At 40.7% G+C, this 72,089-nt stretch overlaps 1 protein-coding gene and 1 long non-coding RNA gene across 5 annotated transcripts; one reads left to right on the top strand and one right to left on the bottom strand.

The window, feature by feature from the left end:
• Positions 1-22,626: 22,626 nt before the first annotated feature.
• LOC129166503 (uncharacterized) lies at positions 22,627-23,699 on the bottom strand. Its single transcript, XR_008565498.2, has 2 exons — positions 23,132-23,699; positions 22,627-22,894 (listed from the first exon to the last, which is right to left on the bottom strand). It is a non-coding gene; the product is annotated as an uncharacterized lncRNA (long non-coding RNA).
• A 1,809-nt stretch (positions 23,700-25,508) lies between these two features.
• On the top strand, positions 25,509-69,743 carry LOC107387816 (paired box protein Pax-2a). 4 transcript variants are annotated; one of them, XM_015963014.3, is made up of 10 exons: positions 25,509-26,105; positions 27,271-27,436; positions 27,780-27,977; positions 30,518-30,597; positions 30,840-30,959; positions 42,448-42,623; positions 44,907-45,021; positions 55,157-55,258; positions 59,477-59,563; positions 67,438-69,743. In XM_015963014.3, the coding sequence occupies exons 1-10, from the start codon at positions 26,063-26,065 to the stop codon at positions 67,557-67,559; spliced, it is 1,209 nt and encodes a 402-aa protein (XP_015818500.1). In that variant the 5' UTR covers positions 25,509-26,062; the 3' UTR covers positions 67,560-69,743. The 4 variants fall into 4 exon arrangements, with proteins under 4 accessions (XP_015818500.1, XP_015818498.1, XP_015818497.1 ...); XM_015963012.3 differs by having other exon boundaries at positions 67,419-69,743; XM_015963011.3 differs by having other exon boundaries at positions 27,271-27,460.
• The last annotated feature ends 2,346 nt before the right edge of the window (positions 69,744-72,089 follow it).

The following is a 72,089-nucleotide window of genomic DNA, read 5'->3' as shown; positions in this document are numbered from 1 at the left end:
CTCCGTCTCACCGAACTCTTGTGGACCCTCTTTCGGATCCCGGCCGTGGAGGATGGTGATGGTTCATCCAGATGACACCAACGGCTGACAGGGGAGACGTAGGTGTCGAACGGAACCGGTCCAGAGTTGCCCTCGGTACACGTTGATGGTAAAGCGTTTTGTCGATGCGCTTGTTAAGTTTAGTTCACTCAGAAATCAAAGACTCTGTATGAGTCTGCGTTAGAAGTTGCGATTCAGCTGTCCTGTCTGGCTGACAGGAACAGCGTGAGAGGGGGGGGGGGGGGGGGGGGAATGAGCCAACCGGCTCCCCCCTTTTAGTGTTTATTCAGGTCCTCTCTCTTTCGTTGTCAAGCACGAACTGAAATCATAAGACTGAAACTTACCAAAAGCCTTTCTCTTCTCAAAGCAAACGTGTGCGTCAGCAAATGTGTTTTGGAGTTTACTGTGAGAATCTGTGTGTGGGTGTGTGTGAGTGTTTGTGTGCTTGAGTGTGTGTGAAGGTCAGTAACAAACATCCTCAAACATTATCTAATTAAGTATGGATTCATTAATCCATTATAATTACCCAAAGCATAAGAACCATTCATTTGATTAAACACATTTATAATGAGCAAAATGATAATGGTTATTCTAACATTAAAATCAAGAAACAAAGTTTTAAGACTTGTTATGTTATGACTACTTTTATGGGAACAACATCTTCTGTGGGAACATCTTCTGGCACGAAGCTGCAGGTGGCAGATGTTATGGTTTCCTCCCAGACTCGCTGGCGTTCAGGTCTTAATCTGTGGGTGAAAGTTCTCAGCGACCCAGCTTTGACCCAGCTGAGTCCAACGCCACCTTTGTGACAGAAAACCCATATTTCCTCACGTTACATATATTTGACTCATTTTACTTTACATCTTTTAGCTTTCACCAGCACATCAATATCAGAAGTCACATCCTGAGTGGCAGCCAACTTCAGGATGTGATTCAAGTTCTTGTGTGAGCCTTGAGCGCAGCTTTGTTTTATTTAAACTCATTACAGAGAAAACTTGCTCACAAAGATAAGTTTATTTTCACTCTACATTGTAAAGTATGAAAATAAAGTTTACACAACCATCTCGCGGGCTGGATTTAACCTGCTTGGGGGCAGGATCTGGCCCGCGGGCCGCAAATTTGACACCCCTGGTTTGGACCCAAAAATGCAGATCCCCAGGATGACACGAGGCAGGAGTTGATATGTAAAGTAAAAATCCTTTTATTGTAGGAAGAACAAAAATAAACTGGGACGAGGCACAAAGCTGACACAGAGCATCAGAAAACGCTGACATACAAACAACAATGGACCGACAAGACACTGAGACAAGACAGGGTTTAAATACACTGGGGCATAATGGGAGGATGATGAGCTGCAGGTGTGAGGGGAGAGAACCAGGTGAAAGTGATAACTAATCAGGGAGGAGGAGCAGGAGAGGACACCAGACCTAACTGGGAAGGACACACACACACACACACACCTAGCTGGAGGAGGACATAAACACACACACACACACACACACACACACACACACACACACACACACACACACACACACACACACACACACACACACACACACACACACACACACACACCTAGCTGGAGGAGGACATAAACACACACACACACACACACACACACACACACGAATACACTGAGCTGGGGACAAGAGGCTGGAGCTGCCCTGGGAGGAATGATTGAAAAGGGTAACAACATAAGACACTTGACTGAGACGCAGACAAAAGACACATGAGGGTGCTATGAGACACAGAAGGGAATCTAGAGAGGGATGGAGAAACATCAGGAAACACATGAAGGAAGACACAGACGCAGACACAGACCATGACAGTTATAATCAGTCACTCAGAGTATTTTATGCAGGCTGAACGTGAAAATAGTCTCCTGCATTAGCTTCTGATAGAAAATAAACGGGAAATGCTATGATTAGAAAATCCTGACTGATCTATGTCACACTGTCACTTAACACAGAAATGTTTTGCTCTCTGACTTCTTGGTTTCCTGGGGAGAGTTGCAAAATGATTCGTCACCAGAACAACAGAGGGCGTAGCACTGTTCTCACATACCCTGTATGCTGTTCTCATGTTTCCGGTCCACGATAGTACATTTACTATTATATTGTGTTTCTTGTATTTCAGAGACTTTTTAACAGGGACAAACTTTTTCCCCATTCCCTTCACCTCTTCATGCGCCCACCACCTCTAAACCGACATTTCTGTCATTTCTATCCACAAATAAAATATTTACTGCATATATTTTTACTCCTCCATTCACGGGTGAATAAAACTTTCATATTTTTAGAGTTTTTCTATGAGGTATTCTTCAAGTTGCTCATTGCCTGCAGCTAGATATCTATGGCTCTCTTAATGTTTTTGGGGGCGCAAAGGCGGTGCTGTCGACAAAAACGGCATCCTGATCAATCACAAGCTTGCGTCTCACTTGACGGATATTTAGAAAAGTTGGCTCGATGAGAACAACTGTCTGTGACCAGCAGTGAAGTGAATAATTGCGTTAAAAACAGCAGCTGTTTGTTTTTTTTTTCAGTAAAGAGTAATGTAATGAATTAGTCTTCTTTCTTCATGTCCAGCGCTCAGTTATTTATTTTCTCGTCACGTATAATCCTAGATCGGGGTAGACAGACTGGTCCTAGAGAACCGCAGTCCTGCATGTTTTCCAGCCAGTCATGAACTTGCAGTTTCTAACTGGATGAACACACCTGATCCAGGTAATCAACAGTAGGAACAATAAAGGAAGTTGGAAAACCAGCATGACTGTGGCTCTCTAATCTGTCCTAGATCATCCAACTGGAACCAGTGTATTTAAACCCTGTCTTGTCTCAGTGTCTTGTCGGTCCATTGTTGTTTGTATGTCAGCGTTTTCTGATAATTTCGTTAGTAACGCTGTGACACTGACCATATTTGTGTCAGACGTCATGGGCTCTCTGGTGTTACTAACTAACTGTGTCTTTCCCACCCAGCTTCAGCACTTCTGTGTTTGGGCCTGACCAAAGTTAGCAAATTTCAGTCTGGAGGACAAATTTGCACTTGATCTAGTGTCATTTTTAAGGATTTTAATTTATAGATATGCTTTTATAGATTATAAGTAATATAATGCTAATAGAAACACACAATTATACAGGTGAAACTGAAAAAATTGAACATTGCACTAAAGTCCATTTATTTCAGTAATTCAACTAGACCAAGAGACTATTTAAAGGCTCAGGAACCATTTCCAGGTGTTTTGTACTTGAAATTATACATTTTGGTTAATTGGGGTCTTGTTGTATATCACACAGTGGCATTTGAGTTTAAATTAGTGTTATGTTTCCCTGTTTGTATAGTTCCTTCTGTTTGGTCCCCATGTATTTCAATTACCGGTATTCTGTTTTATAATAAACAATTGAACACACATTTTATTATGTTCCAGTATAATTAGTCATTTATATTTTAGTGTAGTAAATTATTGTAAATGTTCTATTAAGATGGGATGCCATTTTTCTTGCATATTTTTATGAAAAGAGTAATGAAATAGTTATTTTTCCTGGTACTTAGTTACTTTTATTATGTTGTAACTCAGTAACTAACTCAGTAACTTTTCAACAAAGTAATTAGTAACTGTAGCTAATTACATATTTAAGTAAAGTTCCCATAGCTGGTGACCAGGGCTTTCCACCAGATGCATAAGCGTCCCATAACATCTGCAAAGTGCATTGGATGGGTGCGTTTCCATTGGCTGCAAAGCATTGTGCTCTGGATACGACCCAGAAACATAGGTATGCATTGCTTAGGCTTGGAGTCTGTCCAGGAAACAGCAGAGAACGTCTCAGATAGTAGCCATACAATAGCATTAGCAACTCCACCACACAGCAGAACTGCTCCAGACTTGTGTTGTCTGTGGAGATAAAACATCAACAATACGAAGCAAACAAAGTCAGTATAGCAAAGTCTCATTGATGTTAGCCAATCAGAGGCAAGATGCCCAAATATCCAAATAAGACTTTAAAACCTGTCATCTGTAGCTCAGCTCAGGCCCGCCTTACAAGGCATTCGTTCCTACTAGAGACTGCTGTAAATGTTTTAATTAAATGAGTGAACCACATCTTTAAAATCAAAGTCTTCCTAAGGAGTCATGAAAATGTGAGATTTTTCTCTTTTTTGTAGCTGTGCTAGAACTAGCCATTAGCTCGAGATGCTGTGGTTCCAAACACCATCTACAACAAGAAGGATCTTATTGTTCCCCCACACTCTAGAGAGAGCATCTGCCATAGCTTGATGCTTTATTATATTCTTTTCTGTATTTGGTGAGCTACAACAAACCTAGATGTTGAAAACATGTCTCCTGCCAACAATATCAGTCTCTCGTTGCCATGGAAAAAGAGGATGACTGTGCTTCAACCACAGAAGGATTTACTGGAATAATAATACTAATAATAGTACTACTAATAAAAATCATTTAGCTCTAATGTTCTTTTTAAACACCAGGAGCAGAACTAAGCAATATGAGATTAAAGGACAAATCCGGTGACACGATGAAAATGATGTAATCAGTGAGTGAAAAGTCTGATTTGAGAGGGAGGCTGAGTTCTGTGTGGGTCTGTCATTTACTTAGTTCAACACAAAAACATGTTGGTCATCATCTCACAGCACAGCAGGCTACCCATTAACATCTAATTGATCATCACAAGGAATGGAAGGAAGAAATGGAGTTGATAATGGTGAGAGAAACCATTTTGTCTCTCTCCCATTACAGAGTAACAACATTCTTGTTTAGTTATTATTCTCCTGTGACTACAAGAACATGAGGAGAAGGGCTGCATGCTGCACTTTCCATCAAAAAACTTCCCCTTCTCATTATAGACAGGGGCCAATTCCACAAGGCGGTGACAAATCTGATTTAGGAACTGTCTTTCAAAATAAAATATTATTTATTTATTTATTTGTTTGTTTGTTTGTTTGTTTGTTTGTTTGTTTGGTTGTTTATTTATTTATTTATTTATTTATTTATTTATTTATTTATTTATTTATTTATTTATTTATGTGTTTATTTATTTATTTATTTGTTTATTGTTCTCACATGCATATTTCTTTTCAGTTTTGCATTATATCAACTTATAAATCCAAATTAAAAATCCAAGCACAATGAAGGCTCTTATCACCTCAAATGCTCCACTAAATAAGAAAACACGTTAGTATTCGATTTAAAACTGCATGGAAACTCATTTTCTAACGATAAATCATTTTGGGAGTACTTGTTCCCCTGATACAGTTTTCAGGCATAAACCCCAATCAGGCTGGAGGTGATTAATTTCCCTGGATTTGGGATTTCTTTGAGGTGATCAACATTTCTGTCTTCAGAGGACAACGATGAAGGAGTTGTTAATGTGTGCATGTGGCCATCCTCCTTTCAGAGTTTATGAGCAGAAAATACAAAATCCAGCAAAAGAAAAGAGGCTGCATGCAGGTAAACCCAATCCACAAACATTAAATTTTGTTTGTTGCTGCAAGGTTTTAAATGTTGTAAATACAATTTAGTAAGCACATATTATGATTAAATGCCCGTGGTTGTTTTAATCTTTTACTTATTCCTAATGTCTCTTGATATTAATTATAGAGTACTTATGTGAGATAGGGAATAAAAGCCCTAAATTAACCTTTAACCGTTTTACTATTAAATAATTCAAAGATTTATAAACCAGTAGATTTGGGGCTTCAAGCATCATGTATTTTTTTAATAACCTGAGAGTTTATGAAACAGATTAGATGACATTAAAGTTAAATTTGTCTCTTGACTAATCAGACCTCTGATTTTCTTACCTTATATTAAATCAGTTGTAAAAATGGTGTTAGGAAATTAAAATGACGAGCTGAAGGGCAGTTTAGTTTGCACCAAACCTCTTAAACAAAACCAGGTTCCAAACCAGTCCTCTTTGTCTTCACGTAGAGCGTCTATCTGCTTCACCCTGCAGACGCCATCAAACCCATTAATCCATCTGCCCAACATGACAAGGACTGATCCGGTTGCCAAACAATCAATTTGTACCTCTCCCACTCACTCCTCTGGTGTGGAAGTACAGAATATCGCAAAACACCATCAATGCTGTAGCAGAGTGAAATAATAGAGTAATAAGGCAATCAGCGTTTGACCTTGGAGGACAGCTAATTCATCTGCTGATCCGTCTTAATTATTCCTTCTGAAATGGTTACAGAAGACAACCTGAGCGTTTCATTCATTCTCATGGTGACATTTCTATTTTTCATCTGAGGATGATGCCATTTTCTTGCGTGGTGCTGCCCTTTCCTTTGGTCGTGATTTTGGAGGATTAGGAGCAGGTTTAGCATGTCAAGGCCAGTGCCTTGAAGACAGATTTAAACACTTGTTTATACAAATAAACATATTTGACGTAATACAAGAACTCAAGTGGCAGTTTACATTGTTTTGATTACAGACCAACAACTAAGTATTGTGTAACACATTAAGTATGTTGGTTCCTGTCACAACATCGTGGGATAAAGGAACTGGATCCAGTTTAATGTTAATATTAGAGGCTGTTGTTGTTGTTGTTGATATCAGTTTGCAACAGGGACAGGAAAACAACAGTTTCCCAAAATAAGGCTTTATATACAATGTTTAACTTTAAAAGTAACATTAATCAAGTTTTATTTAAAAATTCTAACAAGCTGTTTCACGTACTGCACTGTAGAGAAGTCAAACATGTGAACGATAGAAGATTTAAAAATCTGCACCTGCTTACCCACACAGGGTCATGGGGTGCTGGTGCTCATCTCCAGCATTCTAGGCAAGCAGGCGGGGTACACCCTGGACAGGTTGCCAGTCCATCGCAGGGCAACACAGAGACACACGGGAAAAACAGCCAAGCACACACGTAAAGACTATTTAGACAGACCAATCAACCTGACAGCCAGAAAAGCCATAGAGGACCCGCATGTGCACAGGGAGAACATGCAAACTCTTCTCAGAGAGACACCAGGCTGGGATGTGAACCCAGGACCTTCTTGCTGCAAGGCAACAACACCAACCATTGCACCACTGTGCAGTCATTTTATCATAATATTACTTAAAATACTATTAATAATGAATAAAGATTATTATAATGATCATAAAGTGATGATTGCATAATAGTGTCAGATTTTTTTCAAAAGTGTCCAAATTTAAAAGATCGTATTTTCTTTCTTTAGTTTTTGTTTTCTCCTTTGTAACTAGGCTCATGCTTTAAAAAGAAATGAGGAATAAAATGTAATGCACCGAGTGGTTGACCTGCAGGTCGCCATCCAACTTAAAGCAGGGAGTTTTTAAAACAGCCATCTCTATTTAAAGCTCATATAGGCAAAATGCTGTGGGCATTAAAACAAAAGTTTGAATATTTTTGATGAAATAAAGGTTGGAGATTAAAATCCCAATAAACTCTTGCCTGCAGGAAGAATTACCTGATAGAGTCATTAGGACTTTTGACTCCTGAAGTGAGGTGGTTGTAAGGTTTATTAGGGCAGTAAAGTCCGCCTCTGTGTCAGCTCCTCATCACTGAATCGCTCAGAGCTGAAGCTGACTGTCAGCTGCAGAGAGCCGAGCAGCCGCTGGAGACGCTTGAGGAGTGTCAGCTGGGTCTTTTTTCCAGGAGTTTTGAGTTTGATGGGTGATTCAACACGCCTGCAATTCAGCTGAGGGCAGAGCGTCTGACTCAGAATCAAGGCCATGGGAAAAGAGTGAATTATGTATAATATTTGGTGTTTTCAACCCTCAAGAACCAAAACCCTTAAAGCAGATTGGAATGAATACATCAAATTGTAGGAAAAAAATATAACAAAGAAGTAAAATAATGTTTGATACATGTATGGATAGAATGTCACTTGAGGCTATAAATCTTGACTTTATGACTCAAGAAGCCATTTTGCAGAAGCTCGAAATGGGCCATAAGGTTTAAACTTGTTTTTCTTTGTTTCTTCTTTAGTTAAATACCACCACGTGTTATCAAACTCACCATTTAAAGTTGACTTGTGCAAAATGTGCACTATATTTAAGGAAGAATGTTCACTTTTTTACACCATTCACTCTTTAATGGTGTCATGACTTTTAAAACAGTAGGAATGCAACCTTTAAAAAAAGAGAAGCACAGATCCAGAGCGTAGCTGCGATCCTGATGCGACCCTGTCGGATGCTGGGCTTCCAGCAGCCCGGCAGATAGAAGCAGCTCACACTGATCCGTGTGAGAATGCAAAGCAGGCCATCTTGTAGCAGCGAGCAGAAGGCAGGGAGGCATGTGTGTCTGGGAGAGGCAGCCGAGGAGCATTTGTCAGGAGACGGTGACAAAAGGGGGTTGAAGGGGCCTTGCTCGCTGCCATTCAGAGACAATTTGTAAGCCTGGCTGTTGAAGTCGGGCCAAAGACTGGCGAACAGCTGGAGCCCTGCCGTGATTGATAAATGTGGGCCTCCAAGAACTTCATTTTGATATGAATGAAGACAAAAGCGTGACAACGTTCTGTGAGTGTTTAATATTACCATCATTAAGTGGCGGCAGTGGACAAACGCCTTTCCTCAGCTGGGAATACACAGCGCCAAAGGGGAGGTCACAACCCTCTGCTAATTAACATTTTTATGGCTAAAAACCTATTTTGTTGCAGATTTGAATTTAATTCAGGTTGTAAGCTTGTTAAAGGAGGGCTTAATCTGCTGTTAGAGGTTTGCATTACACCGAGGATTACAGCGCTGTCCCTTTGATGAACATTTCCCATCAAACCTTTTGTTTAGATCTACTTTTATTTTAATCTGAGAATAACTTTTGGGGATGTTACATGTTTCTAATCCAATCCCATGACAGGGCATTTGTCATGCTGGTCACTCCGTAAACATGTGAGCGCGTATCGACACCATGGAAGAAGCTCTGGCTGCTTCGCTGTCACACACTTTTGCAAATGTTGTGACCCATGCCCAGATGGGTCAACGGGAACGCCGGTGACCAGCGATGATACCTTCACTTACTGGGTTCACTGGTTTTTAAACCTCTTTATTAACACATGATTTAGTTTCCATCTGGGTGATTGGAGGACTTTTCATCCACAGTGGAGTTTAAGTGAAATAAAAGCAAAATGAGAACTGAATTCAATTCCGGTTTCTCATTGATCATGTTTGCTTTCGTTTTTAAATAAACAGTTTTATCAACATAACAGAGGATTTTTCCATCTCCTTTTATAGAACTGCGTAAACTATGCACATCCATCCCTGACCTATTTAATGGCTGGATAGTGCCAAAGCCCAACACGGGAAATTGAAAAGTTTTCCACCATTAAGTGATATATATGGCTGTGACCGAAGTCCATAAAAATTGGGGAATTGTTCTATTCTAATTTAAAATTCCATTTTCGACACTCCTCAAAGTGACAAAGGAGAACATCCATCCCGTAATACAGTCGAGAATTTGCTGCCAGGATTCACGATGAATGAGTGAATACTGATGAAGTTTAAAAAGCACTGTGTGTCTGTTTCCACATCACTCCAGTGGAGGATGGGATGGTTGGAGGAGGAAGGGCAGGTTTGAACTGGTTTCTATGGGGAGATGAACCTTCCTCAGTATTCAGAATCCCAGTGATCTGAGCTGAGTCTCAAAAGGAGATCAATCTCACTTTGAGGCACTGGAGACTTCATTTGTTTGTGAAGGATGTGAGGTGCTGCCTAAATGACTACGCCAATTCTTCAAAACCCACTTGCACTTGACACTCTGTGGCTCTGAATTCATTGTTTTTTGGGGGCTCAAGTTCACAGACACACGAGTGAATCCAGCCCACTTCAGAGAGGATTTCTCACAATAAAAGCAGTCAGATGTGTTACTCACACAACATCTCCAATGTGGGATCAGGAACAGGAAGTGAGGAGGAAAACACAGCAGAGAGAGGAGTAGGAATAAACATGATGTGTGTGAAATAATATCCCTCACACACATCGGTACGGATGTGGACCTCAGAGAAGAATGTAAATAAAAACTTGTGATGATTTCAAAATTTTGAAAGTTATTTAAATCTTTATTAAATATATAATAAAAATCTAAACATGTTAGGCCAATTTTTCATCTGTTTTGAAATCCCACACATAGTCATATAATGTTATTGCAGGATTTTTGTTGCTGTCGTGTATTTTTTTTTTCTTTTTAACATGTTGTGTCTTTTAACATTTTTTTTTTATTTCAGCTGTGTTCATTTTTTTTTCTTTTTCACTTTTTTCCTGGTGGTTTAGGACTCACAACAGCAAAAATAAGTAATAATAATAAAAAAAGTGGTAAAGCTAATGTACATTTTGAGATATTGCTCTGAAAATAAACTAAATTACTGATGTGTAGCATGGATGCAACATGGCTTAAGCTGCTTTTTACAAATTAAAAGTTGGGGGGGGGGGGGGGAAGCAAACAAGAGGCAACATGACTGGTGAAAATAATAATTACTATTGACAATTCTGTTTTTATATTTTAAAGTTATTATTTGACAAACAATTAACTATAATAAATAAACAAAATAACTGGTTAAATGTCGAAGAAAGCATCAAATGTTTTAACAAAATGTCAGACTTCCAAAAAACTGATAATCATTAAATGAATCTTTAATTTACGCTGTAAAATCTAATTAGTTCACCTCACTTTAAAAAAGCATGCAACCTGGTAGAATTTAAAATAACAAGTACAAAGGAATTGTGTGTTGAAGGTTTTTATACTTAAAAAAATAAAATGCATCTAAATGCAAGTCACTTCAATTACCCCTTTATAGGGGACTCACTGAAGTATTTTAATTTGTCAACCCAGGGTGTTGACGTAGTCCATAAACAAAGCGTATTTCTGTTGTTACAATTTTCAAAATAGTTTTATTTTCATGCAGAGAAAACAAAGTGATCAAATATGGACGTTGGCCCTGTTCTGGTAAAAGAAATCCCAAAATAAAATAACATGAACAAGTGGAAACATTATTTTTGAACACTATAGATAATTATAAGACACATTAGAATAATCTAGCTAATTTTAGAACATTATATCACTGTTCCGAAATACAGAATATAGCACAATGTAGTATAATTTTATCAAAACAGATTACTGTGGAATATTTTTGAAAAGCTATTGAACAATAGATACAATTTCTGATCACACATAGATTATCAGAAGATTTTAGAATATTTTAAATTTGAGGATCTATTATCATCATTCTCCTCTTCATCATCACCATCACTGATGGCAAGAATGGTTGGCACAATAACTGTCTTTCTCCATTTCCCGGAGAAACCTTTGTTTAAAACTGCAAAATAAATTCAATATCATTGTTATAATTACTGTTACCATGAATATTAAGATTAAGTCTAAAAAAACAACAGATTTTACCTAAAAATATTTGTCATTTCTTTTACTTTTTCAGGGAATATAGTCAAAATATGTCAGATTTGATTTTCTAGCTAAGATTTCACCAACTTTATTGAGTGTAACATTTACAACACATTTATCCTTATTTAGCACAACTACCGGTAGTCTACTTTGTGATGTGAGAGTTTCATAAAGCAAGCATTGTTAGCATAGGCGTCATTTTAACTGGGGACGCTGGGGACATGTCCCCGGCAAAATTTGTAATTGGCAGCTGTGTCCCCCCCACTTTCAAAAAAGCCTGCTGATGAGGATTTTTGTTTTACCAGCTCAGATCTTTTACCAGGGGTCGGCAACCTGTTCCCATCAAAGAGCCATTATTACCCGTTTCCCACAGTAAAGAAAACACCGCAGTAGCCGCAGCGTTGTGGGCGGGGCCTACCCTCAGACAGCAGCGCGCTGCTCACAACAGGTGACAGCAGCCGGTACCATGGACATCGCACCCGTGGGGGATTCAACACCCACACTTTTCCAGCTGTTTTGCTCACCTCCACACCAGTCTGGTTTCTTTACGTCACACTCACTCTGTTTGCCTCATCTCCTTCTTCACCTCCGCTTCTGACAGCCGATGTCGGGTTTCCAGGAGAGCAGGAGAGGGAGGGACGGAAGAGCTCGACTGAATAATTTTACATCTTGACATTAGCTGTACAAAGTCTGAGTTTGATAAAGTGAATAACAACAATTTGCAGAGGTTATAACAGGCGCGGCGCCAGGTTTTCATTTTTGGGTGCATGGGCCAAGGTAATTTTGGACGGACCTTAATAAGCAGAGACTTAGTGAAGCAGGCAGGTCGCGCTAGAAAATTTAGTTTAAAAAGACGTCATAAATGTTTCCCCATCATTTTTATTTCTAAAATATGAAGTAAAAACTCCCAGTTTAATTTTCATTCATTTGTCATTAATATGTAGTCTACACCCGTGCGTTAAGTGGACCATCTTCCAGTAAACGCAAAGCATCCAGCCCACCTCTCCAAATGCGTAAAATGTGCATCAGCCGCTAGTTAGGCGTGCCGCGCGCACCGTCAGCTATCGGCCCAGACAAGAGCAGAGCAACTAGAGAAAGAATAGAGGATAATTGTGTCTGGATGTGGATGGAGATTACATTTTACAGCAGCCTGATCAGCATTTAAATACGTAAACCATCACCTGGCTTCTAGTCCACGCTATCAGCATTATTTTAATTGGTGTGTGTGTGTGTGTGTGTGTGTGTGTTTTCCACTTCAAACACTGGTCTAACCAACCAGACCAGCGTGTCCAGTAACATATTAATGTTACAATTAAACAGTTTCCCTTCATGTAGGCCAGGAACTTTTCATCTGCCGTGGCCCGACCTCTTCTGCTCCACATAAACTTTGTGCGTAATCAAATGTCTCTACGCATCATGCGTCTCCGTATTGGAGACGGGAACAAGCGCTGTTCAGCCAAAGTTTCATAATTTCATAAAAAGAACATTTTTCCAAGTGACACATCCCTCAGAGAGACCGGGTTTCCAGACTGTTGCAGTGGGAGGAAATCTTATCGCATGCGCCGGTTCTGCACTGCGCTGCGAACCCCAGATCTTCAGCTCACTGTCCACTGTGCGCTCCGAGCCGCGCGGAACAGTCCAGTATAAAGCTCTGATGTTCTGATGGGAATAATTTACCTCCGCGATGTGTGTAACGATTAAAATGTCAGCTCATCCATGCGCATCAGTGTGCGTCGGGGTAATTCTTTCAAACCAAGCAACATCCTTGAGTTCATCTGTCAAAATAAACAGTCAAATGGAAATATATGTAACCTGCCGTTTAACTGTTTTGCCTTCCAGTGAAGATTGTTGCAAAGAGAAACAATTAAACTTGATTAACCCCAGAGCCACCCAGAGAACCAGAGCGCATGTGGGAAGGTTCCTCCCACTGAAGCGAGTGTTTTCCAAACCCGGTCTCTCAGAGAGACTTGTCACTTAGAAAATGTTCCCTGATTATGAAACTTTGGCTGAATAGCGCTTGTTCCTGTCTCCAATGTGGCGACGCATCCAGGAGCCGTCTGAGGAGAAGCCCAGAATCTCACATTGTCTTCAGCTCATAAAGCGCCTATGATTACGCACAAGCGTGACGCGTCAACCCGGTCTCACAGTAAGACCGGGTTGGACCTGCTCAGGTTTACGCAGACAATCTTTACATTTAGAATTAGCTTACAGATGTAAAATTAATGCAGTAAAATATAAAGCATTTTATTTAAATATCCATTCATTATTTTACAAGCACAGATGTCAGATGGATGGAAGAGCCGCATGCGGCTCCAGAGCCGCGGATTGCCGACCCCTGTGCTAGCCTAATTTATTGTCCCCAGCAATTTTTAAACCCCACTCAAGTGTATGGTTATTGTCCCCAGCAATTCTGAAAACAAACTGACGCCCTTGATTGTTAGTTTTAGAGATCTGACCGTAAACACGAGGAGATCGAGCAGTTTTCTGGCTCTGCAGAACCACCAGTATTTGGCGCCTTATAGCCCCGCACTGATTGGTGGAATGGCGCCATGGCGCAAACCGTGACTAGCTTGATCTCTGATGATTGTTTGGGTAAAATCCCATAATTCTAAGAGTTTGTGAAAAGGCACACCGACATCATTTATGAGGTGAGTGGACGTGTCTAAATATAGACATTGGCTCTATAAAGGGTTAAGACAAATTGGTACATAATACTTGAAAATTTGCTTTGTGACCTAGTATTTCTGAGTTATAGTAGTAAAGAGTATGCTAGTTTCTAAGTATACTGTACTGGTTTGTCTTAGTTATAAATTGCATTTACGTGTAATTAACTTTTTACACAGTATCTCCATCATATAATATCCCTGTGTATCTATCAGGTGCATTCTTGTTTCAAAAGTGCAGAATTATTACCCCAAATAATGAAATTAATTAGCACTCCCCTTTTATTAAAATATAAACTAACAGTTAAAAAAATACTCTGGACCAATAAAAAAATCCTTAACCTGGACTTTGTGACTCAGTTGCTTTAAAAATCTAATTTGGGAGAGTTTTTTTTCCCCCTTCAACATTTTACTTCCCACAGTTTTGCAGAAACCGGCTGATTAGCAGAGTTAATCATCTATCTGCTTCCCAGAATAACCCAGAGCTTCCCGTGTTGTCTGGGCTTAAGTAGCAGCACACTGAGCCATTCTTCTCCCGGTTTTAGCAGTGCAATGGCCCATGAGCTTCCCTCTCAGTGTGTTTAGAAGAGGATCCTCCACGTCTGCTCAGTTGTGCCTGGTTTACCAACACTATTGATTGCAGGTGATGTTCTGGACAGAGTCCATCTGACCTCTGTAGGGGCTTAAATACATCATTGTCCAGCGAGGGGCCTCCTGAGACTCCAGTTATACTGAGTGTACACTGCAGTGCCTCACTGCCAGACACACTGATGAAGTGGCAACAGGAACGCAAAAAAAGTCAACAGGACACACAGATAAGCACTTCGTCCTCCTTTTCACAGCTCTGCAAAAGCTAAAAATACACAGGTAGAAACACAGTGTGTGTTGGGCTGGTAGGTTTCTCCTGGTGGAGCAGGTCAGAAACACAGGACATAAAAATATAAGGAGCAGCTGATCCGCTCCTTCTTTGCTGCTTTGGTGCAGCTTCTAATTGGTGTTTATTAATCAGTAATCGTGTTAGCACTCTCACTAATCCGTGTGATACGCTTTTGTTTCATACACACCTCAGAGCCGTTGATGGAAATCCAATGAGACATAGGTTTACCTGTCATGAAAGTGCCTGAGCAGCAGTCATCAGCACAATGTAAGGGGGGGGGGGGGGGGGGGGGGGGGGGTACACTTAATTAATTAACACCAGACCTCTGGAAGCGCTTTGTTTCTGTAAACAAACGTTTTAAAATGTGGTAATTAATTAAATGCGCCAACATTCTTCTCTGCTCTATTTTTCTTTCTAATTATGAGGGTTCATCTCTGTGATTGGATGAACATTTTTGAATTTGAATTGCAGAGCATTCATATTAAATAAAAAAATACAGTTTTGTTTTTTTTTTACTCTCAGAATTTTACATAATTCCGTATTGGTTGTGGATTACTTTGAAATGTTGAAGCAATATCAGCATCAAAGACTGAAACAAAATTAACATAGAAATAAAATGTTCACAGTTGGACGAAAATACTTGACTCGTTTATGATTATGACAAATTTTTGATGAATTTTTTAATTACAAAGCTTCATAAAACATGAATGGCCCGTAACTTATAAAGAAAAATAACTATTGTGGCTAAACCTGAACTTCTCAAGAGATAACCAGACTTGTACCAAACTAAATATAGATGTGTTTATTTTAATAGAACTTTTTATTTTAGTCTGTGAAGTAATTTCATTTGGCGATTTGCCAGCTAGCCACAGCCCAGTCAGATACCAGCTTTAGAGGAAAAAAAATAAGAACATCAAAACCTGTTTTTCATATGTTCCCTTTATGTTTTTGACACCCAAACGCTGGATTAACCAGGCTCAATAATTTTACACGCAGCTGTTAAAAATGCAAAAAAGAAAAACTCTTTGCAAAAGTTCACAATACAAACAATACATCATTGCTCTTTCTGTGCCTATTTGTCATAAAACCAAACACTTGTCTCAGCCATGTTTGGGGGGAAGAAATGTGTCTGATGTATTCTTTTTATCACAAATCTTTTTTTGTTGTTTTGTTTCCCAGATTCCCATTCCATATCTCCTCAGCTCACACATCCAGCTCTGCATGAGAGCAGCTCACGGGTGATGATTTTTGAATCGATTCTCGTGAACGAAGGGCACAAACGGCTGAGCAATCAGTCCAAGGCTGGCTGCGCTTGGCCCGGAGAGGGGAGAGATACTCCGAGTGGAAGGCAAGCATGGCTGATCTGAATCATGAAGAATAATGTTTAGCCTGGCACATGATTAGGGATGTTAATTCTCTCTTTTTTTCAGTAGAGGTGGGGGGGCAGGCAAAGGGAGCTGGCGCTTGGTGATGTCACTTTGGCTATTTGAACACTCTGGCAGGGCCAGAGCTGGCAAAACGTAGCTCAATTTGCCTGGGCTCCTGCTCCATTTGCCTGTTAATGAGCACTGTTGTTGGAGGTACCCATGTGTACCATGTCACGAAGCGAGCAGGCTGCACCTTCACCTGACGCTCTGACCACGGAGGGAAATGGCAGCCGCCGTGACAGATGTTTCCACAGTCCTGCATGGGGAGAAGGCCATCAGAGACCAGTACAGTCAGAGGGCCTGGATGAGTCGCTCACAACAACTGCTACAACACGTGTTTGCCTCAGCGTATGTCCAGCTCTCTCCGAAACAAGGAGTCAGCTCTTTCCTCTAAATGACACAGAGAAATGGCTAGAGCAGCGTGACCAGAGGAAGGGATGTTCAAAGTGAAGTGCATTTTAAAAAGGAAACAGCATCAGCTGAGACGATCTGGTAATACGCTTTAGTTTGAAGAGAGGAAGTGTGGATCAGAGGGAGAAGCACTCGGTGTCACAGGATTGATGATCAGGGTAAACTCATTATGTCACAGCATGGCAACAGCACTTAATTACTAATGAAAGGGAGAACACAGTCCAGTCACCAAAAAACAACAACATCCTAATCAGCAAGCTTACAACATCTGTTCTTCTCAAATCTTCTGTTTTTATCTCACTTGGAAAACTTTAATAAGGGTTTAAATCTGACTTTGACTGGCAGATTGAAGATGAAAGGATCTTTTCATGAAAAAAAATCACGATTATTAGATGGCCATGAGTCAGATATTGCAGTATTCCTTTAAAATTCTTAGTTTTAGACCTTTTCCTGATGCTTTAAGCTGTGTTTAAAATGTATCATTTACCTTTTTAATTTTTTCTTAAATGTAATTCTTGGTAATGTTTTGGATCCTTCCACCAAAGAGCTGTGAGGCTTTGAAACCACCCCTGTTCTCAATGCACGCTGGAAGCATTTGCGGGCCTGTTTTTTTTTTTTTTTTTTTCACCATTCCTGTAAAAACTCTGTTGGTGAATTTTAGTGGACCACTTCTTACTTACTCTTCTTTTTCTGGGGTTATGTTTTCTTTTGGACATGCATACAGGCATTTACCTGTAACTTGCTGCTGGCACACCAGAACGTACCTGCTGGGGGAAAACACTTTCTATTCTATTCTATTCTATTCTATTCTATTCTATTCTATTCTATTCTATTCTATTCTATTCTGTAATGTGTCATCATTCCTTTTTGGTGAATGCTTCCACAACTTTTCACCAAAGTTTCAACTAAACAAACTTATTACCATAGAATAATTTAAATATTACCAGTTAGCCAATTAAACAATTGGAGAATAAAACAATTACCGTTTTCCTATGTCATGTATATGAAATTACTGCTTTGAATTATCAGCAATAATTTCCAGCGTATTTCTGGTTATAATAAGTCACTCTGAGTTTTTCTTGCAGGCTGAACATGAAATTAGTCTACATCTATCTCCTGCATTAGTTTCTGATCCTGACAGATCTATGTCACACTTCCATTCATAGAGTCAGCGAGGTGTGTTGAAGCTGTCATCACCTGATCAGGAGCTAAAGGCAGGGGCGCCTCCAGAAAAAAATGGATAAAGGTGACCAGACAGGGCCAAAACATTTTTGGGGTGGGACACCAAATTGGTCCTTGTGGTAACTGGGAGAGTTTTGCCTGTGGCAATGTATTACATTGCTCCTTTATTATTATTTTTTAAAACAGTATGCGTATTCAAAACATTTCACTTACATTTTACAAACATTTCAGAAAAAGACATTTCAGTGATTTAATTTTTTATTTTATTTTAAAATGTATTATTTTAGTTTAATTCACCTACTGCTGGGTTCACCCCAAAAAATACTATGGAGATAAAAAATGTTTAAAATGGTGAGCAGCATGTGCATTATTTTTTAGTCTGATTATTTCTTCACTCGTTACTTGCATTATTTTTATTTTTGTTTTACAATTATGTCTTGAATAAATAGGATCAATGTATGGTTTGAGTGAACATTAATAAGATTTATTACCACTGTTTGTTGCTGGGGGGGGCAACAATTTTCTATGGCCATGGCCACCCCTGGCCACCCCTTGGGGGCGCCATTGGCTAAGGGGGGGTGGGGGGTGTTCAATATGAGGAGACCCGCAGAATTGCTGCTGGAGGCAGGAACCTGCAGGTCTGCAGTTGTACCCTTCTTCATGTGACAACAAGCTTCCCATGTAAGGAAGGACTCATCCATCTTGACTCACGACGAGAAAGGCTGTTGTTGGTTTAGCGTCCAGAAAACAGCAGAGAAGGTCTCGACTTCCAGATATAACTGAGTCAGTGGTAGAGTTGCATTGCTGTTAGCCAATCAGAGGCAAGATGTCCAAATATCAGGGAGTAAAACTCCAGATCCTGCCTTAAGATTATCCTCCAGCTGACTTCTATGTCCTCAAACAGGCGCACCAAGGCTTTTTTCTCCAAAGGAAGACTTACATTCATTCCTACTAGAGACCAAATGTATTTAAATATGAGTAAAGTTGACCTTAATCCATGTAGGGTCGTGGGGAGTTGGTGTCTGATGCAGCAACCAGGTGGGGGACACCCTGGACCGGGTCTCCAGGCCATCAGGACCACCCAAAGACAACAAATCAAACAAACTATTACAGATGTATGAGGGCATGCAGCTGCAGCAGGGGTTTAAACCTGTGACCTCTTTGCTATAGGGTAGCAGTGCTACTAACTGCTCCACAATGCAGCCCTGGTAGCAAACGTGAGAATAAAAGTGCACTTTCTCATTTTTGGTTGAAAGAATGCTGACATTAAAAATGGCTGCACAAACAGAACAGATAGTGGGAATGGAGAAACTCTTCTGGTTGGTTAAAACACATCAGCACATTCTAACACCACCTTTTAATGACAACGGCCCTGATCTGATATCGGTTCCGTTCCGTTCAGCCTGGTTAAGCACACACACTTTCCCGCTAACTGATCCTGCTATGGCACCATATTCAGAGAACATCAACATCTCGGCAAAATTAACGCAGACCCAGGTCCGACGCTCCGAGCTGTCTCGTGATTATGTCGAGATGAATTGAGTGAGTTGTGAAAGAGGGGGAAAATAAAAGCTCCCCACAGTCTCCAAGCTGTCTTTGGCAAATTTAAATACACCTCCAAGAGAAAGACAGCAAAATCATTTCTCTAATGTTTGTGCTGCTTGGAAATAGATGCGATGCCCTGAGAGTGTTTTCAGAGGCAGTTGGTTTTGCCTGTCTGATTGCTAAATCTGGGGTTGATATACAGATGTAAACATGCTGCTCAGAAGCACACTCCGCCTTCATCCCTCCCCTCCCTCTTCTCTTCCATCTGGCAGACAATAGTTTAAAATTCTTAATCCATGAGCAACCATTGAACATTAGCAAAGCGCAAATTACAGATGTTTTACCGTCTCCCCCTTCTTCTGTTTTGATCTGTGCATCCCACTGTCACTCAGTGTCGCATGCACATCCCTCGCTCTTCTGCATTCATTAGACACCCTGCGCCATCATGGCACCATATGACACTGTCATCATTTGGTAATTAAACCTTTGCTCGTTTAAATATGAAAAGCTGGCAAGGGTGTGATCATAAACAATGTTGTGCACATCAGATTTTCCAGAATAAATGAGAGTTTCAAGCAGCATCATGCCAAAAATGGTCTCCCCTTTTTCTTTTCTTGCAGCCGTGCAATGTTATAAAACAGAAAAAGTCACTCTTGTGCATGATTTATTATATTATTTGGGAAGGAAACCTGTATTTTATGTTCATGCGGTCACAGTTCTGCTCCTTCATGAAGAGGTAAACAACGGTAATGTTACCAATAACACAAAAATGGAAGACGGGTTTTTTAAATCTACTATTAAACCACAAATATGGCACATAACATCAGTGTTGCACTGTCCTCTAAATACAGCTATGTGCTTGATCATGTTGGACCACCAGACAATAAAATCTCCTCTGCGCCTGAGGACAAGCAGACTCATCTACATTCAGGCTGGAGATTTAGCTGAACGGCAGTGAAGAAGAGGAGGAATACCCGAACCATTGCAAGCCAAACCGCAGCTTTTTATTGCCGCCTAACAATCTCCCTGAGAGTCGTCCTTTAGCGAGCTCGGAGTCGGCCAGGAAATGCGTGGGAGGAGGCCATTCAGTCACATTATGGCTTTCCATAGATCAAGGTCACAATTTTCATGATCATTACACCACTGAAGGTGACAGGAAGCATTTACAGAAGTGATCAGGAGCTTATGTGGGAGTTGCTCATCCGTAGATTTCTGCAGAGAGAGATGTATGTGTACACACACACACACACACACACACACACACACACACACACACACACACACACACACACACACACACTAATCAGCAAATCACACTGTGCAGCCATCAGTCCTCATGATATCATGAGATTATTTCGCTGAAGATAACCAGCAAGGGCAGGAGGAGCAAAAACAACAAGACCAGAAAAAAGAGAAGAAGAAGAAGAAGTTGGAGGAATCAGCTTTTTGAGCCGAGCGCCTGCAGGAGGTGGCTGCTGCATTATGCATGCCAAAGGGTAACACATGTCAGCGGCCCACTGGACAGAAGCTCTGCTTCGCATATTGCTGACATGTGATTGGAAGCTGTTGGCTGTCTGGTTGGGACGGAGGCAGCTGGCGGGACTCCTCCAAGCCGCCTCAGGCAGATTTCCGCTGCACACACACACACACACTCGTACACACACACATAGAGAAAGACCGATCCACTGAAGGCTTCTGCCTCTCCTACAGAGATGAGCACGGGCCTTGTGGGAGAGCTGGCTCCTCATCCACTGATGCTGCTGCTTGGTGCAGATGATGTTTTATTCTCACGTTTAAAGACTTTGGAGAATATCATAATTGGGTGACAACTGACTTTTTTTTCTGGAAGAATTAACTGTTTTCTTTCAATTCCTGGTGGCCTCACCATCCACACTTTTTGTTACAACCAGAGGGGCACACATTTAACTACCCATGTGGAAAGTTTGATGTGGAAGAGAAGGGATTTAGTTCTTGTTCCCAGTACAATAAAAAATGCAACATAGAGAATACTTTTGAAAATGACAAGATACAGACCTATTTTTAATCCGACACTGCAGGGCACATTTAACAGATCCTTGCAAATCTGCATAATGAATGAGGAGCAGGAGCTTTATTCCCCAATTTAGCGTCTCAAAGCATGCTGGGAGACATAAAGACAAAATGAAGCAGTGCAGAAATGTGTGTCTCTCTTTAAGAATAGTAATAATGAAGATTTTATTTGATTATTTAGAATGTGTTTTTTTTATTTTTTAGAAACATTAAATGTCTTATTTTCCCTGTTTTCAGGATAGAAAATTACCCAGATATCAGAATATGAATGTTTTTGTATACTCCAGGAGAGATAAAACATGTTTAATTTGTGGAACATCCTGATTTAGATTTTCAAAAGGAAGTTAAATCCTTTTGGAGTTTGTGCACGTATCTAATTGGAGTGAAGCTGAAATAAAGAGACTGGGAATTTATTTTGTCTCAGTGTCAGCAGGACGGTCTTCTGTGTGGGTTTTATCATCTGAAATACAGCCTACAGCAGCTGTAAACCCACACTGACTTTTACGTCTATTCTTAATTTTTGATGATTTGCCATCAAAGGTTGATCTGAGCTGGCACATTCATACAGAGCAGCAATATGGTTGGAAATTAGCTCAGAAGCTGTCAGGAATTTGTCAATTTAGAGCCTAAAGACATTTTTAAGTCTATGATTATTTTTTCTGTTTGCTTCAACCTGCATCAGTGTTTGCAAAGAAAAAAACTCATTTTATTAACTGGTGATTTAAAGAAGAATGTTTTTTTTTTCATTTTATTTTCTATTTATTTTATAGGACAATATGCAAATTAAGCATATTTTAATTACTTGTCATAGTTCTTCCTGTGTTAACAAGAAATAAGCCTAAAATTTAATTATTAAAATGACTCTGCTGTAAAACTCAACTGTGTGTGTATTTATGTGTGTTAAAGGTAATTGTTTTGATGTTTTAAAGACTTCAAAAGTCCAGAAATGTCGTAATAACCTAGGAGGAACTTTTCTCATGGAGTGAAAACAGTAGCTGATATAAGTTGGTTTTGTTTCCCCTTCAGGAGAACATTTAGTCAGAATAAATAAAAACGCACACAGATCAGGGTGTAATTTTACCCTTAAACCATTTCGTCAATGAAAAACAGTCGTAATGATCCAATTAATTATGGACAAAATTAAAAGCAAGTGCAAAATCAATCTTTCACGGTGTCGAGGATGGAATCAAATTGATGCTCCATCTGTTCACGCCAGCAAGATTTGTGGCCCGGAGTGCAGCGGCTGCAGCGGGACGCGAAGAGGAGATCCTGCACGGTGACGAGGAGGAGGAGGAGGCTGTCTGCTGAGACGCTGAGGAAGAGGCTTCTTCTCTGGATTTAAAAAAATATATGAAAATCAGTGAATAATTCGTTGATTTTATGGCTAATTATTACAGTTTCAATTTAATTAAATCCCATGAAATATAGATTTTTTCTGCAAAAGAAACTGTTTAAGATTTGAGAAATGTGCACTGCAACTTTTCTTTGGGAATAAAACTGACATCCAGGCGCATCAGCGCTTTCAGGGAGCGCAAACCCGATCACGCTGAGACCCCAGAAGAAACTTACCAACACTCAGGCGCCTCCATCATCCTTCCCACGGCTGCTTGAAGGCTATGTTCGGCGGGTGGAGCTGCTGGACCATCGGTGCTCCTTCTTCCCTTTCCTCCTCCTCATCCTCCTCCTCCTCCATGCCACCTCTCCTTCTCCTCCTGCACAGGCCATTAGGAAGCGGGGCAAAAGATAAATTGCTCTCTGTCAATACATTACACCTCTCCTAATGGGTGCACGCAGGCTCCAAAAACATTTTTGCAAACTCCTGACATGCTGTGGCGTCCTCCTAAACGCTGCAGCTGCGCGTCATGGAGCTGATTGGGGTTCGAATTCACGCCCAAGTTCGTTTTTCTTCTTCTTTCTGACACGCATTGCATTTGTTGTCTTGATATTTGAATTAAAGATGTTTATTGTGGTCAATCTTGACACGATGTGGTTTTGCTGCTGTTTAGTTAGCTTTCTGACCACCCGTGTTGCTGCAGAGAGCCGCCCCCTTTCCTAAAATCACAATAACAGAAGCACCTTCTTGCCACGCGGCACGTGCTGCTTAGGCACGAGACAAATAAAGTAAACAAAAACGCTGCTCATTTCTTTCAAGAGCATTTGCATCTTGTTTTTTAGGGACATTTTGTGAGGAGCAGGAGGGCGAGCGAAGAAAAGAATTGGGGGTGCAAATCTGATGGAAGGGAAGTGTTGGGGGTGGCTGCGGCTGGTGGTGGGGGTCTTATAGGTGGTGTGTGTGTGTGTGGGGGGGGGGGGGTTCGCTTTAAGGGAAATGTGCAGCCGGGTGTGAAATTACAGCCTATAGTGCTACATATTGTACCAGAAGCTCTCTCCAAAAACAGTAACAAAAAGAGAAATCATCCTCTAACCTGACCAGGAGGCTAGGCGCGAGATGTGGCCGTGTACCCCAAAGAGTTGCCCCAAACACACACACACACACACACACACACACACACACACACACACACACACACACACACACACACACACACACACACACACACACACACACACATATTATTATTATTATTATTATTATTATTATTATTATTATTATTACTACTACTACTAGTAGTAGTAGTAGTAGTAGCAGCAGCAGCAGCAGCAGTAGTAGTAGTAATAGTAGTAGTAGTAGTAGTAGCAGCAGCAGCAGCAGCAGTAGTAGTAGTAGTAGTAGTAGTAGTAGTAGTAGTAGTAGTAGTACTAGTAGCAGCAGCAGCAGCAGTAGTAGTAGTAGTAATAGTAGTGTTTGCATCATTACTACTATTATGAATTCTTTAGTTTTTCTAAAGCATTAATAAAAATGTGCATTCTTGAGTAATCATGTTTTTTATAAATTATCTTTTAAACAAAGATCTTGATTTTATAAACCTGGTTAAGTAAGTTAATATTGTCATTTAAAATATAATAATAATAAAATAATAATAATAATAATAATAATAATAATAATTATTATTATTATTATTATTATTATTATTATTATTATTATTATTATTATACACGCACGTGATTATTAGAAATGTGACAAAAACTTTTAGTACCTGCATCTTTAAATACTTAAGTTTGCACATTAACATTTGCATGACTCGGGCCCACAAAACTTTAGGGTTTGAGGCCACTTGACTGCATCCCAACTTTTCCTCTCACCTCTCTTCATCCACCTTTAAATTTGAGAAACTCTATAGCGCCATCTACAGAAGCTCCGATGACTGCAGAGCACCTTCACCTCTGTGCTCCCAGTTTGGACCACCCCAACCATCACACAACGTGCAGGGAAAAGCAGATTTATATCAGTATTTAAATCGCGCACAAAATCTCAGCAGCAAAACTGGGTCAGGAAATAATATCAGTGATCTAATGTTGTGGCCTTTTTGTATTATATCATTAATAACAGCAAGTAATAATAATAATAATAATAATAATAATAATAATAATAATAATAATAATAATAATAACAATAACAATAATAATATTCTGATTAAGAATGTTATTAACAATAAAATACATAATTATAGGCTAAGTTTCGATAAAGAGAGACGTTTTAATCTGAATAACAAAACCAAAATTATAACAAATAATATTTATTATTGTTTCCCAAACTTACTGTAAGCACGCAGGTCATTTTCGGCTGTTACGATATTAAGAAAAAAATCTGACTCGGTTCTGTGTTTACCCCTCCCCTTCCCGCCTGTGTCAGACCCAGAGACCTCCTCATTTGGACCTTCGCTTTTTTGCGTTGGCGAATCACAAAGTGTTGGCATCTATTGCCTTTGTCTGACAAGTCATCCATAAGCAAAAGGGGGAGGAGGGGAGGGGGTCTGCAGAGATGGGGGGTGGGGGTGGGGGTGGGGGGGGGGGGTTGCAGTTTTTAGAACCACAGACACAGAGAGAGGTTTCATTCCCAGCTCCAAAGATCCAGCCTGACGCATCCTGCGCGCCACAGAGAAAGAGAGAGAGAGAGAAAGAGAGAGAGAGAGAAAGGGGAGAGAGGGGGAGAAAACGCCGCCGTGTATGTATGTGGGTGTGTGTGTGTTGATGTGTGTGTGCACGTTTCGCTGTCGTTTTCACGCGTGAATCAAGGCCACTAGGACTGAGGAGATACCGGGGCCCTGCTGGAACCCGCACTCCTGTGAGGAGACAGACGCGGTCTCCTTCTCGCGGGCATGCTGGGACCACCTCCTCCGATCAGCTGAACCCAGCCTTGGTCATGCCGCGCACCTGCCTCCCTGACGGACCGGGCTGCTGAGAGCGAACAGGGGGCAACTTTTTGGGAGGAAGAAGTTGCCATCAGATCGATTGTGAGCGCGAGGAGCTTGGAGGGGACTAAAAAAACTGGAGTCCCTCCATCGAGATTCTTTCATTTTTTTCTTCGCATTTTCATCCCCTCGATAGGAAGGCGAAACGGCGACTTCAGTTGATTATCTGTCTTTCCTTTGCTATCCAATGGATATTCACTGCAAAGCAGACCCGTTTACAGCCATGCACCGTAAGTAGCACAACCTGAGTTTCTTGATCTCTGCAGCTGCAAGCTGGGAAAAAAATGAAAGTAAATATGTTATTCCTGTAAGTCAATCTGCGCGCAAAAAACGCAAATAAACAACACAAATTAACCCGAATGCGCCATTATAAATAATCATGATTTTAAGTGCATTTCTCATGTCAGTTAAACTTTGCAAAATCCTTAAAAAATGATCTCCACAAAGAAATTTAACTTGGCCGATAAACAAAGAGCATGCTGCTGATCTAACGCACGTGCTTCATCCTGACGCTTCGCGCGCGCACCTTGTGCCTGTGCAGGTCTAAACCAGGACATATTAGTTACACATCCATTATTCAGCTAACTCAAATCCACCCGCAGCGTGTTTAATGTGACGAATTTGTGTTAATAATTCACCTCCTATTGGTTTACTAAACGATGGGAAACACGAGGAACGAAAGATGGTTGAATTATTTAAAAACAATGTGCAGGTGCAATTATGGAGCTCGACATCTAATAGCAACCTAATATTTACGAATCAATAACGGATAATTTAGAAAACAGGAAACTCACAAATGATGGATATTTTTTCCCATTTGAACTGTTGAGGGAATTTATTTTAAATGCAAAACAAACAATAAATTGAACTCTCAGGCAGCAGCAATTACAGTAAACAAATACATATTTGCATAAAAATGTCTAATATATTTATTCATTTTTTTAGATTTTGAATGCATGGTTTTATTTAGTTTTATTTATTTTTGCAGTATTTTCATTAATTCTTATTTATAAAAATAATTAAACAAGTTAAAAGTTTTAAATAAATTGTTGTTTTCAATCTAAATTAAATAGTAAAACAACATCTTGTTCACAGACAATAATAAATCATCTCAAAATAACGAGTTTAAAACAGATTTTGTATGGATTTGTGGTAAAACGTGTGTTTGTTTTTTGGTATTTTTATGCACAAATCTGTTTAGAAATAAAACACTAAACCAAGTAACAAGAATGCAAATGAGAATAAATTTGATTATTGTATACATTTTTCACTGAAAGTGTAATACCCTGCTGCTCATGGATGGATATTTTCTCTGTATCCAACCCTGCACCTTCCTCTCTGACGACCTTACGTAATGTTAGTTTGTGTGTTTTGCTGCTGTTGTGTCCCACGTAGGGCACGGAGGTGTGAACCAGCTCGGCGGGGTGTTTGTGAACGGCAGACCCCTCCCGGACGTGGTGAGGCAGCGGATCGTGGAGCTTGCCCACCAGGGCGTCCGGCCCTGCGACATCTCCAGACAGCTGCGCGTGAGCCACGGCTGCGTGAGCAAGATCCTGGGCAGGTGGGTGAAGACTCTCCGGCGAAGGTAGATTCTGCTGGGTGCATGGTGGGAAGTCGGTGCATCCCCTGAACCAAACAGGTGTGAACTAGCAGTGAAACGAGAAGCAGAAACAAGTATTCTGACAAAATCTAATTTAGATTTTTAAGCCACGCAAATACATCTGAGAACTTTTAGGAAATTAAAAGTCTTACAAGCGCAAAGTCTCCAAGCTGCACGTGTTTTACTGCGCGTTAACACGCTGTTATGGGGTGTACTCTTCCTGCTAAAATTTAAATCTATTGATTATCTTTCATTAATTATTTTTAAATGTGCAAGAATGTTCTCTTTAATTTGTTTTTTGCAGATACTACGAGACTGGTAGCATCAAACCGGGGGTGATCGGTGGCTCCAAACCCAAAGTGGCCACTCCGAAAGTGGTGGAAAAAATCGCAGACTACAAAAGACAAAACCCCACCATGTTCGCCTGGGAGATCAGAGACAGGCTGCTGGCGGAGGGCATCTGCGACAACGACACGGTTCCAAGCGTCTCGTCCATTAACAGGTAGGAGGAAATGCTGCACACGTGAACAAAATTCAAAAGATGCATTTTTCTTTCCTTCAGTTAAACTTTAAAGATAGGGAACAATTAATAGAAGGATTGGTTTTTGACGTGTCTGCGCGCTCTGGGTGCAGCTGGATGTTGTTGGAGCAACTTTGTGCAGCAGCCTGACCGACACAGCGAGGTGCAAAAGCCCTCAGAGGTGCAATTCAATCTTTCAGAGGAACTCCCTCAACAATCAGCACTACATCCAGGACTGAGTGAATCTGTCGAGATGAAAACCGATCAATATTCGGTGACCAGATCCCGTGGCGCTATAAAGCAGGCCAATTTTCTTCAGCACGTCTAATGTGAAGGTGTGCTGCACAAAGAGAACAACGCTGCTTATTAGGTTTTTTTATTTGTATTTTTATTTTTTGTTCCTACAGGATACATTAAAATTCCCGATGGACTCCCTGGGATGAAAACATTCCTAAAATCCATGTTTCGCTTTAAATCTGATAATATTTTCATGTGTGGTATAATAATCCAGGACAGCCCATTGCTTCACCTTAATGCAGCCCCCACCACCACCAGAGATCCCTGGTGATGAACTTTGGTTAAGAGGCACTGTTCCATAGAGCCAGCATCAGCATTACATTTTAATGAGCTGATGGGAGAGAGCGTGGACAGCTCCACACAAGACATCTTTTAAATAGAAGAGGGTGTGTGTGGAAAAAAAGGCTGAAGAAAATTCATTTCATGCTTCATGGCTGCTTAAAAAGCCCCATTTAAGGAGGCTCAGACACATGTATGTGATAAATTCGAAATGTACATTAATATCCTTCAAAGAGCCATATAAAGTTCTTCAATTCCAATTAAAGGCAGCTATTTCAGAGGGAAGAAGCAATGGAGGCCTGACGTGTCTTTGTTTATGTGGGAAATTAAAATGTGAACACAAAGAGGAGTAATTCCTTCAGCCAAACATGAGAGCTGTACTTTGAATTTGTATTATGGCTTAATGCTGAATGCAGAAGGACTGTAGCTAACCCAGTAGCACACACACATGCACATAAAGCCTTCTGAATCTGATAAACTTGCCTATTCTTATTATTTTTATATAAGTTATTTTTAAGGCAAGAAAATATATAAAACACGTCGTTTTCAGTTTAGTTATGCACACATCTCTCAAGTACTTTTAAAAAAGAAAGCACAAGAAGTAGGAAGTTTCCTCTTCAGGTGTTTAAAACACGCTGAAGCCAAAGTGTTTTCTGGTTGGGTGGTTCTGACTGGGGCCATGCCGATGTGGGTTTCTGTGGCAGACAGTCTGACCTCAGAACTGTTGACAAAAGAGGATGCTTGATTTAAACACCTTTCTCCTGCATGCATTATTAAATGCTACAGAGGTGGTGCTGTGCACCTGGGCCACCACAGCTATAGCTGCTGGACATTCAACAAAAAAATAAATAAATAAAAGAAAAAAGGGAAAAAAGAAAGTCCTCAATGCTGCTCGATATTATTGACTCAGAAGTAAAGCAATTTTAATATCTCTTCAGGGGATTTTCAGCAACAAGCAGGTCATTAATTCATTCTCCTAAATTGCTTATTCAATATGAAGAACATGGATACCAAATAAAATCTTTTTAATTTATGTTGCACACACAAGTCAGGGGGTCGAATAACTGTTGGGGGAGTGGGGTGAAAAAATGTAAACATCAATATGCACTAGATGGCGTGTTGTTGGGCGGCTTTACCTCCAATGGGAGGTTGTTTTAATAGTCAGATTTATTTAGCTGAAGCCTTCTGGCTTGTGTCAAATGCAAACATTAAAATAATTAAATACCATTCCAGGATGTTTTAATCTTCTGTTTCTGAAATATTTGTGGACAAAGACAGAAAAACAGAGCGTCAGAGGAAGTCTGGCTCTCTGCAGACCTCTCCTGAGTGACTCCCGTAGCATTCGTGATGAATAGTTTTAAAGTTTACAAATTATGGTGACAGCTCCCTTTCTCCCCAAGTGCCATTCAGATTAAAGGAATCTAATGCTGGCGTAAGCTTGTGCAAAGCAATAAGGAACTATTGCTTTCCTGTCACATATAATTTATAGCTTTCTATTTGCATCTCTTTGCCCATGTGACTAATCCCCAACTTTTTTTTTCTCTCCAAGCCTCAATCAATACACCCTCATCCGCACTGGCACACGGGGGCCACGGGTTGCGTTTGATCTGGGAAGCAAAGGGGTAGCCGTGGGGCTCCGATTGGATCGGCCGCCGTGAAACCCCTTCTGCAGTGGATGGGAGGGGGGGAGGGGGGCTGGAGCTGATTAGTGTGGGCCAGGTAGAGCCAGTGAAGCTGATCATTGAGGTGAATTGATGTGATTTCATGCTTTGTTTGCACGATCACTCAGACCAAAGGTGCAGACGTTTTTCCAGAGCTCACCTTCAGGGTGGACCAGATCTCTGTTCCTGTAGCGTTTGATGTCTTCATGACACGAGGCTGCTATTGTAGCTTCTGCCACGCTCACATTAAAAGAGAAGCACGCTTGTTTTGTCTTTGCTCTGCAGGATCATCAGGACAAAAGTTCAGCAGCCTTTCCATCCGTCTCCCGATGGGACGTCCCTGTCAGCACCAGGCCACACCATTGGTACGACATCCAGGGGCGCTGCCAGGGATTTTGGGCCCCATGAAAATTTATTAATTATGATTTTTTAAATGAATTGAATCTAAACTACAATTGTTTTGGGACACCCTGTCAGTCGTGGGCCCGTAGAATCATCCCAACTTTATATGGCCTTATATGGCTCCCCCGATGACATCATAAAAGTGCATTTTTACAAATGCCACCAGTTTAGTAAAAATTAGGTTTCTTATGTCTTTTCCCTCCAGTACCAAACACCGCTTCTCCACCTGTAACCAGCGCCTCCAACGACCCTGCAGGATCTTACTCCATTAACGGGATTTTGGGTATTCCACGTTCCAACGGGGAAAAAAGGAAAAGAGATGACGGTAAGAGACTCTTATTTCTTAAGGGAATAAAATGAGAACGTTTGGAACAGTTGCTATGCTATCCCCCCACCCCCACCCCCAATTTTTTTGCTGAAGTTGCAATCACAGCACTGAAACCTGCTTTAACTCCCGTAGATGACCCTTATAAAACACCTGAGTCTGAACTCTGTTACACCTCTGTGTCAACCTGCCAACGACTCTTTTGATTTGAAGACACGACCTCCGCTGTTGTCTCCTGCAATTAATCTTTATGGAAGTGATTAAAGGGCTTCAGATAATTACATGTCAAGATGATGTAGCCAACCACCCAGGTCAGTCAAGAAAGAGGCTATAGCTCTGAGGAGGGCTTTGCAACCCCCCACACCACCACCCCACCTCAATGAAAGTAGCTCCTCTTCCTCTGTCTTTGCTGGATATAAGGAGGGCTGAGGCGATATAGATTATTGGTTCTGTAAGCAATAGGCTTCCCCCTAATGTCACAACATAAGAAGCTGATGAGAATAGCTAAACAGATGCGTTACAAGGCTCGGGTACTGAGGGGCTGAAAATGAGCAGTTATCTCAAACAGGGTGGGGAATGAGAGCCTGATTTCTGCACTTCTCCAGAATGAGAGCTAATCAGAGCACGGCAGCAGTTTACATAGCGTCTTCTTTGTTCTGGCGTTTGTCGGGGAAGCACGGGGGTTTTGTGGGATATTGAGTGGAATTGATGTTTTATGTGCGTGCGGGGAGGGAGGGATGACTAATGACCTGTCAGAGGTAGATTTCCTGGCAAAGATATAAAAACCAGCATGACGTGGACATGGCAAATGACATAATCAAGTCTTTCCCTGTAAGAGATGCAATCGCGGGGGCATAATACAAACGTCTGGTATTTTCAAGGGTTCATTTTCAGTCGCTCAAAGACCTCTCGTATTAGCCGGGGTGTATGTCTAGTCACGGAATGATGAAATGCACACATTTCTATGCAGATTGCTACTGAAGGGCAAAGAGGTATTAAAGGGCACTGGGAGGAATAAGGAATGTGTGTGTGAGAGGAGGGGAGCTGGGCTGGTTTGTGGAGGTCTTCCTGGTGACAGCGCCATGTTTCTACAGCTATTCAGTCACAAATGATTCCCCTGATGTGATGTCATCTCTGTGATTTAGGTGCTGGACCAACATTAAAGAGAAGAAAGTTGTGTGTTAGTGTGAGTAGGTGTGTAATGTGTGTGTGTGTGTTTGCACTAGAGCAGGACTTGTGCTTGAGAGTGACGGAGAGGGGAGTTTTGGTTCTTATATACTCTCTCAGCAGCCAGCTGGTGCCTACCTGGAACCACAGGGTCACGGATACTTTATCTTTCCCAAACACAAACCTCGGGTCTTGGCCAAACACACTCAGACATGGACACACACGCGTGCGCAGCTGCAGAAGCAATGTCTTGCCTCAAGCCACAGTTTGTAAGAATGGTAAATTACACAGGATCTTAGCCCGTAGACACAATTGTCCTGTCGCTGTCTTCTCTTAAAGGGCACTTTACCAAACAAAACAACAAAATGTAACATTCTAGTGAGCATGTTAGAGGTTTTGAATCCATCAACATATAACCTGAGTTTATGTTTAATGTCTAGTTTGTTGAAATTCGGTTTTTCTGTCCAAATCTGTCACTGTTCATGATTCATGAAGTCATGTACTGCTTTAAATTCCTCTCAGTATGTAAATCGGTTTATTTCCCAGCCACTCAAATAGCTTTTGTTTAGTTTACAACAAAAAGCAAAGACCTCTTTCACAAATACATCAAACTCAAACCTGCTGGAATAGATTTCACACAAATTCTGAGTCTTTTGTTGAGCAGGGGTGTTCCTAGAAATTTGGAGCCACTGGTCATCTCAGGGTGGCACACCAAATTCATTATCTAAAATAGAATGTCAGGAGTCTTATTGTCCTCCCACTGAGTGGATTCATGGAATATATTTTAGATATATATTTTAGGAAATTCTTTTCTGAGACAGGTTTACTTTTGTCAGTTTTGCTCAACTGCACACACAAAAAAATGTTGCAACTCTATTTGTTAGAGCCATAACTAAGGATTGTTTAAGGTAGGTGTTTCTGTGAACCTTTTTATCTTTAAATTAGTCATTTTCAGTAAGAATGGTTAATATCATCCATCCATTTTCTGAACCCGTGCGGTCACGCGGGGTGGGGGGTGGGGGGGGGGGGGGGGGTGGGGGGGGCTTGTGCCTATCTTCAGCGGTCAATGGGCAATCAGACGGGGTACGCCCTAGACAGAGAGCCAGTCCATTGCAGGGCAGCACAGACACACACACACACACACACACACACACACACACACACACACACACACACCTAAGGACAGTTTGGACAGACCAATCAACCTAACAGTCATGTTTTTGGACTGTGGGAGGAAGCCGGAGTAACCGGAGAGAACCCACGCATGCACAGGGAGAACATGCTAACTCCATGCAGAAAGATCCCAGGCCCGGAAGCAAACCCGGGACCTTGTTGCTGCAAGGCAACAGCTCTAACCACTGCGCCACTGCGCAGCTCGCTGGTTAATATCAGTTTTAGTTAAATGTCAAATTTTATTTTGAAAGTACCACTTCCGGTTGAGCTGTATTTTTTGGATGAATGAAGGACGAAGATCTTAAAGGATTGAGAAAGCATGGACCAGGGAAGTTTTAGACCGTGTGTGTTGAGTTTTTGCTGAAACTAAGGAGCTAAAATGTTAAGACGTGTTCATTAGTTTGTATTAGAATTTTTCTAGAATGTTTGTTAAAAACATTTGTTAAAATTCACGGTTTTGCATGCGCCCTTTACTTTACGTTACTTCCAAAATGTAACAGATCTGTTACCATAACAATATTTTTTAAATCCATTTTTATTTAAATGTCATAATAAATATCAGGCTGCCTGGCCAAAGGGGCAGTAAAGTTGTAGAATTGTCCAAAGCGCTGCAAAAACCTCCTAATTCACCTTTCCTTCCAAAATCTGCAGCATTTGGGAAATCCCAAGTGCAAGATAACAAAAAAAAAACAGTCTTAGTGCTGCCGCTGCGGTGTTTTTCTATTGATTTAGCTGTGTTGCACTGCTGCCTTGTTTGCTATTTAGACATATTTTGCTTCGCTCAGTAAGCTGTAGTCTATAGCGAGTTAATGCTTGGATTAAATTTCCTCGCAGCACAGTAGCTTCCCTGAGCCCTATTTAAGTTGGTAAGCCTCATGATTATTATGGCACAAGCAGTCATTATCAAAGGAGGGAAACATGAACAAAAATGAGAGAGAGAGGGGGAAGGAGAGAAGGGAAGGTTGGGTGCAGCACAAGCTGGGCTGAAATGGATTGGCTGTGCAGTTCGGCGTATTTGTTTTAGGCTGTGGCTCTTTGCCAAGAAAGCAGGCAGCTCCACAGTTTCCAAATCAGCAGTGCCCTTAAAAACGGGTCCCCCTCCATTACAGGGGGGATGTAGAGATAATGTAGTGTGACACACGTTATGTACACTGGGTCTCAGCAAGAGGAGCTTCAGGGACACAGGTGTCATAAGAGCCATTAATCTACTACTGTCACGTGTTATTGCAAATTAAAAGTACCATGTTACAGTTGGCAGCTACTGGTGCAGATGGACAGAGAGTGGGAGCACGGCCGAGACCTCTGGAGATGGTGTCTTTGGTGACCGCCGCTGTACAAATTGACACATATTAGAATTTGCAATTCTGCAGAGAAAAGCTATTACCTCACAGATTAACATCCAGGCAGCTCGCCGGCCGCCTCGTCTCTGCTGCAGCCCTCCACCCCCGCTGTTCTGACAATACAAGAAAAGACAAAAGGAAAGCTTATTGATGAAGTAAAACACAAACATATTCTAATTTATTTACAAGAGCGCTTTGTCCACGTTTAATATCAACATCCACGAAGTGTGTCGGGCCTTGAAGGCTTATTCAGACCACCGTGGTTCCTAATTCCAGCCGTGCTGAGCGCCTTCTTGCTTTTCATTGGTCTTTCTTTTTTATTTATAAAAGATACATAAAGAGAGAAAATCTCATGATAAGATCATCATCATGTGTTTGAAAAGCCACCAACAATAGCTGAGAGAATGGATGTGATTCTGTGCTTCAGTAACTGTTGAATTAATTATTTGTCATCTCTGGGCGTCATGAGGACCAAACCGATGGAGATGAGTGATGGAGCGGGCCGCCGTCACACCCTATGCTGTGTATCAGCATCTGTTTTGGGGGAAGAGGGAGAACAGAGGAACTCAGAGTGCAGGAACATGTCAGCACCTGAACGCAACCATCCAAATTAGATTAATAAAGCCTTTAAATGCTCTGGAACATCACACCAAATTAGTGCTTGGCTGCAATGCCTTCAAAACTCACAGAAATCAAGGAAAATCACAATTTTTGCAAGTAATTGATTACATTTGGCCCATTAAATGCTTAAACACCCGAGTTTATATTGAATACAAAAGAATAACAGAAAATTTCTGGACTTTTCCCCTCGTTTAATAGATTTTCTATCAATCTAATGAGCATCTTTCTTCCTCCCATATCCTACGAACACTAATTACAGATCTCTGCTGATGCAGAACAAACATTTTACATTCCAGAGACAGTATTTCACTCATGTTTACGTAATCAAAACATTCAATTAGAAAAGCAAAATGCAGCTGAGTTTATCTAAATGGATGCAAATGAGTTTTAATTTGATTTCATCAATTTGACTCAGGTGGGAAATTATAGAGGTACATTATTGTGAAATGCACGACAGTGTTAAGGTTAGGAGGGAGAATGTCGGTTGACGTGTTTAAACAAGTAGTTGACTGGGTGGGGATGAAAAAACAAAAAGAGGGGTGCAGCGGGAGAAAAGTTCATTATTCTAACGATGGGCTTTCATGACCCTGAGGTGGCATCTCAACTCCCCGCATGTCAAACAAAAACTGAAAACCTCAGTTTCTCTGAGCATCGACGGGTTTTAACGTTTGAGACGAGCTTTCAGAGAAAAGAGTCGATCAGTCTGCACCTCGTTTGTGACAGCTGTTCCATTTTTGTTTCAAAAGCAGTCAGTCAGACTTGATGCAGTCCTCAGAGATGTGCTGGTTGAAATCTCCAACTGGGGGTCGTGACCTGCGGGTGCCAAACCTGCAGAGAGGATTCTGCTCCACGGAGCTGACTATCTGATCTCAGTGGAGGCAGCGTCCTCGTTACCAGAGTGTTAATGCAGACTGATGTCAAGATGAATACGGCGATGATCAATAAAGGATGACAGGGCTGTAACGCACGCACAAAGCCTGAGATTGTTATCACTGCTGCATAATGGGCTTGTGTGGGTTCATCCAAATATTAGGATTGGCTTTTTTAGAGGACATAAGTGCAGCTCAGGAGTTTTAAACACCTTCTACAATAAAATACATAAAAAAATACTAATAATGAAACGGAAATGTTCAAAAACTAAGGCTTTGTTAGATTGTTTATCTGCAGGCAAACAACCAAATAAGTTGCATACAGTCAAATGCACATACATGAGTGATTCTTAAAAGTAAAACAATTATGGATTTTCTTTCGATTTTAAGCACAAACTGGAAAAATATAACCTGGCAAGCCATCCTCTATATATGTGCATATATAATATGGCAGCACACCAAAGAACAGCCGTTCTCAATTATGGCCCTGGAGGGCTGTTATCCGGCACGTTTTTATGGTTTTCCTGCTCCAACACACTTGATTCAGTGGTTGGATCACCTGTGCAGCCTCTGCAGAAGCCTGTTTATCACCTGCTAATTGAAATCAGGTGTTTTTTTGCAGGGTTAGAACTAAAACATGGTGGATATCGGCCCTCCAGGACCAGGATTGGGTGCTCTATGGCCCTAACTCCTTGGGTTGGAATCTACAGTTGTCCATCAAATGTCTCAGCATGCTATTGGACAGTGCTTGGACCAATCAGAGCAATGGACAACGTGACACAATGGGGCGTTCCATCAAACACCATCAAAGAAGACACAAATACTGTACATCCTTCATATTTTCATATTTTTAAATGATTTTTTTGAGCCAGTATGTTCTCAAATGACTTTACAGGGTTAATGAAATGTCACACTTGCAACTTCAGAGTGCCGGAGTGGAGGGAGCAGTGGAGAGGAGTGGAGCTGCGGTCTGCTTCCTGCATGTTTTAGATCAAGAACACAGCTGATTTGTTTCATTTAGTGATGCACCGCTCCTGTAGACACTAAAAAAGGCAGAGGAGACATTTTAGCAGATTAAGGTGTTGACAAACACACGGCAAGGAGATAAGTTTCACTTTTGCTTTGACCACGGATAATTAATAACTGACACTAGGGGGTGCTAAAAGCAAGCTAAACTGCTTCCATACTTCTATCTGCTCACGTCTGAAAGAAAAGCCCAAGTCTAAATCGTCCAAAGCTGTTTCAAATGAGCGCCGTTTCTACGCTGACTCCATCTTTTTGTTTTTCTCTGTCACAGCTCTAGCTCTTTGAGAAATCTTTTGTATTCCAAGCTTCAATATTATCCAACTCCATAGAGTTCTCTCTAATTGTTGCAGGTTTGTCAGAAGTGACGAGGGCAGATGGATCTGTCCTCTGTGTGAGTGGGAGGAAGAGTGTGTAGCTTGACCCAGGATGGTTTGTCTTGTGTGTGGGAAGTGTATTCCTCAGTGGTGAATGACAAATATGGTGTGTGTGGGTGGGGGGGTTATTGATCAGGTGTTGTGGCTCAGGCTAGCTGATGGAGAGTAATTAATGACTCTATTTGCTTTGGTAGCAAAGAGAACAATTGAAGTTGATAAAGTGACACAGCAGCAGCAGGAACTGCAGCAAGTTGGGAGGTGTTATGTGGCTGGACTAAAAATATGCTGAAAATTTACAGATTTAGATCAAAACGTCACCATATAAAAATTCCAATATGTTGTTCGTTTTTATATGTAGAAATTAGAAAGTTGATAAAGAAATGAGTCAACACTTTGGGAGTAAACCTCCATTTCTTTCTTTCTTTAAGATAGTTTTTAGAGTCTAGAATGGATTACTTCTTCCTTCTGGGTAATATTCTACCATCCCAATTTTCATTGAGTGAACCGACAGTGCCCCAGGTCAGCTGTGGCTACATCGTAGCTCATCCCCACCAGCGGGTGAATGTGTGTGTGAATGGGTGAATGACTGACTGTGTTGTGAAGTACCTTGGGGAGGATCGTAGAACCCTAAGAAGGCACCATAAATACACACCATTTACCATTCGAACCCAGATTTTAATGCTGAAAGATAAGAACACCACAAATGCACCTAAGAACAGTCCAAAAAGAAAATTCTTTCAGGCTTGTACTTGTGTGTGACTGTGCTTGTAACAAATGTGACTGACTAACTTATAACTCAGCCAAAAATGTTAAACATTTTTAAATAAAAAATTATAAATAAATGCTAATTATAATAGAGACCCATTCACTTTTTCACTCAGTCATATTTCCAAAGAACATGGAGGGACTCGAATGGCCACTAAATCATTTTCTACAATTTTGTCATTTAATTGTAATGTAGCACAAAACAGTTTCCAGTGTCTAAAGCAAAACTAAATTCATACAATATCTGATTTCTTTAACTTCCAGAAACAATGGCAGTACACGTAGACATGGTGAGAAAGAAGTTGATTTCAATAGAAATAGTAATTAGATTACTTCATACATAAGTTGCAGAAACAGGTATGCTTTGCTGATGAAGATGAGAAATTTCAGTGTCACAAATGTTCCATGAGAGGTGCTTAGATAGAAAGTGTTGATGTTAGAAATTATTTTCTCATTTCAAGAAATGAGAAATGGTAACAATTCAACTTTTAAGTTTATTTGGTTCTTTTTTATGTGAAATATACTAAAATTAGCATAAAACAAATGAAGTGCTGCAGCAAATTGTTATGCTTTCTTTGTTTTCTTCTCTAATACCAAGAGTTTTTTATATAAAAAAGACATTTTCTTTTAATATTTCTGAAGATGTTTCACTCTTCATCTGAAGTGCTTTCTCAGTGAAATGCCCAAGCTTTGTAACTGTAGCAAACAGCTGGGAATGCAGCTTTTTATCCCGGTTAAAACTAAAAAAATGTTCACACATGAAAGTCAAAGTTTACTAAAAAAAAAAAGAATCATCAAACAGCAGATTTAAATAGTCAAAAGCTGACAGTTTTGTCTCTTGAATGTAAAAATGTCATGGTAGGGCATTTATAGAAGCAAAGAAACATTTATTTCTCTTGTTAAAGCTATCAGCTCGATCATTTGACAGAGACATTTAAAGTGGAAGTTGAAGCCCAAAGGAGCAAATGCACCATCTAGTGTTTGGTTGCATTATATGTTTTAAGTCCTGCACCTTCATGCACACAAATGGTGCATTGTTCTGAATGGGCTACTTGAATACATTTTATTTACTTAAAGAAAATACTATAAAATTACATAATTTCTAAATGTTAAGTCATAATTATAGTTATAATTTGTTTTTAAATTGAAAAAAAACTTCATAGCCGGATAATCCATGTCTTCTTTTTAACTATGTTTTAAAGGTGCATTATGTAAAAATGAAGCAAAATGACATCCTGTGGTAAACTGCAACCACGACTCTACAATTGTCGGCGCCGCAGAAGTAGCTTGCAGGAGACATGGCAACCACACACTCACTGATGGTAAACTGTTATCTCCATCCTTCCGTTGTTTTGAAAGGAGAAAAATTGACAGTCCCCGCGGCCAGCTGGATATGAAACTAACCCGTTTCTCAATACTCAAGTACTGTCAAACGTTCTTGTGCACTTGTCAAGGGCGTTCATGGCAAGTATAACAGAAAGTCCTTTCAACTGAGTACAGGAGGACGAGGACGGCATTTGGAACAGAGCTGTACTTTGTTACTTCAAGGCAACAAGTGCTGCGTGATGCTAAAGTTAAAACAATTACCTGAAATAAAAATAATAGTCTAGTTTGTCCCTTAAACAACTGTTAGCCAATATTTTTTTGGTCCACATTTAAAATAAATACATAAAAATTGATAAAAATTCCGGCATTTCCCGCTGTGAAGAAAAAAGCATTTTTAATCAAAACAGATGCTTTTATTTCGATAGTGGGTTAGTTTGCATTTTGAAGGATTGTGAAGAGTCAGAAAATAATCAAACACACACATACAATAACAAACAGGTTTATATTTATTAATTTATACTTATTTATTTATATTTTTGATATAAAAACACTACAGCTATGAGCTTTCATCCCTGCAATTTTTCATTTGTGGTATAACAGTTAGAGTATCCACCCTGAGACTGGGAGATCAGCGTTCAAATCCCGGTCAGGTCATATGAAAGACTTTATTGACACTCAGCTTTAGGGGTTGGATTGGGGGGTTAAACCAACAAATAGTTCCCGAGCGCGGCCGTGTCTGTAGCTCATCGCTCCCCACGGGGATGGGTCAAATGTGAAGGACAATTTACACCACACCTCACCAGTGTGTGTGACAACCATGAGATTTAACTTTAAACACAATACACCTTGCCGGCCCAAGTCTGCAGAAGGATGCATTCATGCATCCTCGATACAATGAGCAGAGCAAGAACACATCAGGGAACCTTGAGAGCATTTGCCATGATAGATTCTAGATAATTTATTGTCATTGCACAGGTGGACAACAAAATTGACTCTGCACTCACTAAAGAGTTAGTAAAATATTAGTAAAATAAAATAACAAAGCTAAAATAGATGTCATCCACATGCTCTCTCTCTCTCTTTCTCTCTCTCACACACACACACACACACACACACACACACACACACACACACACACACACACACACACACACACACACACACACACACACACACACACACACACACACACACACAGAGCCAGTTACTGATACTTGGATAATTGGAACAGTACTTTGACCAGCACACACTGAGAAACAGCCTATGTATCAAAACAAATGGAAGTATGGAGGTGAGACAGATTGTAAACTTACTCTACGTCCCTCTTCGGCCTTTTTAAAAGGGGGAAACTTGACAAACCCCCACAGCCGGCTGAGAAAGAAATCTGTAATAATGTAACCCTCCTTCCACAATGACTGAGACATTAGACTGTTTTGTGATTATTTCACTGTAGAATTTCTACTTATTGTACCTTTAAAATGTAGCACTAGAAAACTCACAACTTCCTTATTTTGCAGCTGTCAGCACAATATCAGTTTAAAGAGTGCTTCACATGCTTCAACACACACACACACACACAGACACACACACACACACACACACACACACACACACACACACACACACAAACACACACTCTTATTCACATATTATAGCTACTTGAGCCTCTCTGTGGACGGTGGGGTTCATCCGCGGGCCTCAGCATGTGATAAAAGGTCAAGCAGCAGAATAAAACGGTGCTAACCCTCCCAAATGGTACCATCACACAGACATGATTGATCAATTGAATTCTATGGCAGAGAAAAATGTAGGATTAAGTAGAGTATTATTCGCACAATGAGTTGAGGCATGATGTTCATTTCAAGTTCATTTCAGCTCCCTCCTGCCACCAGATCAGGCAATCAATAGCAGGCCTTGCATATCATACATCACCCCTCTCCCTCAGAGGGAAGAACATAATCTGCTGCAAATTTAGAATGACAGATTTGTAAGGGAGCTGAGGCTTTCTGGGAATCTGGGAGGAGACCTGCAGACACTGCAGCCATGGTAGGTGTGTGTGTGTGTGTGTGTGTGTGTGTGTGTGTGTGTGTGTGTGTGTGTGTGTGTGTGTGTGTGTGTGTGTGTGTGTGTGTGTGTGTGTGTGTGTGTGTGTGTGTGTGTGTGTGTGCGTGTGTGTGTAGGTACGGTCTATAAAGGGTTTAAGGCTTTGCACACAGCGGGAGAAAGCGAAGGCATCCTCCTCCCAACAGTCAAGTAATCAGGTCAGGAGTCGAGAGAAAATTCCCGTGTTTGGAGAGTGGGATGATTGAACCAGACTATACAATTTTATTCAGCCTCTTGTCCTCTGTCGCAGCTTCCAAATGGAACCGCGTGCTTGGAGAGAATAAAAGCAGTATTGAATTGTAAAAGGGAAATTGTGCTTTAAAAAGCACTCGATTCCAGTGAACATCAGACTTTTGGGAGAGAAAAGGGGAGTGTGGGGCCTCTTGGTGGAATGAAAAACCACTATAATGTGCTTGCTGTTGCATTTATCACCACACACTTGCTGCTGCATGTATATCTATGCATGTGACGGCAATCCATTAATTACCTGAGGGCTCTCAGATCATGATGGGTCTAATTTTGAGCATGAAAAGTCACGTGTGCTGTAGCCAGTGGCTCACTAAAGCCATTAGGGTGAAGAAAAACTGCACTCCATTTCTTTCCATCCTCAGATCCCCCGTAGAGGTACCAGCAAACGACATGAGGGGAATATAAAGTGCATAACTTGAAGTGAAGGCCAGCTTCCAGGGGTCAGTGTCTCGATTGTTGCTCTTTCTTCTTGTAGATGGTTCAGATGGTTCTGGCCCAAACAGTGATTCTCAGGGTAGCGTGGAGAGTTTACGGAAACACCTGAGGGCAGATGCCTTCACCCAGCAGCAGCTGGAAGCTTTGGACCGGGTCTTCGAACGCCCCTCGTACCCCGACGTCTTCCCAACGCCGGAGCACATCAAACCGGAACAGGTCAGTCCAACTTTTTTTTAAAGATCAGACGGGAACAAAAATGTCATGGTCACAAAGGTTCCTAGACCTTCTGCAGAAGCAATTAAACAGACGTCTAAAAGGGCTAAACACTGAATCAGAGTAAGAGCATGCAAAATACAAGAGGGATCACAAGGAAAACTCCCACACGTTATTGATTTTCTAATGAAAAACACATTCCTTGTACCTGCTGTAATTGAGAAAAGCAGAAAAGAAACATTATATAAATCGATATTGAGATTCTTTTTTCATTTTGTCATGTGTTTCACCTGCTGCTTCTTTCTATTTATGCCCTATTTTTATTTATAGACAAACAGTCATGAAAGTTGCTTTTATTATCTTTGTTGTTGCTCATATTCATGATAAAAAAGGAAACATGGCTCAGAGATTTCTTTGTTAAGAACCTCTCAGCTTATTACAATAAATAACCATTATTTACTGAGCTTTCATTATACTATTAAACAACGAGAGACTATTAATTTCTCTCACCAAACTACAGGCCAGACACATAAAGCAAAAAAAAATTGTTTAAATAAAAAAATAAAGCAGTCGCCTAATTGAGTTCATTTTAATTTCTCTCCAATCGGGGCGAATTACGCAGGTGATAAATCAGTGGGACAGGCCTCACCTCCAGAAGAAGGCCTAATTTGCAGCTAATTACAAAACTGATTTCTACTGGAAGATCAATACCAAAACCAATTGGAAATGACTTGCAATCACAAAGAGCGTCAGGGAGAGCATTAAAAGGCAGGAGGGAAAGGTTTAGACTAGAAAAAGGGGTGAGGGTGAGGAAAAAAGAGAAGCAGCCCCGAAAAATCAGCTTTAATTTACAGCAATATTAATCAGAGCACTTTCCCTTTTGTGGGGTGGCTTTTTTTCTTCTTCTTCATGGAAAATGTGGCCCTATTAGCCAGTGTCTGGGTTCTGTAGCGAGGCATTAAAAAGCCATTCTGGAGATGCAAAACTCAATGGATTCACCCCTCCCACACTTCTGCTAGCCATTTGGTCATCCCTTTCAGACCCATCTTTTCAGTTTTCTCCGTCCTGCCCTTTATCTGCATGATAAAACGTCTGTTTGGCGTCTGAGGCCAGTGAGAATAGAGGAAAACATCCGACATTGTGCCAGCGAACAGTTGTAGGAGACAATTAGAGTTTATCTGTGATAGTGACAGACAAGAGCAGGGTCACAGGCGGCCCCCCTGTGGGAGCGCAGCCCACTCAACCACTCACACCAGGCTCTGGATAAACATTGTCAACACTCAGACTCTGGAAGTCTCATCTTATTAAAAAAAACTGCTAACATCTGTCGCTGGTGTCTTTGGGGCATATTTACAAAAAGAGACTATTAATAGAGAACAGGAAGTGATTGTTTTGGACATTTTTTTAAAATGAGAACTGCTCAGAAAAGTTGGAAAATTATGTGTTTTGTTTGTTTCGCTGCAGCTTTTTTCAAAACCAAAACTTCGAATTCAATATTTGATCTGGATATTCTGTATTCTATAAGTCTTGGTGTTATTAGGAGCCGGTGGCAGGTGTGGAGTAATAAGATAACCCTCAGTGAAGTTAAAGCTTTTGATCACTTGGATGTAAAAGCTTTTTGCATCATTGCTTGATTTTGCATTTGCAACTGTTGCACCGTATTAACCACATGCCAACATTTACCAAAAGAAGAAGCACATGTGCCATTTTCTGTATTTCCGCTGAACTGACAGACTTCTAACCCAGCTAAATATGTTGCCTTTTGCAGCCATTTGGGTACGTTGAAGGCTGTTTTAATGCAAACACGAGGAAAACAAAAAGCTGCACTCCTGGTTCTATGTGGAGATAAGAGATTATGACATTTGAAGGTTGTTTTGGCTCCAAATTAAAACCAAAAAGATTTGAAAAAGAATGTCTTTCTGAAACAGGACCACATGGTGCGTCTGTAACAAAGCAGAACTGCTGTCTCCCTTGGCTGATCAGGGGTAGGACTGCAGCGGAGCACAAAGGGCCAGCTGACGCCCTGGCTTTTCACTCTCCTCAAAATCCCACTTCCTCTCAGACAATACCAAAATACATTCATGATATGCTTGAACTGCCACCCTGCAGCGTCCACACACACACACACACACACACAGTGTGCGCACACACACAAACACACACTGCTCTGGTCCACATTTATCCCCGCACTGGCCTGCGAGGGCTGCTTAATGGAGGAAGAGAAAAAGGAGGATTTCCATCTTGGTATTGTTTGGTTGTGTAATGATTCAACTGTCCTTTTCCCAGGCTAATGAGTACTCGCTCCCTGTCCTGAATTCCAGCCTGGACGAAGTCAAGCCCAGCTTATCCTCCAGCGCCAACCCGGACCTGGGCCCCAGCGTGTCACAAAGCTACCCCGTAGGTAAGATCAAGCGCCATACAGTTTGTCTTTACGCTGCCGAGCCACAGCCTCAGCTGAGGGCAGGAGGGAGGTTCGCCAATGTAAACAAACGTTCTAACTGCAAAAAGAAATGTGTGACAATAAAGGCTAACTAAAAAGTTGAGTGTGAAGACTTTTACTGAGAGATGATACTGTTACAAAAGCTTTAGCATCTGTCTCCTGTCTGCTTTTTTGCTGAGCGGGCCGCGCGTTAAGAACGATTGGGAGCTGTTCAGTCACTGCTGGACAAGGACCTTTGGGCGTCAGCACATCAGAACTATGACTGTTTCCAGGACAAGGTCTTGGTGTGGGAGTATATATTACAAAAAAAAAAAAAAAAAAAAAAAAAACGACCACCATGCAGGTCTGGCTGCTTCTGCTGCACAGCTCCTTCCATTTGTCCAGCAGGAGACAGTTTGCGTGGCTCAAAGCACGAGTAATGTGCCTCGGTAAATACGCTCTGGCATTTCTGCCGCCTTACTCTAACACCATGATCATTTATTTCACCCTCCTATCGCTCCCTTGCATCCCCCCCACCCACTAGCCACCCATTCTCTCCCTTTGGTCGTCTTCTCTGCTTGTCTCAGTTAATGACTGCCTGGCTAATTGAAATATTGCTTCGTTGTTGCAGCGTTATTACCAAGAAGAAGGTTAAGTTTACTGAAAGTTTACGATGACTGTCAAGTGCCTGAGATTAATACACACGGCTTTTATTAAAATTCATATAATTATGCAGCGAGCCATCAAAGGCAATGAGTTTGGCGTTGGCGGGGGGAGGGGGGAGGGGGGGTTGAAAATTGCTCCAGCCCTCCTTCTCAAGTGATAGCCAAGCAGTCTTATGAGAAAAAGAAGGAGCCCTGTTCTCATTAATATGAGGGAGGTAGATCTCCCCCTGTAAGGCGGGCCTCCGGAGAAGAAAGGTGTGTGTTTGTCCTTTGTGTACTGATGGCCCCTATGGAAGGCAGGTCTGCAGGAAGCTTTGTTTGCACCTGGGATATTTTAGATGGTCTCTGCAGAAAGGCTCTCCTTACCTGATCGCAGGTGCAAAGAGGAAAACCGCTGGGCTTGTGATCATATCTGTTTGGAAAGCACAGGACTTGCTTTAGCTTTAGCCAATAAGTTCACAGGAGGCAAAGAAATGGAGCACACAGAGGTCAAACTAATGGAACAAACATGACTGTGACTCACTTGATAATTACTATTTGGTTAGTGGCTCTTCTTGGTTGGTTTTCCCCTCTGTGGCTGCCTGTGGGGATAACATGTGATGTTCAGGTGTGTGGTCTCCCTAATGGCTGAGTATTACAGTTTACTTGCCAAGCGATGAGCTTACCAGAGGAATTTTAAGCCATGCAAAAAGTGGTGAATTATCTGCAGTATTTAGGCCCAGATCCACTTTCAAATGAATCTTTATGGTGGGAAGAAGCGAGAAACGCGTTCGTCCTTAAAATGTTTTCCGAGCGCCAATTAAAAATGCCGGCACTTATTGATCTTGTTGATTTCATGCCCCTGAAATTTGCATAATCTATTAGAAATGAATGATTCATGAAGAGCTCACTGCCAGAGATTGGGATTCTCAGTGAACTGAAAGAGTTGAGAGATAAAAATCTTTTGTGTCCACTGCTTATCCTATTAGGGCTCAAAAGTACCGCCGGTAAGAAAAAGATTTAGGGGCATTGTGCACATCATCGAAATTCAGAGGCAAAAAGCCACTTCCATTAAAAGTGTGGGCTTTTTTTTCTTCCTCTCCTGCACATTAATTCTGTATTACCTTCTAAATAGTCCCTCTTACCCCATAAAAACACCAAAGGCTTCCCTGAATATGCGGAAAGGACAATTGCATATTGTGAGGTAATTTCTATTGTTGATATGGGAAGTCATTTCTTTGATGAATTCTCTTTCAAGAGATGGATTTCATCTCAAGTGCTTCTTATTCTAGTTCAGTCAAACTGCTTAAAATTCAACCAGTGTGGGGCTGTGGGTGAACCTGTGAATAGCAGGAGGAGGAGCGCTGAACTTTATTTTTTGCGTATTTGGAGAAATAAATGAGGAGATGGCCTCGATACGGCCAATTGTCCACTATTTCAAAAGAGAGTTTTGGTGTCTTCCTGAAAGTAGCCCATCTGTTTTCTTCATGCTGTTTCAGACGGGAGAGTCTTCTCGAGGCAGTGAGCGGTTTCCCCTCGGACTTTCAGAGGAAGTTTTACACACCTCCAGACCGGTCGATGATTCTGAACGCTCGTTGGGCCTGTTAATCGAGGCTCTCGAAAGCCTCGAAAGCCATTCTTCTTCAAGTGTCTGCCTCTTTAAACCCTTTTGTGTGTTTTTAAACAAAAGCCTCGTCCACTGAATTAAACATTTATTTAAGGTGAGGGTGCTTTCGGGGTGAAGCAGACAAAAAAGCCCCAAGACCCAACGATGAACGTGCCACCCGTGATGCACGGCCTCTTGACAAACCGTTGGCTTGTTCCCCTCACAGGGGAACGCGGTCGACTCCGAAATTAATGCTCATCTCGTCTTTACAAAAGCAAACCAACCTTTGAGCACACATTTGATAATGAATGACTTTCAACTTGTGTTTGGGGAATTAAAGCAATTTGGCTCTCCAAACATTCTTTACTTAGTTGTAATTAATTAGTGTTGGAGATTTTTGGGCTGGTGATAAATTGCCCCATTCTGCGTATTGCCCCGAAAATGGAGGTCAAAGATTTTTGGTTGTTGTTGAAGCAAACATGAAGGTGTCCCTGTCATGCTAAATTTAATACTCTCGCAAGCAAAAGAGTTAAACGACTTTGTTCGTGTGCCAAATAAATAGAAGGTCACCTCGCCTTTTCTGTTTGTTTAAGAAATGGAGTTGGTGTCAGCCGGATAAGCTGGATTCAGTCTTTCTTTATAAATTTCCTAAAGATGTTTACAGCTAATCTTATCCTGCTCAGGCCCAAAGCAATCCCGTCTGCAGTCAGATACTTCCAGTGGGGAAGGAAGAGAGCTGTATTCCCAGCTCGCCGGCTACTGCCACTTCTCAAATCAACAGGCTTTTGTACCAGCAAAACAAAAAATCTTTCAATTGATTTTTGCAGAGGAGAGAAAGGGGAGGGGGTAAAAAGAGGGCAAAGGAAAATAAATAGCTTGATTTGCTGGCGTTCAATCTAAGGGGACTGTCAGAGGAAGCAGACAATATAAAGAAGGCCATCTTTTAATGAGAATCTCAACACACATCTCTGTTGTAAAAGCAACAAAGACTAGGAAGCAGCTAATGAGGCTATCATGGCTGTACAGAGAGTTCTGTGAATCTGCTCCTCTCTGAAAGAGGGCTTTAAAGGGGACATAAAGCAGCAGTCACAGAGCTGCTGGCAGTCACCGCCGACGGCTCTACAAAACAGAACTCAGCAGACAATTTGGTGGCCGATACGCAGAAATCAGCACATTTTATCTTAGCAAATATTCTAAAGGATGTCGGGCTGATGCTACTCACGGTCAGCGTGGAGAATGCAGTTTCCAATGAGGGCTAAGTTGAACATATTGATCTTCTGATTTGATCCAGGGGATGGAAATCAGGTTGAGTATTGATGAAGCGACACATCCAAATGAGCTTCTTTCTCATTTACTGATATTTTTAACATCTTTTTTTGTTGTTGCGTTCAGATTTGGCGTAAGAGCTTCCATTCAGTGGCATTTAAATAAGATGTTGCTGTGTGGCTTTATAACATAACTGGATCCTATGATCAAAGTCAAAACATCTGATTTTATTGAACATGCATGATAGCTGTGGATGCTAAAATAATAATTAAACCACAGGGGTCAGTGTTTGCAGCCTGACAATGGTCACCTTTGTCTACACAAACACACAATGGCTTCCCCCCATGCTGGACCCCCCACTACAGTATTCCCTCGTCTCCCTTTGACTCATGTGCACTGGCTTGTGGCTGACTAATTCTTACTATTAATGAAAGGTCCAGTGTGACCAGGATCAGGTGTGCTGATGAGGAACTAGGATCAGGTGTGCTGATGAGGAACTAGGATCAGGTGTGCTGATGAGGAACAGGATCAGGTGTGCTGATGAGAAACTAGAATCAGGTGTGCTGATGAGAAACTAGAATCAGGTGTGCTGATGAGAAACTAGAATCAGGCGTGCTGATGAGAAACTAGAATCAGGTGTGCTGATGAGGAACTAGGATCAGGTATGCTGATGAGAAACTAAAATCAGGTGTGCTGATGAGGAACTAGAGTCAGGTGTGCTGATGAGGAACTAGAATCAGGCGTGCTGATGAGGAACTAGAATCAGGTGTGCTGATGAGGAACTAGGATCAGGCGTGCTGATGAGGAACTAGAATCAGGTGTGCTGATGAGGAACTAGGATCAGGTGTGCTGATGAGAAACTAGAATCAGGTGTGCTGATGAGAAACTAGAATCAGGTGTGCTGATGAGAAACTAGAATCAGGTGTGCTGATGAGGAACTAGGATCAGGTATGCTGATGAGGAACTAGAATCAGGCGTGCTGATGAGGAACTAGAATCAGGTGTGCTCAGGAGAGACCAGGATCAGGCATGTTGATACTACAAGAGTAAAGCTAAATCAAGATCAATCCAAAACATAAATCCAACAATGATACAAAGGAAACAAATCAGAATGTTCCATTGCAATGTTTTATATTTTATAAGAAAATAAATATGCCCTTGAAAGTTTCAAATGCATAATAATCACAACGATTATATTTGTTTTAGTGACATTTATTGGTGTTTTGAATACATGAACCTGGTTATCTGATCTGATTTGTACATTGTGGGTTCTGCTTGTAACTTCTATACCTGGAGTTTAGTACAAAATAACTTTTGTTAAGATGACCTCAATTATAACAGACCTTGGAGGTAAACTGCAGTGTGTTGTATTCTTGGTGCTGAAGGAAGCATAAACATAATATTCTATGGTTTTCATGTGATTGCTGTTGTGTATTTTAGCAGATCAAACCATTCACCCAGACTGACTAACAAACTCTCAACACTGGTTCAACTGAAGATGAGTTTTGAATAAAGAGGATATGTTTATATTGTAATATTACATATGGCGGACTCTAATCATTCAACCAGACCCTTTATGCTCCAAAAGCAGACTTTATAAAATATTAAAATATAAAAGCATTTCAAACGTACCTTGATTTTACAATGTGTAATGAGAGTGATCTTTTTTCTGTCTGTCTTACACATACACACACGGATAAAATACTACGTACTTTTCTGTGAAGAAGAAAAATGCATATAGGTCCCTGAAATAACTTAAAAATGAAACTAAGGCATTGCTTTTTCTTTGTGGTACAACAGAGTGATTAAAGAACACACGACATAAGCCTATGATGATGGTACCACTAGAAACACTGAAACTAGTTTGACCAATTGGACATGTCAAACTAAGGTGTGTCCTGCAAATAGCATCACAGATGTATTCAGCCTTGTAATCAGTCAGCCTAAGTACTTCAAAAGGAAAACGTAGTCACGGTGCTGATTGATATCAGGGTGTGTACCTCACTGAGCATGACAGCTAAAATTAGCTGCTAAGTAACAAAACTGCTAAGTATAGTGTTGTCTCAGGAGATTACTGACCAGTGTATCAAAGGTAAAGGTTAGAAGACCATGTCCAAGGAGCTTTGTGTCCCTTTGACTACAGGTGGACATATTATAAGTTTAATGAGCATGGAGAATTAGATACAAACTAAAGACTCCAGAAAAGCCTCCAAAGTGATAAGAGGTGAACTCCAAGGTCATGTTACATCAGTGACAAGGCATTTTTATCAAATGTCAACAACAAAACACCACTGCTACTAACAAATCACGAAAGCACGAGAGAACTTACCTAAATGCACTTATCAGAATTTCTTTTCGATCAATAAGATAAAACTGGAGATTTTTTGACAAGTTACAGCAATTCTGTTCACTGGTGTGAAAACGAAGCATACATTACATTTAACACATGAAACTAGAACTAATGTAGGGGAAAAACAATCAAGCCTTTAGAGCAGGGGTCCCCAATCCTGGTCCTCAAAGGCCGATATCCAGCATGTTTTGGTTTTAACTCTGCTTCAACACACCTGATTTCAGTCAGCAGTAAGGCTGGCCATCAAGCATCGACTGGAACCGGTTTCAACTGTTCATTTGTCCCGGAATTGTTCAAAGTTTTTATTTCGATTTGTAGTTTCGATTCCTAGAATGCCGACGGAAGAGGAATCCGCGGCTGATCTACGTGAAAAATAAACGTGATCTGCAAATTGTGATCAACGCTTTTCAGAGCTGATCACACTAGCAGTCTGTGTGCAGCACAATTCCCCCCTTCCCCCACCCTGCACGCAGCGGCCAGATATAAACAAACACATTTGCCGGACTTTTACTCCATAACTTTAACTCCTGCAGCGTAGAGGAAACTTGTTAAAATACGCCAACATGGTGGATTTAATAGAAGCTTTAAAGAACAAACTCTGGACGGTGTGAGGTGAGTTTGTCTCACTGCAGAAATAAAAACACACACAGAGCGTCAGCAGTCAGACACAGCCAGCTACATTTAAGTTTCACTTCCTGTTCTGACTGAATGCTGCTGCAGCATGGAGGTGTAGTTCTCAGTTCAGTTCAGTTCACTTTATTTCAAACATATACATTCACCAACATTTCATAAAATCATTCCACGCAATTGTTTGAAAAGGAGTAGGGAGAAGTGTATACTTATTTAGCCCTACCCCCTCAGGTTTACATCCTCATCATCAAAATTTAAACAACAAAACAGTTACAATGCCTTCAAAAAAAAACCACAAAAAATAACAATAATAATAAATAAATAAAATTCTCATGTGCAACTAGAACTATATTTAGATTTTCTAATTTGTAGAAGAGATTAAACATCAGTTTGCATGCCGTCCTGGGTTAATTGCATTTTCTTCATTCTTATACTTATTTAACATTTCTTTTTTGAGTTTTATTTTAAACTGGTTTACATTACTACTGTCCTTTATTTCTTCTGTTAACTCATTCCAGAATTTAACGCCCGCTATTGAAATAGACATCCTTTTCAATGTTGTTCGTACTCTTTGTACTTTTAAATTCCACTTCCCTCTAAAATTATACCTCCCTTCTCTTTCTAAGAACCATTTACTTATTTCAATTGGGAGCATCCCTTTCCTTACCTTATATATTATTTGCACTGTTTTAAACTTGACCAGGTCCTGGAATTTTAAAGCTTGGACATGATCCTGGACATGATCATCCTGAGAGTTTTAGCGGAAAACAGCTGGACGTTTCTGGATATGTTGGAGACATTTAGCCTCTCATCCCAGAGGCTTCTTCCAGACTTTGGTTGTGGTCAGACAAAAAACACACTGGTTGTGCTGCAAGTCTTTTCCTTTTTTCTCCAAAACATGCTTTTGTCTGAATGAAGGTGATGTTATTGTTCATAGAATTAAAATTCATGTCAAAGTTAAGATTATTTCATCAAGCAGGACCTGTGGTTAGCTGGCTCATGTAAAGCATGTCGTGTCTTGAAAGAATTGGAATCGGGAATCGATAGGAACCAGAATCGAAACAAGGAATTGGAATTGGAATTGGAATCGTTCAAAATCAAACGATGCCCCACCCTAATCAGCAGGTGATTAACAGGCTTCTGCAGAGTCTGTTGAGCTGCTGCACAGGTGATTCAACCACTGAATCAAGTGGGTTGGAGCAGAGAAGCCACTAAAACCTGCTGGATAGCAGCCCTCCAGGACCAGGATTGGGCACACCTTCTTAAGTGAAGGACTTCTGAATTATTAAAAGTCTGTTTTACTTTATTGACCCCAAAGTGAGGAAATTCACTTAACATAACAGTATGCACAAAAGAATAGAGAGCACGTAAATGATACTAAAGGGTAAAGTAACAGACATAAAATACAACTTGAGAAATGAAAATATATATAAATGCAAAAATGAATTTATAAAGCAGCAGAGAGCCTCAATACAGGTTAATGTGATGAAATACGAAACTTAACCGTGAGAATATGGGTGTTTCTCAATGTCAAGGCGCCTGGCCTCGCAAGGCGATGTCTTGCGAGGCCAGGCGCCTTGCTTCCGAGGACACTGTCCTTCCTTGGTCAAAGAAAACAGTTAAATGGAACAGGCTTGCATCACGTGATTGCGCCTTCCGTGGCAGTCATGTAACGTCACGTGACACAGGAGAAAACGTTATATTTCATACGTATAAGTTTCAACATAAATATATAACGAGCTTTTACTTTTTAAATTGTGTAAATATGTGTTAAATTAAATATTTAAGCGAGTTACTACCCGCTAGCCACTGAAACTGCAACTAATAAGCAACTAACCAATCATAGATAACTTCTTTGGATCTAAGAAAACATTTTAAATTTGTTGACTTACTTTTAAACTTGACATTTGCCCCCGAAGTAGCTGCTGGCTTCTGATCCGCCATCCTTTTGAAAATATTGCGGTGTATTCTGGGAAATTTTTGACCAAGGCTAGGCTACAAGACACCTCCCGTGCATTCTTGCTAGGCTAGCTAAACGGCTAATAAACAGAGAACACACGCCTCGGTAGAACATGAACACTGCAACACGTCTTGGTGGTTCCAAATGACATATCTCCTAGGCAACCGGGGCCAGGCCAAGACAGCAAGGCGAGGTTCCTTGGCATTGAGAAACACCCTAGGTTTCTTCATTCAAACTGTTGTAAAATAAAGCAATTCTTACAATTAAAAAAGGAATTAACAGGCAAATTTGCTGTTAAAATGTGTTTAGAGAACTTTAATGCAGAGAGCACAAGCAGATGGAGGGTGAAGAAGACATGAACTTTAAAAAACAGTGCAAAGAGACACTGCTGTGTAGAAACTTGTGAAAATACAAAGCAAAAATAAAAACAGATCCAAAGCAAACCCGGGCTGGAACTAGAACTTAGGGAACAATGTAACAAAGTTTCAAAAGCTAAAGAATCTAAAGAATGTCATCTGAAGCTAATAAAAAATGTGAGCAGAAAAATGAAACCCCCATAAATAAAGGAATATGTTTTACTAAGTCAACTTGTACAGGGTGTGGAAGGCAAGAAAAACTCACCATAAAAATAAAAACTTTATAGAATCCAGGTAACCAAAACAAGACATGTTTAACAGAAAAGAACATAAGATCAGGGCAAATAATCTAAACTTTGATCAAATGTGATAACGTGACAAAATATAAAACTCTAAGACCATCAAACATCAATAGTTACACCTGTCTAGCCTCAAGATAAACAAGAGCTGCTGTTACTTTGTTTATATATTTTTTCCATAAAGGCAGTGACATGGACGACTGTTATCCTGAAGTGTTAAGGTGCATTTCCCCTTTAGCTCCTCATTGAAGCTCTTTTAGACGAGCTCCTCTCTGAGTCTAAGTGACCCTCACACAGCTGACAACATAGCGGGGGCCTCTCTTACCCCAGCCGCGGTGTAGATTGGGGTCACGTGCTGCGGTCCAAATGTCCCTGTGGCCAGCGAGGACAGTCCAACCGTCACCCTCAATTACAGAGCTGAATATCTGCAGCAGGACAATTGATGCTCTGCAGAGGGGCCTGCAGAGTATTCAGACTAAAGGCTGTTATATGTACACAAGTTAGAACTGGTTTTGTGCTAAACTGGTTGTATTTATGCAAACAGAGTCCTCCTGGTTCAAGATTGTTTTGTTAATCGTAAATGTTGCTTTTATTTTTACATAAAAACAGTTGACTGACTTGTGGTGGTTGTGATGAGATGTAGTGAATTTACTGTACGTGCTTGTTTGTGTCAAGAGTTGGTTCATAAGTTTACTGAGTCAAGCTGCAGTAGTTGTAGTTGACTTTAGGGAAAAATATTAACTTAAGTAATTGTGTGTGTGTGTGTGTGTGCGTGCGTGCGTGCGTGCGTGCGTGTGTGCATGCATGTATGCGTGTATGTGTGTGTGTGTGTGTGTGTGTGTGTGTGTGTGTGTGTGTGTGTGTGTGTGCGTGCGTGCGTGTGTGCATGCATGTATGTGTGTATGTGTGTGTGTGTGTGTGTGTGTGTGTGTGTGTGTGTGTGTGTGTGTGTGTGTGTGTGTGTGTGTGTGTGTGTGTGTGTGTGTGTGTGTGTGTGTCACACGCAGGTCGGGACATGGCCAACACAACCTTACCCGGATACCCCCCTCACGTCCCTCCCACAGGCCAGGGCAGCTACCCAACCTCTACGCTCGCTGGAATGGTTCCTGGTGAGTCTGGAAAAACAAAAAGCTCTTTTTTGCTTCGTGTTGTGATTATTATTTCATATCAGCCTCAAACCCAACGTGAAGCAAAGCTGGAAAGCAGAGTGAGGAGACTTTAATAGGAAATCATGCAAAGAGGTAATCAATATTGACCTGCAGATTATGAAGGGCACACTTCCTTGTATTAGCCTTCTTGTGTGTTTATTATTGAATTAGAGCTGCATCAGAGGAGGACAGGACAGTCTATGTCCCTGCATGAAATGTGAGACCTTTTTAGATGCTGTCCTCATGGCGATGGTAGTGAATGCACAAAGGTTTCTACAATTTCAGCCTCACATCCAAACAGAACGTTAGGAGTCCTGGAATGGTATTTGAGTCAAACAAGCCCCGCGCTTCTTATTTAGTATAGAAAGTCATAAACTATGACTCAAAGTGTGTTTAGCTGCATACAAACCTCCATGCAGTGTATTAAAGAGCAGATGAGGCTATAGTATATGATTGACTCACTATTGAGGAGAACTACATGAGGAACCTGTAACAAGAGTAAGGCATAGAACCAGTAGCCTGGCCTGCCAGACTTGTCTGTTTAATTTTGCACAGAGAAAGAGTCTGGTAACTCACTGACAGAGAGGTACTTGAGGGGCGGGACTAGCCAGCTCAAAAATAACCAATAAGGAAAAAGACAGAAATGCCGACTGTACCGCTTGATGCTGTAGTTTTTTAGCTGTAGTCAAAAATGGCATCTGGCGACAGCGCAAATATCATTTATTTTAGAAGAAAGGCTTTTTGTGCTTCTACTTGTTGTGGTTTTAAAGAAATTCAAATCATTTAGACCAGAGGAAAGAGCCGCAGTGAACTCCGCCACTGTCTTCATTGTTTATGAGAAACTGAGCGTTGCTGTGTGTGATGTCCGCGACAATGTAGTTTTTTAGCTGTAGTCCAAAATGGCATCTGGCGACGGCACAAGCATCTTTCTTTAGAAGAAAGGCTTTTAGCTCTGCATGTTTTGGACACCCGAGTGAAGAGAGGAGCAGAGCTGTCAACTGATCACCACCTGGTGGTGAGTTGGATCAGATGGCAGGGAAAGATGCCGCGTAGACCTGGCAGACCCAAACGCATAGTGAGGGTCTGCTGGGAACGCCGGGCAGAAGAACCTGTTAAGACGGTCTTCAACTCCCACCTCCGGCAGAGCTTTGACCGCGTCCCGAGAGCAGTGGGGGACATTGACTCCGAGTGGGCCTTGTTCCACTCTGCGACCTGTTGAGGTGGCTGTTGCCAGCTGTGGTCGCAAGGTGGCCATTGCCAGTCGTGGTGGCAACCCCAGTACCCGCTGGTGGACACCAGAGGTTCAGGGAGCCGTCAAGCTGAAGAAGGAGGCCTACAGGGCATGGCTGGTCTGTGGGTCTCCGGAGGCAGCAGACATGTACTGGATAGCCAAGCGGGGTGCAGCAGTGGCAGTTGCCGAGGCAAAATCTCAGGCATGGGAGGAGTTTGGTGAGGCCAAGGAGAAAGACTATTGATTGGCTCCAAAGAGGTTCTGGCAAACTGTCCCTGTCCCTAGTTGGGATGCTGCCCCCGCGACCCGGACCCGGATAAGCAGAGAAAGACGACGACGGCTGCTTTTAGCGCTTCTATTTGTTGTGGTTTTAAAGACGTGTCCAAGTCATTTAGAACAGAGGAAAGAGCCACAGCGAACTCTGCTTCAATCGCCATGTCTATGACTGACTCGGCGTTACTACTCAGCGCTGATTGGCTCGGTTAGAATTCTCACGGGGTGGGGTTATTTGAATAGGGGACCCTTTCTCTGTGCAGCATTAAACAGAGGAGTCTGGCAGGCCAGGCTAAAGAACCAGATACTAGATCTGGAACTAGACGTGGAACCAGAAACTAGGCAAAGAAGCAGGAACTGGACTTAGAGCCAGGAGAAAACCAGCAGTGAGAACCAGCAGTTGGTGGAACAACTTTGTTTATTGGACAATGAATGAAGCCATGTCCCCTCCTTCAGCCAAGGTCCTGCTGAATGCTGTGCCTGAAAAGTGTCCATTATGTCTGGGTATTTGGACTGGCACAACTCCCAGCGGACAGGGTCCTGCTCTTCTGTGGAATCAAAGTAGATGTTCCAAATGGTGGTCATCAGTCCCTTCTTGTTCCTTGTGTTAACTGTCCTCCTCTTCATCTTTGGTTTACAGTAGCCAGGGTGCAAGTTGTCCTGTTTTAGATGTGTTTTTGGTGTGGGGGTGCAGCTCTACATACCAGCCCGGCATACTTTCTACAGTGTATAAGCTTAGGCTGCTTCACACCAAGAAAAAAAAAAAAAGACAATTTTAGAAAAACACTTAGTTCCAGTGTGTATAGCCTTTGTTTTATTGCACAGTGCAATGAGCAAGTTTTGGTGCAGACTTTAATGCGTCACTAAACCTCGTGCTTACATTTAGTACGTTTATTTGGTTATGATGAGCTTACAAGTTTAAACCATGAAATGTGAAAAAAGTAAAAAAAAAATGGAGGACTCGGTCAGAAGCCAAGCACAGGCAATCTGAACCACCTGTAGACGGTTCAGGGAGGTTCTGCTCAGACAAGTGAGAAGAGAGTTGCAGTAGTCTAAGCGTGAGGGGATGAAGGTGTGGATAACAAGTTCAGAGTGGGACAGAATGGGACTCAGCTTAGCAATGTTCCTGAGATGGAAGAAGGAAGAACAAACAAAAGAACTGACATGAGAATTCAGGGTCAGAGCTGGGTCAAAGGTCACACCAAGATTCCTGACAGACAGTTTGGTGTGAGAAGCAAGCTGACCAAGAGAGTGTCTGACTTTAGGAACCAGATTGTCTGGGGAAGAGATGAGGATCTCAGTCTCATTTAGTGATGAACTGCTCCTGTAGACACTAAGGAAGGCTGGGGAGATATTTCATCTGTTACATTACGTTTATCAATTTTTTTGTTATTTTCTTACACAGTTTTAGTAAAAAATTGTCAGGTAAAAAACATTTTTTTACTAAAACTGTGTAAAAAAAGAACAAAACATGGAAAACGAAGATAAACACAGAATGCATGTAGAAAATAGTTAGATTAAGGTGTTTAACATAATCCAACACACAGCGAGGAGACAAGTTTTGCTTTTGGTTCTACAAACAGACACTAGGGGGTGTCAAAAGCAAGCCAGAGCTGCCTAGTCGCCCTTTAAGTGCTGTGATTCTTCACTGAATTCTGCACCAAGTTTATTCAGATAAAATCTACTTCCCATTAATAGAGATTGTCTTTATGTATACGTGTATGTGTTTAGCAGCCACTTTGATTCAAAGCGACTTACAAATAACCTATTATTATTATTATTACTATTCTTCTTCTTCTTCTTCTTGTTATTATTATTATTATTATTATTATTATTATTATTATTGACCATCATCTGAAAATTATCTTTTTCCTGAGAACAGCAGTCTGTTTAACAACTACCAGTAAAAAACAAGAGCAGACATGAGAGCCCCTGCTGCTGTTTGGATTTGGTTTGTAAAACTATTAAATCGTGTGGGAGGAAGAGAGTCAAGCCAAACTTTACCTTCCATTTGTTTTCCTGTGGCAAAAAAAGCTAAGTCAGAGATGAGCATCCTAATCCTTTGCCTCGTGGTCATGTGTTACAACCAGTCCTTCCTACACACAACCACAAAGTTTTAGTGACAGCAAAACACTGTTAAAGCAAAACCATTTCTCAGTTGGCTCGTATAAAACCCAGCCTTTACTGGCTCGTAAATGAAAGAAACATGTTAAACCAACAGCAGTGCTTGCTGACGCGCTCCAAGTTACTTCCCCTGCAATGAAAGTCTGTTGGAAAAAGCGCTGAAGGAGTTTGCAGATTGGAGACGTTAAATTCCTCTAAGAAAGGTGGTGGGATTTATAGCAGCAGATCAAAAATGTATGCATGAAACTGTTTATTACCACTCTGTATTTATTAGGCTGGTTTAGAAGATGCCCGAGGCAGAAGGATGGGCAGATATCCATAAATGGGACAGGGAAAGCCGCCTCCAGTGTCACATCCTGTATTGTTCAGTGTTGCATAACTTAAGTGAAATGAGAAAGAAATAAATTACTTGCTTGGCTGGTTGCACATTGATGACTATCATTCCCCGCCTTAAATTGCATCCTGTTTTGACTGACGAGAGGTGGCTGCACGTGAAGTGGTTAGAGCTTGATGCATTGAAATGCTAATTGAGTTATTGTTTTGTTTTGCAGGGAGTGAGTTTTCGGGGAACCCCTACAGTCATCCGCAGTACACAACCTACAACGAAGCCTGGCGATTCAGCAATCCAGCATTACTAAGTGAGTTGAACCAGAGCTAGTACAGTTCCTAACCCTACAGAGCATCATATGACACTGTAGTTACACTGATGTCTCACTGGGCTGAGGTGTTGGGGATACATGACTTTTCAGAATGAATCTCCAGAATGTTCATGAGGGTTTTCTATTTCCTCACTTGAGTCAAAGGCAAGTCATGAAAAGCATTTGGAACTTGAATCAGACAGTGACAAACAAAATGTGGGACTGGATCTGGAGGAGTTATGAAGCTAAGCTGTGATCAACTGGAGACAGAGAGAGAAGCTGGGACACAATTGAATTCAAATAAATTGCTGAACAGTTAAACTGTTAAATGCCAATTTTACTGAAAACATTTTGTAATGGTTATTTCTGATTATAATCGGTCACTCTGAGTTCTTCAAGTAGGCTGAACATGAAAACAGTCTCCTACATCCAAGGACGTAATTTTCACTTTAGAAGTGGGGGGACACGGGGGGGGGGGGGATCTTTACAGTATGTTCTAATGGGAAACAGGCTTCAACACAAACGGTTGTTTTCCGCTTGGTCCTAGAGCTCAACCAGTGTCAATTTAATATAGCGTAATATTGTTTTTGGATGGTAAAAAGTGCAGGGGTCAAAACTTGACTTTGGAAAAAGTGGGGGGACATGTCCCCCCTGTCCCCCCCCAAAATTACATCCATGCCTACATCTGTCTCCTGCATTAGCTTCTGATAGAAAATAGACGGTGAAAATCTAGGATTAGAAAAGCCTGACATCTATGTCACACTGTCATGTAATATTCATGGACTCACCCATCTTGACTCACAACAGGGAAGGCTGTTCATGGTTTAGCATCATGGAAACAGCAGAGAATGTCACAGCTAGTAGAACCCATAGATATGTCTATGAACACTAGATGTCTCGTCCCTGCTGTTCGCCAATGGGATGTGATGTAGGAACGTGGCGGCCATCTTACCTCAGACAGCTGCCCCCTTTCTTGACATTGGGGTGTATGGTGCATGTACTATTTAAATAACTCTAACTTGCTCAATTTTCAACCGATTTTCAAAAGGTTTGATTTGTTATAAACGGCAGAGATCTTTGGAAATGCTTTCTGAAAAATTTAGGAAATAATCAAAAGATAGATTAGGTTAATAAATAAGATGGATGGATAATGGATTGATCTTGTGAATGAGATTTTCAGCATTCATAAAACCAGATAAACAGTGTATAGAAGAAGGTAGCAGCAGCAATGCAACAACAGTTTCAAATTATTTCATTTACATAAAAACAGTTAACAGACTGAATAATGTACAAGTCTAGGTTTTCTTTGCAACAGTTACAGATGAAATGTGATCCCACATTGTCTCAGTTTGTCACAGCGGCGATTCGAGCATCCGTAGGCTGCACAAAGTCAGGCATGTTGACCCTCGAGCTTCACAATTAATAAAGGTGTATTTCTGCAAACATCAATCCAGATATCCCAATATAAGTTTTGTGTAACAAACTAATTCGCTTAAAAATCACGGGCAATTTAGCATTCATTTATCTAAAATAAAACGAGCGACTCCCACTGAGGTAAATAGTCAACTTTGTTTTGCTAAGCAGTGCACCCACCGTAGCCTCATCATCTCTATGCCAAGTTAGACAGCTAATACAAAAACATCCACAAACACAGCCATTTACACAACAATTGGGCTGTCGTAAAATCATTATCGGTTTTGTAGAACCACATAAAATATCGATTGTGGTCTCAACCTGAATAACATGCAAATAACCTAGGCGTAGGGCTGCTAGATTATGGCAAAAATAATAATCACATATTAGCACCCCTTTGTTGTTCCATGGCTTCCCGGGGCTGGAGGCTGGAGGGGGATCTGGCCGTCTGGCTGGGTTCTGGATGGTGGGTCGCTTTGCTCGGCATTGGGCGGGGGAGCCTCCTCATCAGCACCCCAGCAGAAAGGGACGAACTCTGGGAACCAGTGATGGTTGTACCCTTTGTGCAGCAGTACCGGGACCAGAGTGAATAGGGTGTGTATGGGGAGCATGAGTGGGTGTCTGGCGTGCATTTTTGTGAGTCTTAGGTTGTATGTGTATGTGTGAGCATGAGGGAGGATGTGTGCTGGGACGTAATTTTGGGGGGGGACGGGTGGGACATGTCCCCCCCACTTTTTCAAAAGGCAGTTTTGGTCCCCCGCACTTTTTTCTGTCCAAAAACAATGTTACGCTCCATTAAATGGATTTGGTTGAGCACTAGGACCGAAACGGAAACCGGTTTACTATTAGACCCGCCCAAAATCTAATCTATTGGCTCTGCTGATACTTGCTAACGTATTATTGGCTGTTGCTGCTGTCACTCAAGTTGTAAACAGTCAGAACGTGCTCACGTTGTTTTGCTAGTTTGGAGCCGCTAGGGAACACCGGTACTGAGTCACATCGTCAACTAGACGCTGTGTAATATCAGAGCTCAGCTCAGCTTCCATTACATAACATTTGAATAAGTGTTCATTTGTGAGTCTTTGGTAGTTAGGCACAGCCAGGAGGAAGCATGTCAAGAAAACGAAAAGAGGATATAAGAGACTTCTTTCAAAGTCAAAACGTAAGTTGGAACATGTGACACCCCTGCATTAAGCTCAGACTCACCTCCTCCTTCACAAACATACTCAAAACTAACTTTTACAAACTCATCTCCTCCACATAACTGACTCCTCAGACACAATTTATTCGTATTACTATAATTATTATTTTTTTTATTATTACTATTATCATCATAACTATTATTACTAGTAGTAGTAGAAGTGTAACTTCAAAACTTTTATCATTTAACTTTATTGTAAACCTATCTATTGCAATGTATATTTTCACATTAAAAAGCTCTGAAAAATGAACAGTATCATCATCGTCAACAGATTTTTTAAGCTTAATGTCAAAGATGGACACTTTTCATTAGATTTATCTTATTTTTTCCATTTATTTTTTGTGTGTTGAAATGCAACAACTGTTTAAACACTTTTAAGGGAAAAAACATATTTAATATGTTTTTATACACTCAAATGTTAGGGTGATGATCATGTGTAAAACATTAGTTCAGCATGTCCTCTAACACAGCAAATGAACAAACGGCCAGATCTCAGGAGGGACCGTTTATGTATAAATAATTTTTATACTTTTGACTAGACCTGGGAAAGTAACAAATTTTGCTGGACGATATTTTGTCCAACAAATTGTTGATGATAAACGATATCATTGCCAACATTATCTAGACCAAAATAACCACTAATATAATGTTAATATATCATAATAATGCAAGTACACCCTTTAAAATGCAACAAATAAACCTTCATTTAACATTGAAATGTCCAGAACCAGAACTTCTAAATGAATAAAAATAACAAACAAAAATTAAATAAAAAAGGAATCTCACTCCCTGTTAGAAAATGTTGCACCAAAAACAATAAAAAAAGACCCAAAACAATAAATACAATGGCCTATCCATTGTCAACAGCCAAAACTGCACTTCAATAATGATAATAGATAAAAATAATAATAGAGTTGTAGATTTTTTAACTTTGATATATATATATATATATATATAGAGGATGGAAAAATTATTGAGATGGGCACGTGACGTATCAAGGGGTCTTTACATAACACCCCCCACCCCAAATCCGCACAAGCCTGCTGTGTCCCCCCCACTTCTGAAATCAAAATTTCGTCCCTGGATGTGTGTGACTGTGTTTGTGTATGACTGTATATGTCAGGTGGGGCCTTTGACTCCTCCCCTCTCCTGGGACTTCTTTTGATGCTATACATCTTCGCCTCCCCTTCCCCTGCCACATTTGGTGTGGAGTGTGGTGCCTTGATCTGCCTGAGTGTTCGTGGCTCCTGGGTCATGGGGTTTAAGATTTTTTGCATCTGCCTGATTAATCCCGGTGGCTGCCTGGTGGGATCTGGGTCCCTGGGCCCTGTTCGGTCCCCGGTGGGGCTGGTCGCCCCTGGGTCCTGGGTCGCTGGGTTCCAGGCTTGGCCAGCTTGGGGGTGGGAGGCTGCGGGCGGGCCTGTGGGCTTGCCGCTGATATCCCCCGGTACTCTGCGGGCTGCTGGTTGTGGGCCCCCGGGCAATCCTCTGCGCCTCTCGAGGGGGGCGGGGGCTTTTCTGGTCGCAGTCTCCCTGGGGTCCCTGCGCTCTGGGGCAGCTCCTGGATCTCTGAGACTTGGAGCTGCTTCCATCTCCTACGCATCTTTGGGGGGCAGATCTGTGGCCCCTTACACTGTCTAATGGAAGCTCCCATAGATAAACCTTACATAAACAAGCGCGTGTACACACACAGGTGCTCACATGGTGCTCTCATAAGTATGGACTTGGGCATGTTCAACTCATGTCTTAAGGCTGTGGTTGGCACTTTGCACTGTGATTTATTATCGTGATTGTTCAGTAAAGCAATGTTGATTTTATATTTCCTCATCAGGTTTACGCAGTGATAGCTTGCTCCTGTTGTATTGTTGTGTGTCCCTTTTCTTTTTTTTTCTCTCTCCTTCTGCAGGTCTAGAAGCAGACTCTTGTTCATCATTGATTGTCTGGTCGGAATTACAAGCATTCAAAAAACAATAACAATAAAGTTTTAAGTATCAGGCGTGACATTAAAGCAGAAGCTTTGATGCCCCACCTGAGAGTAAATCTAGAAGGCTTGTCACCAGCATTCAGACATTAATTTAGTTTGCTTCACAGCCAGACAGGACATGGTAAAATAAAATAAAATAAATAAATATCACGATTATTGTGACTGAAATTGAGATCTCGATTATTTAAGACCATTTTTCAATTTATGTAGATTTTATTTGTTTTTATTCTGTCATAAAATTGCTCAGGGCACAATCAGGACAAAAATAAATAAGAAACAAGATGATCACTAAAATAACTCCTGATTCCCAGTATAAAAAGACCAATGTACTTATAGCTCATAGTTTATGACCCAAGGGCTATAGACCTTGGTTTAACTCATTTAAGTCTAACCTGTACAGACCCAAATACCAATATCTTACAAATACTGACAGCAAGAATTATACAGTGGCATTTATAACAAATAAATGCAAATAAATTGATGTTCACAAAATGTTGCATAACAATTATTTAGTCGTGTCAAGGTGCTGTAGGAGAGTGCACTAGCACCGTGTCTTCATAGAGATGAGTTATTATTGATCAGTGTCAGGAACTTATTTCTATCTATTTCTACCTTATTTATAAACTATTTATTTACAGGTCCATCAGTTAATGTAATAATTGTCCCAACCACAGCTGCACCCCCCACCCCCCAACCCGGTCCCACAGCAATCAGGGGTAAGCTGCACGTGTGTTTACCGCACTGCACGCACACATTTAGCCATTTTCAGCGGCTCAGGAGCCTGCAGGTACAGTGTGTGTCACTCACTCTGGTTAATCCAACAGGGAGCCGGCTCTGAGAGCCGTTTCTTTAGCGACCGACACATCACTGCATCAATCCCTTTCAATGTCCTGAAGAACGGTAAGGAGCGCCGGCGGAGTGTTTAGCTAACCTTCAGGAAATGTTGACGACAGTTATCCAGAAAGTAGCTAAGGGTTACCAGAGATGTTTCTGAGGTGTTCGCTAGGTACTTATAAGATTTAAAAAGTCAAGAAGGGGGTTTGAGAAGCTGTTAGAAATAGCGTCAAAGTCGCTAAGTTGGCAACACTGTGGGAGGAGCGCTTCATTTGCAACTCAGGGCAGTGCAAGTGGGAGGAGCAAATAATCGGCTTGTTTTATATTTACAATCGTTCAAAACTCAGATCGTAATTGGGATTAAAATTCGATTAATTGAGCAGCCCGCCTAGGCTAGGCGGGACACATGGTTCACAGTTAAGTCACTTTCAAAACCAAAAGCATTAATTTCAACATGTGCAAGTATGTTGTCTCAAGCCCATGTCTTCTAAGGGTTGTAATAAGGCAAACCGCTTGTAAATCTGTTAATATTTCATTGAGTTAAGGGTGTTTTTGTTTAAGCTGATCACTCACCTTTCAGCTGGTACCATTGAGAGCAGAGGGGTCTGTTGTTTGAGGAAAGATGGCCGCCGTTCAGCTATGCCCTTAACTCCCGCTTTCGCCATCAAGTGTTTATATACATATCTATGGTAGAACCTAACCATTAGCATTAGCAACTCCACAACACAGCAGAACTCCTCCAGGCTTGGGTTATTTGTGGAGATAAAGCATCAACATTGCAAAGAAAATGGAGTCATAAGTAGAGTAGCATTACTGTTAGCCAATCAGAGATGAGACGTCCAAATGTCAGGAAAGACTCTTAAAGCCATACTATACAATGTTTTCTCTCATTTTCTTGAGCCAGTATGTGCTAAAATGACCCTTTACAAGGTTAAAGAAAGGCCACCCAGACATCTACCACCCTCTGTGGCCAGAAAACCGCACTTGCAAGTTCAGAGTTGCCATTTCGATCCCTGTTGGATTTAATAAAGTGGAGCTGACATGCCAGCACTGCAGTCTGCTTCCAGCACGTTTCCTGCTAGTTTTAGATCATGAACACAGCTTATTTGTTTAATTTAGTGATGAATCACTGCTGTAGACACTAAGAAAGGCCAGGGAGACACTAAAAGCAAGCCAACACCACAAAGTATCCTCTTTATTCTGCCGCCTTCAGCTCAACTCTGACTTTGCACACTTCCTGAAACAGGCTAACCTGAGACACGCCCCCTCCAAGTACAACTTAGAAGGCAATAATTCCTACTAGAGGCCACTGCAAATGTGTTATTAAAAAATAAATTTTAAAATGAGTAGGGTTGACCTTAAAACACAATTAAAGCCCTTTGCAACTAAATTAGACAAAATATAATATGTTCACATTGGTCATGCAAATGTTAGTTATTCAGAGTTTTGAGGTGCCTAAAAGTTTCAGTTTAGCATGATTCCAACTGAAAACTTGTTCATTTTCCTCATTATTTTGTTGCTAACAGACATGAGTCATCTTGTGCATCCACCAAAATTGTGATTTAGTATTTTAATGCTGAGATTAATTTATTTGATAGCAAATAAAATGAAAACTGTGTTAAAACACTCTCCTTGTTTCTTTTTGGTTTATTTTTGTGAATACTAAATTATTTTTGTGTTTATTCTTATAAATCTTGGATTAGAGTTGTTGGCCTTTTGCTTGTGACTCCTTGATTTAAGCCTCAGAGCTCATCATGTACATCTATAGGACAGCTTTCATAATATTTCACCCTGGATTAAATCACATAGAAACACACCAAAAGTGTGCCTATATTTATAGATATGTTTTGCTTGATAGGTGATTTATTTGTCAACACACTTACTTAAGACATAATCTTGTCACTTTTCTAGTTTGCAGGCAATTATTTTAGTTTTTAATCATTAGGCTTCATTTAAAGTCATCGAACATAAAGCCAGTGTGTTCAGTGTGCTTCAAATCAAGTAATTGGTTATAGATGAGAATAATCAGCAACTTATTAATGATCGTTTTAGTTCTAAACCTTCCTAAACAGCAAATTCATTTATCAAATAAAATAAAAGGACTATATCTTAGTGAAATTGAGCAATATTTGTTATTTGCACATTTGGACTCTGAGCTGTTGCTATGAGGCTGTGTGCTAGTGGATAAAAATCATAGGCACAGTTATTCCCAGATGTAATTTCCAACACTGTCAGTTAGAAACCTTTATTTTCTCCCTCTGTTTTGTAAAGTTTGGCTAGTTCATTCCCAAAGTAATGACATCTGCTTTTCATGAACTTCCTTTGTGCCAAAAGACAAAAACGGCAAATTATCAACAACTGTAAGAAACGAGTGAAGACTATATGTGTTGTTTCAAATGGTTCATTCTTCTGTTAACTTTCAGGTTCCCCTTATTATTATAGTGCCGCATCGAGAGGCTCCGCCCCTCCCACTGCTGCCACTGCCTATGACCGTCACTAGTTACCATGGAAACCAAATCAACCTGCAGGACCATGGCCTCAGCCTCCACATTGCCCCGGTGTGAGCAGCACGGTCCACTGGACACTGAGCAGCAGCAGCAGCAGCAGAAAATGTTCCCGACTCACTCACGCAAAAAAAAAAAAAAAAAAACAGAAGAAACTTTTTCTGATCCAAGATGACTGCTGTTCATTCTGATTGCAGCTTTTTCTTCTTCTTCTTTTTTTTTTTGGACACTCAAAGCAAAAAAAAAACACACACACACAACTAAATCTGAAACAATAACGGATGCTGAAGAATTTTTCTCATGATGAAACTTGTGACTAATTGCAGCAGGCTTAGAGGATAAAAAGATGAAATCAGAATTTATTTTCCCCTCCTGCGGCGTCACGCTTTAATCCGGCGGTGGATCAATACTGTACATTCCTCTTCTGGATGGGTCTCAGAGCTGTCCAGAGCTTGTGATGTATCCGCACTCGTTATTTTCTTGTTGATGTTTTTTTTTTCTTTTCCCATCTGTCTTGAATCGAAATGCAGAAATGGGAGATCAGCTGTTGGGTTTTTTTTTTTTACCAAACCTTCAGCATGAGTACATTGATCACTTCTGATGCCATGAGAAGATTAGGACACGCTCTCTGTGAAATACAATCAACATGTAAAAAATGAAAATAAAACAAACCATCCATTTGAAAACAAAAGGAGCCACATTATTATAGCGTCATAGCTCCATCTTTGCAAGGTTTCAAATATCAATATTCTTAAGATAATTTCTTTCTTTTCTTTTTATAATCAGTGATGACTAAATTAAATGGCAGACTGCTTGGCTAGTGTTTGTTTGCCAGGAATCTGAAGTTAATCAGGCAAAACCTTAGCCTAGTGAACAAGACCAAATTCTTGCTTTGCAAAGTTTGGTCTAGGCATGCTCCATTGGAACCTCCGCAGCCCCAACATCATTCTGCCTGGCCAATCACAGCTCTCTATAGAGAGCTCTATAGAGCTCCTATATAGAGGAGTTTCAAACACATAAAGAGCTGTGATTGGTCCATAATGGTGGGCCAATCATAGTGCTCTATCTGCTTAGTGAACAAATCACAGAGCTTTATCCGCTTTGTGGGCCAATCAGGGCACTCTATATGCCTGGTGGGTGGGATGATGCAACAGAGTGAAACAAGAGTATGTCACATTCATTGTCCAGTGAAATGCGGAGATCATTTGAAAGACAACGGTAGAACCCGCCCCACAACCGAGAACCGTCAATGGAGCGTTGCCAGACTAAATAATACATTTATTTAGTCTGGCTTGCCAAGCTAGCAAAACCTTTCAGTGGGTTTTTTTGTGTGTTATTTTTGCACTATTTTGAAGGTTTGCAACACTGGACTGTTAATATGCAGAAAAATGTGCATTTTTGTTTAATCTCACATGTAATCCGACTGTAATCTAACATCTCAATCTGAAAAGGCACTTCCAGTTCCTGTAATCTAAGGCCCATCATGTCACTGATTTGACGTGCACTATGCTACTTTGTGTTCTCACAGCCTCTTTATTTAGTTTCTTAAGTCTTTGGCATTCAAACACACATTAACACGAAAGGATTTAATAGCCATTCCTAGTCTAAACACTACCACGATTCGTCTGATTTGTTAACAAAAGTGTTTGTATTCACTCTGATAGGAGGATTCTGACAACATGGTTTCAGCTAAATGCCTTAAACATGTTCCCTCTCACCGTTAGCTCCCTCACACGTTTCAGGCCACGTCACTTCTGAGGAGGAAAGCTGGAATTATTATGTTTCTTCATCTGTCAAGTGAATGTATGTGCATTTGCCAAAGACTTAGTTCTTGTTTGTGTTTATTTACAGGCTGCCAATATGCATCATGAGCAGTGTTGTTGTAATTATTATTATTATTATTATTATTATTATTATTATTATTATTATTGTTATTATTATTTGATAAAGCCCAAAATGTTGATGAAGTAAATGTATAAATTCTATGCAGTGCAGAGATGGTCATATGCATATTCAGCTGTAAACCTAAAGGTAGGTGGAGTTTATTTAATGTTATTTACACTTTTTGTAGAAACATTTTTGTTTGTTTGTTTGTTTGTTTCTTTGTTTATGTGTGATGTGAAGACACTTCTCTGTAAATACAGCAAAGAAAAAATAGTCTTTCATGTTCATGGGTATTATCACTTTCATTATGCTGGTATCACTTGTACAATAATAAAAGTGTCTGAAATCTTTTATGCAAAACGTCTGCATGTTGTGTCTGACTGAAGCAGCTGACAACATTTCCAATAGACTCTCTACTTGTATTTTGCTCGTAGTAAAAAAGTCATTCCGGAGTTTTGTTATTACATCTAAACTTTTAGTGTCAGCGACCATTTTCTCTTTTTATGAGGATTTAATTAGAAATACAATTAAATATACTCTACAAGACACAATGATGGCAGAAAAACTAAATATTACAAATGATTACACAAAAGCATTAAAAATGGACAATACAAAAGTACCTGTAATTTGTTTCTCTCTGAGTTGTAATTTTTATGAATTGTAAGTGTTTACTGAAGTTATTTAGAAACAAACTATGATGATTGTATTACATTTTATCATCAGTTGCTTTGTTGTATTAAATATTTTAGTCCATATAATTTATTAAAGCATGATCTTATGCTAACTGGAAAAACAAAAAATGGGGGAAATTACAAGGCTGGAATAAAATTTGACTTTATTGGTATCAGAATCATAAATTAATTTTAAAATGTAAAAAAGCAAAAATAAAACTCATGTTTCATCCCACAGTGAAAATTAAATAATTGAAACATATATGTTTTAAATAACATGTGTTAAGCAGCAACTACCATAACTAATGTTAAAGCAATCATGAAACAGTAACTTTATAAACACCAAAGTGGAATTAACTGTTAGAAGGGTTAAAAAATATTTCAGTATTGAATCAAATCTAAAATAACTACAAAGGAAGTGAGCTAGGACTAAACGTTCACCTTTGTTTGCCCTCCATGTCATTAGAGTCAAACCTTTAACCTAAATATGAAGCTATTTGTTTAATATGTACTTGAAAAATATAAAATAAAATAAAGTAAAAAATAAATCATACAGTGATACATTTTCTCTACCCACTCATCTACACAGGGTTGCGGGGGGCTGGTGCCTATCTCCAGTTGTCTTCGGGCAAGCAGGCGAGGTACACCCTGGACAGGTGGCCAGTCCATCGCAGGGTTATGCAGAGACACACAGGACAATCAAGCACAGACACAATTTTAGACAGACCAATCAACCTGACAGTCGGTTGCTGGAAGATATATATATATATATATATATATATATATATATATATATATATATATGTGTGTGTGTGTGTGTGTGTGTGTGTGTGTGTGTGTGTGTGTGTGTGTGTGTGTGTGTGTGTGTGTGTGTGTGTGTGAAAGACATTAAAAAATTTTAAGTTAAAATAAATCAACTTTTGGCGGGGACAACAACCTCTTCTGTAGAAACAAACCCACACTATGTTCTAAATCCATTACCTGTTTTAAGATGTTTCCTTTTCAGCTAAGAGACCACGCAGCAGAAAGAAGCTACAGTGAGAATGCCTCTGAATGTTTTCTCCATGATTTGGATCACTGAGCAGCACAGAAAGTGTTTAACCTTTCCTCACTTTGTAAAGCTGAATTAATTTTTCTAGCTGCATGCTTGAATTCAATTTGTGCTAAGTTGCATGGAGAGATTTCTGCATAAAATCCCTCTCAGAGCTTCTTTTCACTCTTTCTTAGCTCAGTAATCCCTCTGCCACCGGCGCCGTGTACGACTTAGTTAAATGATTATTGATTTATAGCAACTGGACACTGCTCTGATTAGAATGCTGTGATTTGCAAAGGCTTTGGACGGTGTGAGTGCACAATAAGGCAGCATGTACATTTGATTTAATGTCAGCTATAAAGTGGAACTGCAGCTCAAACTGGTTTTGTTTTTTCCAACTTGTTTAAAGGCCAGAAAAGAGTTTATTTACTTCTCGAAACAAACCTTGATGTGTCTGTGGTGTCAGTTTCCTTCCTTTTGCATGTTTCATCGCTCCCCCATGAAGCATCAGAGCTGATGTTCTGTCAGCCTGGAGCTGTCGTTTGTCACTCACAGGCCTGGTTAAAGAGGAGAATTCCCAGAAGTGAAATTATTCTAGGTGGAAACTTTTTTTTTTGTCACTTTCTCGTCCAAATTGGCATTTCTGGCTCTCTCTTCTGAAACAAATAAACTGGGAAACTGAATGTTTCTGTCAATCAAGCTCAAAGTGAATGCAGCCCACCAGATGACAACAGCATCAGCTGCTTGGTAAATATATAAATAGAAATATTTCTACGGCTCTTTTTCATCAAACATGCATGATTTTATCTTCAAAAACAGTAAATCAAAAGTGCAATTCAGCTGAAATGAAATAGGGATATTTATGTGTATCTAAAAAATTAGGCCAATAATTAACTTAAAGTCCAAACGTTGAAAATGTTGATTTATTACATATTTTTGACAAGGATGTTCAATTTATTCGAAAGACAAACATGAATTTGGTTTTCTGTAAGTGTTTCTTTT

The sequence above is a fragment of the Nothobranchius furzeri genome, chromosome 16, assembly GCF_043380555.1.
Source record: "Nothobranchius furzeri strain GRZ-AD chromosome 16, NfurGRZ-RIMD1, whole genome shotgun sequence".
Taxonomy (NCBI): Eukaryota; Metazoa; Chordata; class Actinopteri; order Cyprinodontiformes; family Nothobranchiidae; genus Nothobranchius; species Nothobranchius furzeri.
This window is presented reverse-complemented; position numbering and strand designations above follow the sequence as displayed.

Coding starts and splice junctions, on each gene's coding strand:
- LOC107387816 (XM_015963011.3), top strand. CDS start 26,063: ATGGATATTCACTGCAAAGCAGACCCGTTTACAGCCATGCACC. Junction 42,624..44,906: donor AGCACATCAAACCGGAACAG/GTCAGTCCAACT, acceptor TCCTTTTCCCAG/GCTAATGAGTACTCGCTCCC. Junction 45,022..55,156: donor GTCACAAAGCTACCCCGTAG/GTAAGATCAAGC, acceptor TGTCACACGCAG/GTCGGGACATGGCCAACACA.